The 71,756-nt window shown below is 43.9% G+C and overlaps 2 protein-coding genes and 1 long non-coding RNA gene across 5 annotated transcripts; all 3 read left to right on the forward strand.

The window, feature by feature from the left end:
- The first annotated feature begins 973 nt into the window (after positions 1-973).
- On the forward strand, positions 974-25,520 carry GPR173 (G protein-coupled receptor 173). 3 transcript variants are annotated; one of them, XM_032330992.1, is made up of 3 exons: positions 974-1,777; positions 16,220-16,298; positions 21,486-25,520. In XM_032330992.1, exon 3 carries the CDS (start codon positions 21,583-21,585, stop codon positions 22,702-22,704), a length of 1,122 nt encoding a protein of 373 aa, XP_032186883.1. In that variant the 5' UTR covers positions 974-1,777; positions 16,220-16,298; positions 21,486-21,582; the 3' UTR covers positions 22,705-25,520. The 3 variants fall into 3 exon arrangements, with proteins under 3 accessions (XP_032186883.1, XP_032186881.1, XP_032186882.1); XM_032330990.1 differs by lacking the exon at positions 16,220-16,298 and having other exon boundaries at positions 975-1,777; XM_032330991.1 differs by lacking the exon at positions 974-1,777 and having other exon boundaries at positions 15,906-16,298.
- A 1,150-nt stretch (positions 25,521-26,670) lies between these two features.
- On the forward strand, positions 26,671-33,927 carry TSPYL2 (TSPY like 2). The gene is given in 8 exon segments (XM_032330804.1): positions 26,671-27,173; positions 27,175-27,657; positions 28,916-28,993; positions 29,121-29,232; positions 29,320-29,465; positions 29,601-29,698; positions 30,208-31,043; positions 33,174-33,927. Coding segments are annotated over 8 exon segments (2,277 nt in total). The 5' UTR covers positions 26,671-26,852; the 3' UTR covers positions 33,377-33,927.
- Positions 33,928-38,504: 4,577 nt separating this feature from the next.
- Positions 38,505-56,945, forward strand: LOC116583252. Its single transcript, XR_004282663.1, has 3 exons — positions 38,505-38,817; positions 38,929-39,002; positions 52,994-56,945. It is a non-coding gene; the product is annotated as an uncharacterized LOC116583252 (long non-coding RNA).
- The last annotated feature ends 14,811 nt before the right edge of the window (positions 56,946-71,756 follow it).

Consider the following 71,756-nt stretch of genomic DNA (forward strand, 5'->3'; position numbering starts at 1 on the left):
TGAGAAAGAAACAAATAAAAGAAAATTGTTTCTATGGCGACACTGGGAGTTTTCAAGTGCTATGAATTAGCGAACCACTACTGCATCATTTGGTCCCAATTTAATCCATTCAGGACAGAAATATTTTTTTCCTTGTCTTCAAATCTCTGCCTACTAAGCTTTCTCCTCACCTGTCCCATTCTGCTGTCCTGAATCATGGCCTTCGGTATTATGTGCTTGTCTATTGGCACAGAGAAAGTAAGGAAGGCCCTGGAGGTGTCCTGAGAGGGACTGTTTGGGGCTAAGCAGCGCTCCCTGCCCCCTCCCCCCACCAGCCCACAGGCCTTGGTGGGAAAATGCCCACAGAACCCATTCTAAATGAGGTTATCTATCCTACCTCGCGGAGCTCTAAGCATCCCTCCCATCCCAAAGCTTTTGAGAAACTTCCACAGGACCTTTCTGCCTCTACGCGACCCTTATCCTTGCCTCCTCTGCACTTGTAGCCCAGGTGAGTTGCTCTCAGCAGCCCCTTGGCCGCCTCTCCCCACCTCCAGCGTGCCTCCCTCAAGCATCTCAGCGAGGCCGGAGTCCCACTTCCCCAGCCCGCTATTGTCCAGGCAGCACAGCCGCCCAAGCCAGCATCCACACCCAGTGGGCCAGCCAGTGAGCCGGCTGCTCCCCAGCCTTGCCAGTACCCACCGCGCCCCGCCCCGCCCCAGGGAGGACCAGGCTGGCGGCTGAGAGTCTCCCCGCCTGCTCAGCCTCCCTCCTTCCCTCCCTCTCCCTCCCGCCTGCCTCCCTCCCCCGCCCGCCCCTGAGGCAGGGACCGTGCAAATCGTGGAGAGGGGGGACAGACAGTCCGGATGGGGTCGGGCTTAAAGCCTTGGGCTCCCCACTGATACCCCGTTCTGGCTGTGGGTCCCCAACATCTTGGGACCTGGATTTGTGTGAGCTGGGGTGGTTCCCAGGCCAGGAGCGTGCCTCCGGCAGGCCCGCGGTGCCCCCGTTTTGCATCAGGACCCCCCCTTGGATGCTCTGAGCCACCCTCCTCAACCCGGATCTAAAACCCGGGACACTGCTATCAGGCCAGCCTCTCTACCCACCCCACCCCCTCTTTCTGGCGTCCATCCCCTCCCCAACACCACCTCTGCTGCTGCCTCTGGCTGTGGACCTGCACCTCTTCCCCTTCCCCGCCAGGCCTGGGAAGCGGGGTGAGCCTGGATGAGAGCCCCCCAACCTGGGGCTCTCCCAGGCCATGGCCAGAGTGCTCCCAGAGAGGAGCCCTGGCCCCTGAGCATCTGCTAGAGGCTTGGCAGAGGCCCCGCGGGGACCGTGTCTTCTGAGGACAAAAGGCGGCGGCCAGCAGGCAGACGGGGGGGGGGGGGCGGGGGGAGGGGGACCGGCAGCCAGGCGGGCAGACGGGTAGCAGGGACCAGCCCTGGCCCCCCTCCCAGCTTGGCGGTGGCATCCAAGATGGGGGTGGGAGTGTGTAGTGGGGGAAGCACCTGCCTGGACCCTCACTTGCCAGCTAGCTGGGCACCCCAAGGCTGTGTGCTGCCCACTTGGTGTTCCCCAGCGTCCCCAGCCCTGCCCGGTGCACCCCTTCGGTGCCTGCTCCCCCTGATGTCTGCGTTTTAGACCAGCCCGGCTGCTGTATCCACGGCAACACAAGCAGGAGTGTCACTGGCCGCCAGATCACTGAGGGTCCCACAATGTGGCCTGGGCTGTGATTTATCCTGGGTGAGACTGCTTGAGCCCCCTACCTGGATTCCAAGACAGCCCTGCTGAGAGAGTCCAGGTAAGTAGTCAGCATCCCTCCACAAGGATGGGGGGGGGGCTGAGATTTCTCTTCTGTCTCCCCACACATATTTCAGAGTCTCCATCACTGCCATGCTCTCTGTCTCTCTCTCACTAGGTTAGTGTGTCCCCCACCCCCAGTCCCCGCTCCATCACAAGGACTATTTGGAGACCTAAGCCTGGAGAGTCCTCTAGCCATCTCCATCTTCCCTAATCCCAAATGTCCCATGAGAAAGGGAACTACCACCTGTTTCCCCACTCCCCACACAGGGTCTGTCTTTATCATTGTGGTTGTGTTGGGGCATGAGGCTGTGTTAATATTCCTGTGTGTGCTAGCTATGGAAGGCATGCATGGGAGTCTCCTCAATGCCTGCACCCTGGGCAGGCTCAGCCTCCTGCAGCTGCCTCCTCTCCCTCTCCCTCCTCCTCCACTCTCCTCCAGGTTCCTTGGTCTGCATGCAGGGTATGTGTGTTTCTGTCTGTGTGTGTGAGCAGGCAGGTGGGTAGACATGACGGGAGAAGCAGATCCCAGAAGACCACCCCCCAGTCTTTCTTTCCTTCTTCCCTCCCTCCCTGCTTCCCTTCCTTTTTACTTTTCCCTGTCTCTCCGCACAGGTAGCACAGACTTTTGCTTGCTCCCCACTGAAGATACTGCTGTGCTTCCCAGCTAGGGGGAGGAAGCCACCATAGGGAAAGTGGGGTGGGGATGGGAAGCACTTCCAGGCCCTGGGCTGCTTGATGGCCCTGTGGGGGCCAGGACCATGCCACACAACCTGCAGGGGCCACAGTGGGGGCCCCAGCTTCCATCCAAGGCTCTCTATGTCTGTTTCACATGTCCATGTTGTGTTTGGGACCCCCAGGTCTTATGGCCTTGTGCACAGTGGCCAGTGATCCCTGTGTCTGGAAGGGCAAGAAAGCCCAAAACGCGGAGAATGTGGATTCTCCTGGGACACTTCGCCCAGCTCCTAGCTCTGCAACTTTAGTGAGAATGTGCTATTTATTGAACCTCAGTTTTCCCATCTGTCAAAGAGACTGGTAACCCTTCCAGTCATGGGCATGTGTGGTGATTAAATGAGTTGGTGCATGCAAATAAAGGATGTGCTTAGTAGTAGCCCTGAAATGATATCAGCAAAGCTCATGGTCGATATTGTTGATTATTCATGATTAATATTGTTATTGATTATTTGGAGGAGGAACTGGTCCCTCTTCTCCAAGGTCTTGGCAGAGATCTAGAGAGGACAGCAGGTAGGCAAATGGGGGCTGGGGAGTGGAGGGGAGGCAGGAGCAGCTCGATGTTGTCACTCTTTCTTTGTAGGTAGTGATAAGAGGTGGCTATGGGCAGAGCCTCCCACCCCCACTCCACTCCAGTCTCCTTTCCCTGTACTTGCCCCTGTGTGTGTGAACACACACACATGCACGCATGTGAGCATGCGCGTGCATGTACACACACACACACACACACACACACACAGAGGCTTAAGCTCCCATGAGCTAGCAGAGGCCTGGCTTGCAGCCTGCAGCATTCCTGGCCTTGGTGATGTAGGCGTCTCCCTGTCGAGGGGAGACTTGGCAAGAGTTGGGCCTGTGGTCAGTGGTTGGCAGTGCCAAGGCTGAAGCTTCTGAGATCGCAGAGCTTTGGGTAGAGCTGGGGTGTGGCCCATGCAGCAACCAGACCCATGGGAGTACAGGTCCCAGGGATTTGCTAACCTACAGCCTGGATTGGCGGAAGACAGTGGGGTCTGCTGTCTGGTTTCTGGGTGTGGAGATGTGGTGGAACATTGAATGAGCGGTGGGTGGCTGGAGGAAGGTCCTCAGGGCTGAGGGAGGAGGAGGGGGAGGGGAAAGTCTGAGATCCAAAAGACCTTGTGGTGAGGTTTGGAAGGGGTGGGCTTTGGGGTATAGTGTAGACTTTTCTGAAGAAGCATTTGTTGTGTAAGGGAGAGGACCTAGCCTGTGGTTTGGAGGCATCTGGGCCTGAGAGTGGGTATATATGTGTAACTGAACGTGTGCAGTCTGTGACTATGTGTCTGTCCATGGGAATTGTGGATGTATATGAGTCATGTGTGGACCAGACCACACGGTGGTGTGTGCAAGTGTGTGAGTGTCTGGGTAGGCTTGTGTGTGCACAGGGGAGTGGGTATGACTTTGCATGTCTGTCTGGGTGAGCAAATGGGCATGTTTGATTCTGAGGCTGAGAAAGATTGTGCTTCTGTGAGCCAACAGGCCTGTTGAATGTTTAGTTGTATACGTGCATGTATCAATTTGTCTTTGGGTGTCCATTCTGGTTATATGCATATGAGTATGAGGGTTTCAGAATACCTGGGTATGCATGCCCAATTAGGTGAACATCTAGCTGTATCTGTGTACATTTGTTTGTATCTATGTGTGCACACGAGTGTAGGTATATCTAAATGGTGTGTTTGTGAGTGTAAGGGTGTGTGTGTGTCTGTGTGTCCATGCATGTATGTGTGTGTCAGTATGCTTCTGTGTGGGCGTGTCAGTAATATACGTGTATGAGTAGGTCCATTTGTGGATGTCCATGTGGATTCTCCAGCATTTTCAATTGTGTATGTGTGTGTGTGTGTGTGTGTGTGTGTGCACGCGTGTGTTTGAGTACATAGGTCTGTAGGCAGACCTATGGGTTCACATCTGATTAGGGAAATGTTAGTGTAGATGATCACCCTCATATAATGAGAACTAATTGTGTGGGTGGGGAGCAATGTGTGCATACATATTTTGTGCAAGAAAACATCTTTTGTGGGTATGCCCATGTGTACACATTTGATTCTGTATAGTTATGGCTGTGAGGGTGGGTCTGTGCCTGTGTATATATTCACAAAAGGCTATGTGCATAGGTGAAAGAATGCATTTGGGTACATATCCAGTTGTGTTTGTGGGTACACTGTTATGTGTGAGTGCAAGTCTGGTTGTGGTATGCATGAGTAGCTAGATTTCATGATACCTGGTGCACATATCTCAATGTGTTTTGTCTGAATTTCTGAATACAAGTGTAAATGTGTCTGTGTAGATATGCCTGTCAGTGAACCTTAGTGTACATGTGTGTATATATGCTAGTATGTGTGAACATCTGTCTGTGGGTGCATTTGTGTGAACATGTCTTTATACTTGCCCATGTGTTCATACATCTGTGTGTGTGTGTGTGTGTGTGAATATGCCTGTGTGTGCCACTCTGACTGTACAGGTGGGTGAATGGACCAGTTTGTGCAGTTCTAATTATTTGTATATATGTGTTTGTATTTATTCTGGAGCGTATGTCATAGAGCTGTTAAGTGAATGTATATACATGACATACATACATTTGTGGGTGTGTGTATGTCTTTGCCATGTGTATGTGCTAAGTGTTAACAATTCTTGTGCAGATGTACAAGTTCTTCCATGTGTGCATGTGTGTGAACAGAGCTTTGTGTCCAAGTCTGTCTGAGAATTTAAGCATAAATGAATCTTCATTTGTTTGCATAGCTTCTCATAGGCGTGTATGAACATGTGTTGAATACACGTGGCATGCATTCTTATTATGATTGTGTGAGTGTGTTTTCTAAGTACATTTGCATCTCCAAGTCTGGTTGTGTGCATATAGGAATGAATGATGTACATGTCTGTGTGCGTGTGAGTATGCTCATAGGAATACATGCCCCGGCATATGTGTATGTCTATGTGTATTACAATGTTTGTATACGAATACATAGTCTCATTGACGTGCAGGTACACATCTGGGTGTTGATGTAAGGAGTACCCTGTGTATATGTGAGTGTGTGAAAATGCTTATGTGGTCACATCTAGGTGTGTGTGTGTGTATACATTTGGGAGCTCACCTCTGGGTGTCATGTTTGTTCATTGTCTCATTGAGTGTGATGTCGAGTCTGGCTGTCCATGGACATGTGGAAGTATGCCTGTATGTATACCTGTGTTTGTGAGTGAATGTGTGTCATTTGTGGGCGTTATGTCATGTGAATGTATGCGATGCCTGTATGTCTATGTTTGAGAGTAAATGGGTGTGCAGATGTGGGACCAAGTGCTGTGTGAGTGTGCATTCTGTGAGTGTGCCTATGTGTGGAAATAAGTGTAGGTATTTGTACATGAGCTGGTCTGATGGTCCATATGTAAGAAGGAGACATTTGGCATTGGACCTATGCAGATAGGTCTAATCCCTGAGGGAGTGATAGAGGAGGGTGCTTACAAGTCTGTGTGATACTTTGTGTACACCCCATCATTTATTTGTGCAAGCCTAAGACTCAGTGACACCCTGCTAGACCATATCAGCTCTGTGTAGATGTTCTACAGGATGGCAAGCTATAACACCTGAGTAATCCATGACCCTCTTCTGGGGGTTCCCTGGCCTCAACCATGTGCTGGGCTTTTGTGGGACAGTTGGGGAGTGGGTGTCTCAGGATAATTCTTGTCATCATTCACACCCAAGAAGTAGGAACCAATCATGGCTTCCCCTCCTAGGGAAGGGGGCCTGTGACCTTTTAGAAATGGATTTCTTGAAACCCAAAGACCTCCCTTCCCATCCCCCCACTCTTGGAGGCCCAGAACAAAATGGCACTGTTGTGTCTAAGTTTGGCAAATGGTTTTCACAGAGAGCACCCAAATTATGCCATCCAGGCAGAAATCTAGATGTCAATGTATATGTATAACTGAAGGTATATCTGGGTAGACTATGGTGTGTGTGTGTGTGTGTGTGTGTGTGTGTGTGTGTGTGTAAGGTGGTATATATGGTAAGAGAATGAGAGAATGAGGGGGAAAGAGAGGGACAGGGAGGGAGGGAGGGGATCTAGGTTCTGTGTATGTTAGAGTCTGGGTAAGATATGTATGTGAGACATTTGGCTATATTTTGGAGGGGTGAGTGTGAGTGTAGGTGCATGTAAATGGTGCATTTGTGAGATGCTATAAGAACATTAGTCTAGGGGCGCCTGGGTGGCTCAGTGGGTTAAGCCGCTGCCTTCGGCTCAGGTCATGATCTCAGGGTCCTGGGATCGAGTCCCGCATCGGGCTCTCTGCTCAGCAGGGAGCCTGCTTCCTTCTCTCTCTCTCTCTGCCTGCCTCTCAGTGTACTTGTGATTTCTCTCTGTCAAATAAATAAATAAAATCTTTAAAAAAAAAAAAAAAAAAAAAAAGAACATTAGTCTATTTGGGTGGAAGATAGCATGAGAGTTACAGTATGGCTGGGTGGGAATATGTGTGAGGCTGTGTGTTTTTAAGGAGTATGTGGGTATGGGTGTATCTGAGTGGTGCAAGAGAGAGTGGGGGGTGTTGGATGATGTATGTGTTTTATAATGTAGATGTATCTGTGTTGTGTTAAGAGAGATTGTGGGTGTTTTGGGTAGAGCGTGTACACGAAGGAGTAGAGGTGTAATTGCGTGGGAGCATTTAAGTATGGGTCTATCTGGAAGTTTTCTAGGTGGGTGAGCATATAGGTCTATTAGGCAGTGGAAATGTGTGACGGAATATATCTAGATGGTGTGTGTGCATAAGAGAGAGAATTTGAGCACATCTGGGTGATGATGGGGTATGTGTGTGAGCGTATATATGATTGGAGTATCTATGGATGGTGTGTGGGTGTGTATGTGGATGAGATGTGTGTATCACAGGTGTGAGAGAGTATGGGTGTATCTGCATTGTGTGTGTGGAGTGTGGGTATTGTGTTTAAACACTATCAGGTGTTTAAGAGAGAGGGGTCTGATTGTGTGTATGTGTAAAAGAGTGTAGGTGATTCTGAGCGTGGTGGGCGTGTGACAGCATAGATGTATCTGGTGGGAGGAATGTGTAGGTGTAGCTGGATGGTTGTAAGTGTTTGGGTGTAACTGTGTTGGGGGTTATGAGTGAGTGTATCTGGACATCGTTTGTGTGAGGTGTGGATATATCTGGATGGTGTGTGAGAGACTGTAGTGGTACATGTGGGCTGTGTGTGAGACAGTGTGGGGGTATCATTTGGGTGGAGTGTGTTTTAATATGAGTGTATCTAAATGGTGGGTGGGTGAAAGAACAGGTGTTTTGGGGTGGTAGAATGTGTACTAAGGCATATCTGGGTGGTGTGTTGTAAGAGCTTTGGTCATGTATCCGGGTGTGGATATGTGTGTGAGGGTGTTTATAATTAGATGGGATATGTGAGAGTTTGGGGGACACATCTGGATGGAAAGCATGTTTTGGAGTGTGAGTACATCTGAATGGTGTGGAGGGGATGAGAGCAGGGATGTATCTGGGCAGTGGAGTGTTTGGGGAGGGATAAATGGATGGCATGTGTGAGAGTTGGATATATCTGAGTGGGATGTGTGTATGTGAATGCAGATGTATTATGTATTTAGATGGTAGTAGAGCGTATCTGGTTGATGTGTGTGTGTGTATCTCAATGGTCTGTTTGGGATGAATCTGGATGGTGTATATATGTTTTAGAGGGTGGATGTATCTGGGTTGGGCTGTGTGAGTGGGACTGTTCGGGGTGTGTGTGTGAGAGAGACAGAAAGAGAGTACAAGAGAAAATATGCGTGTATATGGATAGGATTTTTGTGTGAACAGGTATCTCTGGATAATGTGTAGGTATCCGTGTGTGCAAACATACTTGGTTGGGAATTTGTGAGTGTGAGTATCCGGGTTGGCTGTGGGTAAGTGTTGTGCCTTTGAATGGTGTGCATGTCATTGTGGGTGTGTGTCTTGATACCATGTGTGAAAGAGACTGTAGGTATGGCTGGGTCAAATATGAGGGCTCTAGGTTAGGGATGTCTGTGGGTTTGAGCATATCTAAATATTACGTATTAGAGTGTGGGTGTACTGAGTTGGGAGTTTGCATAAATGTGGCTGCAGCTGGGTGGGATGGCTGTGAATGTAAGTGTATTGAGGTGTGTGTATATGAGGATGGGATGTGTGTGAGAGTGTGGCTGTATCAGTATTGGGTATGTGTGTGGAAGTGGGTGTGTTGGAATGGTGTGTGTAAGAAAGAGAATGTACACCTATCTGGGTCGGGGTGTGAGTGTGGGTGTAACTAACGAAGAAGTGTGGGTTTCTCTCTGGCTGGGCATGAGAGACAGACAGGGTATATCTGGGTGGCATGTGAAAGAGAGTATATAGGTCAATCTGTGTGGGGTGTGTGAGTGTATCTGGGTGAGGGTGTGTGCATGTGAGTATATCTTCATAGTGTGTATGAGAGTGTTTGGGTGTATTGGGGTGGGGAATGTATCTGAGAATGTGGGTGTCTCTGCATGTGAGTGTGGGTTTATCCAGATGGTTCGTGGCTGGTGTATCTGGGTGTTTTGTGTGTTTGATAGTGTGGGTGTGTCTGGATGGGGTGTGTGATTGTAGGTGTGTGTAGGAACATGTACATCTTTCCTAGGGCATATATCCCTCTGCTAGAGTGTCTGTAAATGTGAGCTTATTCCTTTTTGTGTATGTGCTTACATGGGTGTGTCTATTGGTAGCCATGTATGTTGGTATGCAGCTTGTGTGTGCATGGGTTTGTGCTAGAGTGGTGTGAATCTGTTTGTGTGTGTGAGGTGAGTGTGTTTCTCCATGTAAGTTCAGTGGACAAGGTCTCTGGAGCCAGGCTCTGGGATTTGCATCCTGGTTCTGCCATTTATTAGCTGTGGGGCTTTGGGCAAGGCACCTAATCTCAATTAAGCCCCAGTTTCTTATTTGTAAAGTAAGAGTAATAATACTATCTATCATCATAGATCAGATGAGTTAATATTTGAAAAGGGCTTAGGACAGTGCCTGGCACACAGTAAGTCCTCTGCGCCATATCAGGTGTTACCTAGTACTACAATTATTGCACATACCTGGTGTGTAAGTAACAGTCTGTGTCCATCTGCAAGTGCAACAGAGTCATTTCTATGTGCATACCCATTCTCTGTATCCATGTGTATGCATAAGTAAGTGAGCAGATTCTGTGTATGTGAGTGTTTTTGTACATAAAATTGGCTTTATACTTATACATGTCCCAGTGTGTATATAAAACCATGAGTGCGTAAGAAAGGAAGTATGTATCTAGGAGGTCAGTGGAGGGGATTTGGCCACACATCTGTATTTCCCAGTGTACATCTGGGTGTATGAATGCGCACCTTTGTATCTGTGGCGATGTGTGTCCCTGTGAGTGCAGATGTTATCTGGGTTGCTGGTATGCTGCATATGTGTGCACACATACCAGTATTTTTTTTTAATTTATTCATTTGACAGAGATACAGAGACAGAGACAGAGTGCACAAGCACAGGGAGAGGCAGAGGGGGAGGAAGAAGCAAACTCCCTGCTGGGCAGGGAGCCCGATGTGGGGCTCGATCCCAGGACCCTGGGATCATGACCTGAGCCGAAGGCAGATGTTTAATCATCTGAGCCACCCAGGCGCCCCACCAGTATGTTTTTATCTGAATATGTAAGCAGGTTTGTAGTAGTCAGAATGTAAATGTGTACGTGTGAATCTTTGTTGAGTCTATACATGTAGGAGGGTTAATATCCAGGTTTATATATGATGATGGTAATGATGATGATGATGTATGTATATAAATGATTCTGTCCATATGACCGTGTACTAGGATGTATGTTCGTGTTGTATAAGTGAATGCATAGTGTGTGCATCTGAGGATTTGTGTCTGTCTGTGTTTATAAGCATTGGTGATTATGTGGCTGTGTATGTGTGGGTCTGCATTGCTCTGTCTATGCCTGCCTGCCTCTATGTGTGTGGCAGTGAACCTGAGCCATATGCCAGTATGTGTGAGCATACTGTGTGTATAATGTATGTGTACCAGGGCAACGTTTGTATAAAACAGTGGATTTTAAAAAATTTTTTGTTTAAATTCAATTAGTGTATTATTATGTATTATTGGTTTACCAGTAATACCAATAATGTATTATTGGTTTCATAGTTGGAGGTCAGTGGTTCATCAGTCTTATATAATACCTGGTGCTCATTACACCCTGTGCCCTTCTTTAATGTCCATCACCAGTTACATTATCCTCCCTCTCCTCTCCCCTCCAGCAAACCTCAGTTTGTTTCCTATGATTAAGAGTTTCTTGTGGTTCTTCTCCCTCTGATTTGATCTTGTTTTATTTTTTCCTCTCTTCCCCTATGATCTTCTGTTTTGTTTCTTAAATTCCATATATGAGTGAGATCACATGATAATTGTCTTTCTCTGATTTACTTACTTCTCTTAGCATAATACCTTCTAGTTCCATCCATGTCATTGCAAATGGCAAGATTTCATATTTTTTTGATGGTTGAGTAGTATTCCCTAAAATCATGGATTATAATCTCTTAATGTAAGAGCCTGGGGTGGGGGAGAGCCTGGATCTATAGCATATGAATTGGACTTACCCTGTGTGTGAATGTCAGTTCTTACATCTATGCATGCATGATTGTGTCTGAAAGAGTGTAGATCCATATGATTTGTTGTTTGAGAGAATATGGGAGTGGGGAAGGAGGGAGGAGCAGAGGGAGAGAGAGAATCTTAAGTAGGCTCCATGCCCAGCGCAGGGCCCCAGTTGGGGTCAATCTCATGACCCTGAGAACATGACTTGAGCTGAAATCAAGAGTCTGTTGCTTAACTGATGGAGCCACCCAGGTGCCCCATGCCCCACACATCAATAATCGTATGCCCCTGGTCCATACGATTTGGTTTGTGTGTGTATGTGTCTGCATGTGCCCATGCATGTGGTGCGTTTTCCTCTGCCGAGGCCTGTATTTCTATTGAAGGGTGGTTATCTGTGTGTGTGTATGTTTGTGTGTGTTTTGTATATCTTTGCATGATTTGCCGGTAGGTGGGTACCAACACACATACCTAACTTTCTGTATAGAAGAGGAGTGTGTGTGTGTGTGTGTGTGTGTGTGTGTGTATGTACCTGTACACATTCACCTGATTGTGCTTATCAGCTGGTGTAAGTCTGGATGTGAATGCAAACTTGAATCTCGATGTACACGTGTTCCTGTGTGCACTTCTCTGTCCATGTGTGCTGGTGTGTCTATGCAGTGTAACTGGATGTGAATGTTTTAGGGCACTCCCAATCTGGCACACGGAAAAGGTGAAATATCTATATGGCACATTGGAGTAAACTGAAGAAGATTAAGGGGTACTGGGGCTTGGTGAAAAGAAATTCTTTAACATTTTCTTTACACTATACAAATTGTGATGAAGAAAATAAACAATGCAAAGTTTTAGGGGAGTAATTAAATATTGAATTTGTATACAAGTTTCAAGTGAAATATTTTCAGGATTTTTTCATATTACACTGAGCTCACTTCTGAAAACTTAACTTTTATTCACTAATGCAAGTTTGTAACGGTCAGCTTTCATGGCCACTTCTGAGCCTTTGATCGTGAATGCCTTTATTTTATGGTAATTTGACTCCTTTAAGGACATTTTTGTCCTGATTTGGTAAAGTAGTTTGTGCTGAGCATCAATCTTCTACATCAAGTTATTGTGTTTCTTGGTAACCCCGCCCTCCCCCAAAAGCCAAATGAAACAACCATTAGTACTTCTGACACAGATGTAAACATCTATTGTGACCTGCTACTTCTTGACCTTGGAAAGCCTGTTGATGAAGGTTAAGACCTAGTCCATGGAGGTTGTGTGACACCATTTGCCTTAATGTCTTCAGTAATTAGCTTAAATGTATAAAACATAGCTGCATGATTCTGCAAGTCAGCAAAACTCACCTTAAAAGCATCAGCTTTGGGGTCATCAGGTACCATTTTGGTTTCTCTGAAGCTTTCACACCATACCAACCTTTCTTAAGAAATGCAACAACTAACTGCTTATTCATCCCTCTGTTTTACCTTCCTTTGGTAACTCACTTGTTTTTGCCCCGGCCAGGCAAAGACCCAGGTTTTATGCTCAAAAGAGCTAATGATCTCTTTTGTGTCTTGGTGATCACCACCAACAGGAAACTGCTTGCGTGAGTAGGTGGCAGCAAATGGCCAAAGAGGGTTTTTATTTTTTTTAAAACTGGTTAAAACTCCTTTCTTATCAATAATCGGAACTTGGATAATTCATAGTCTTTGTTTTTTTAAAGTATTTTACTTGTTTATTTGACAGAGAGAGGGAGAGAGATCACAATAGGCAGAGAGGCAGGCGAAGAGAGAGAAGGAAGCAGGCTCCCTGCTGAGCGGAGAGCCCAGTGCTGTACTCCATCCCAGGACCCTGAGATCATGACTTGAGCGGAAGGCAGAGGCCTAATCCACTGAGCTACCCAGGTGCCCAATTCATAGTCTTTGAATTTTGTGCTTCAAAGAGCGGATCCTTCTTTAAATCTAACACTTCCTTCTTTTCTTTCAATCAAACATGATGTTGAAATTTCTTGTAACAAATGCACATGAATTTTGAATCCAACGAAAAATTTTCATTTTGAGTATTTCAAAATAATTTATGAACCTTTTGCCCTAAGTAGACACAGATATTGCTCTACTCATCTTACTAAGTCTTTTTTAGTTGTCAACTTAATAACACCAACTAATTTTCACTCAGGGAACCATACATGACCTCATTTCTAAGTTGAAGTTTGGCTTTGAATCCATAAAACTTGACAGTATACATTCATATATTTTTGAGTGTCTTAAAATTTTTTGATGTAATTTTACTCACGTGCTCAAAGAGCCTTTTGTTGAAATGAGTGAACATCAAATCTGCAAATGAGAATCATTCACAAAAATGCTGATAATTTTCTTTTTTTTAACATCTTAATTTAATTTTATTTTTTTCAGTGTTCCAAGATTCATTGTTTATGCACCACACCCAATGCCCCATGCAATACGTGCCCTCCTTAATACCCACCACCAGGCTCACACATCCCCACAACCCCTCCCCTCCAAAACCCTCAGTTTGTTTCTTTTAGCTCATAAATTTTTGATAGAATTCTTACACACTTAAGTTTAAAACAATAGAGAAAAGTGTACTGATCCCAAGGCTTCACAGAAATCCAACACACAGGTGGGTAGTAACTTGGATTTAATCAAATTCACCTAACATCATTTACTGTGGAAATTATACCTATAGGTAAACTTTTATAGGTGAGTGCTCCTTGGTGCATGAATCTTGGCATTTTCAGAACAAATTCCAGATGTAAACTTCATGCCATATCAACAGCAGCGTCAGTCCACAGACTAATGCAGAGTTTCCACAATAATAGAAAATATTCGTGTATCACTTTGAATATTTCAACCTTGAATATTCACTTTGAATATTTGAAATATTCAAGGTTGAAATATTCATCAGTCTTCTGAGTTAGTGCCATTTCAGCGTCTTTTGACCCATCATCACTGTGTCTCCTAATAGCAATAATTGAAAGTGACCTCTTTCCTATCTTTTTACTTCATTGGTCACAAACATGATGTGCACAATTTCCCAGCAGACTGCTAGAACGTTCCTGGCAGAACGCTGAGATACTACTGGAAGGGGCATCTTAGCTTTGCTTGTTAATCACGCAATCCTGTCACTAGCTGGTTAAGCTCTATCTAAGAATTTTCTAACCCAAATTAAAAAGAGAAAAGAAGGGAGCGCCTGGGTGGCTCAGTGGGTTAAAGCTCCTGCCTTCAGCTTGGGTCATGGTCCCAGGGTCCTGGGATAGAGCCCTGCATTGGGCTCTCTGCTCAGCAGAGAGCCTGCTTCCCTTCCTCTTTCTCTGCCTGGCTCTCTGCCTACTCGTGATCTCTGTCGGTCAAATAAATAAATAAAATCTTTTTTAAAAAAAGAAAAAAGAATGTTCTAACCCATCTCATAAAAGAGTCAGATTTCTTAATTTGCATTTTCAGATGCTTTCTAAAAGTCCAAATATTTCTCTTTGTCAGAGTGCTTCATGGCCAGTTGACCAACATAGCCTACTAGGAAATAAAGTTTCTTTTTAAAAATCTTTTTAATTTAAATTCAGTTAGCCAACCTACAGTACATCGTTAGTCTCAGATGTAATATTCAACAATTTATCAGTTGCACATAACACCAAGTGCGAAGTTTCTTTTGATAACTGTTCCACACAAATTGGACACACAGATGGCGGATGAGAGGGCTTATTTGGGAGCTGGGTCCAAATTTCAGACAATCCTTATTAAACTGCTTAAATCAGGGACAGCCTGGAGTTTTTGGAGGGAAGACTGTGTTTGTCTTGTGAGTCTCCTGATTTTCCAGCTTTAATTATAAAATCCATTTTGATGGGAAAAGAAATGTCTTAAAAATTAAGTCTACTTGAGTGTGCCTGCGTGGCTCAGAGGGTTAAAGCCTCTGCCTTCAGCTCAGGTCATGATCCCGGGGTCCTGGGATCGAACCCCGCATCGGGCTCTCTGCTCAGTGGGGAGCCTGCTTCCTCCTCCCTCTCTGCCTGCCTCTCTGCCTACTTGTGATCTCTGTCTGTCAAATAAATAAATAAAATCTTTAAAAAATTAAGTCTACTTGAATATGAAGTATTGAAGGGGTCAGCAGATACTAGTGACTTCTGAAAACTGATTTAAATAAAAAAACAAATTTGAGGTCTCCTGCATTCTTAAGAGAACAGCATTTTGGAAACAAAGCCTTAAAGTTTGGACTAGCTTTCCCTTTACTGGGTCAATTCAATTTAACCACAGTCAGGCTTTATTCTTTTATTGATAAATGTTTTGACCTAAAACAAAAGGTAATAATTTATTATGAAATAAATTATGAAATCCCACCAATAATCCGATTTTGCTAATTTTTAATACTAAAAGCCAATCACAAGTTAATCAGTAAATAAACGAAGAAATAATAAAAATTACATTGTAACATTTTTAAAAGAGTCCTTTTCGAAACACCATAATATAGTTATGGATGAATGGTATAATATGCTTCTGAATACTCTGGAAGTGGGGGAAGTGGGTGAGGTTATAGGCAAAACAAGATCCTAAGGGTTGATCATTAGTGAATCTGGGCAATGGATGCACCGAAATTCATTACAGGACTCTTTCTACTTTTTTTTTTTCTTTTTAAGATTTTATTTATTTGTCAGAAAGAGAGAGCACAAGCATGGAGAGCAGCAGGCAGTGGGAGAAGCAGGCTTCCTGCTGAGCAAAGAGCCCGACATGGGGCTCGATCCCAGGACCCTGGGATCATGACCTGGGCCGGAGGCAGACGCTTAATCAACTGAGCCTCCCAGGCATCCCTCTTTCTATTTTTTTATATCTGAAATGTTTTAGGAGGAAAAAGTTTTTTTTATAAAGGAAGAACAATCAGGGCAATTAACAAAATAGTTATATTCTCTTTATATATGCAACTCTATAAAATTAATAATAATAACTCATGCAACTATTTTTATAGAAAAAAAGTTGTGAAAAAATTTAAATAAGGTCAAATTAAAAAGAAAAACAGGTGTTGTACATGTATGGGCAAAACCAGAAAACCTCACTGATCAAAGAGTGGCAATCAAAGTAATAATCAGACTATCTGGGATGTTTCAGCAAGAAGCGATCCAAACATTTACAACCTCCCTTTGACCCCCTAGAGCCTCTCTTGGTCTGGTTCCCTGCTGTGAGCTAAGCAGCTCTGCGAATGTTTCCACCTGTGCCTGAAGGAGTCGGCTGGTATGTGCATGTGTGAGGGTTTGTCTCTGTGTATAGACCTGTTGCAGGGTGTTTATATCAAGTAATGTGAACAAGCGCGTGTGTGTACACATCTGTGTGCAAGAGTGTTTGTACACAGGGGCTGTTTTTCTATTTGTGGTTGGTTGTGCTTGCACATTGCAAGGGTGTGTGTGTGTGTGTGTGTGTGTGTGTGTATTGGAGCTGGTATACTTCTCTGCACAAGTGAGTATGTACACGAATGGGTATCTATGTACCTGTGCCAGGATGTACTTGTCTTTTGGTGAGCGTGCCTAATTTATGTGAAAGGGTTTGGATTAGTTGGCCTCTGTGTGTTAGAGTATGTATGTGTGTGTATATATGAACAGTTTTTGCTTGTCTGTTTTTTTCTCTATGCAAATATATCTGTGGGTATCTGAGGGGGATTCTGTCTGTGTGTACATATGTGCCGAGTTTCAAGTGCATGTGAGTATGGCGACATGTAAGTGACTTTGAGTATTATTGTGTAACAGTTTTTGTATGTGATGATATAGGTATGTCACTGTGTACATGCCTGTGTCACAGAAGTTTTTCTGATTATGTGAGAGAATTTAAATAATTAGGTAGATTGTATATATGAGTCTCTGTGTGAGTAGGTTTGCATATGTGTATCTATCTGTCAGGATTTGAGTGTTCATCTGTGTGTGTATGTATGTATGTGTGTTAGGGGAGTTACAATTGTGGGTTTATGAGCCATTGCACATGTGTGTGTGTCTGAGTGTGTCTGTGTATATGAGCAGTTCTCAGCCCCCTCATACCTAACACCCTATTTTACATACCATATTTTGTAACACTATACTATACTACACTATACTATACTATACTATACAAGCATGAAGTTCTTAGATAATATAATCTCTCTGCACATATAATTTCAAAAAGAAAATCCATATAGTATTTCATATAATATGCATATTTTCTGAGCTCTAATACCAAAAAAATTCATTAAAGGAAAGTGATTTATAAGGTAGTAATTTGTATTTTGATATGTGAAGCTTTGAGCATGAAACTCCTCAGGAAATTCAATAAGGTAGTTAGAGGCTTGTAACATCTTATGAGTAAATGTGTTTTTGGAAGGGGAAAACCCAAAAAGTTGCCCCTTGCTCAAAGTGCAGGAAAATGACAGGCAGAGGCCTAGGGGTGATATTTTCCGAAATAGTTAACAACTCAAAGAAAGTGCTCTCCCAAACAAAGTGCAGTCTCCTCTGGACTTAGCTGACAGCTATTTTCCTGAATAATTCAGGATATATTAAACTAGGGGGGATTTTGTGAAATAGAGTTCTTAGATTCAGGTTTCAGTTCATTACAAACCCAAAGTCCTAGGGGATTCGGGACATATGCTGAATGTGTACAACCGCCCCACACATCACTGGATGGCCAGCATCCTTGCCCTGGACCCCTAAATGTTAGAAGTACATCCTGCACCCCAGCCTTGTGGCAACCAAAAATGCTCCTGCAGATTTCCAAGGTGTCCCCTAGGGGGCAGTAATGCCTATGTTGAGGACGATGCCCTGGCATTTAGGCAGGTTATACTCTGTCTGCGGAAGAACATATACGGTGTGTGCATGTGCATGTGCGTGTGAGTTGATGTCCCTGTGTGTGAGCCGGTTGTTGTCCGTAGGTCTCCACAACAGGATCCTATGTGTCTGTGTGAGCGTGTGTGTAGTTGTCTGCATATCTTTCTTAGGGCGTCGGGACATAGGCAAGTGTGTATGTGTTTGCATCTGCTCACACTTTTAGCCTAGGATGGGCCCAAGCTATGGCTGCCAGTCTGCTTAGAACCCTCTCCTCACTTGTAGAGTCGCCCCAGCTTTCTAGGCAGCACCAGGATTTTGTTCGTTTGCTGCTATTGTTTTGTGTTGTTTTGTTTCATTTTAGTGTATGTTTGCTTTGGTTTGCTTTGGTTTGTTTTCCCTGAGACTCTGGGCTACAAATTACCCACCTTCTGGATCTTAGTGTGTTTCTCTGTGTCTCCCTCTCTGTCTTTATTTCTGCTTCTCTCTGTCTCTCTCTCTGCCTCTCTCCCAACCCGTCTCTTTATCTCTCTCTTCTCTTTCCTGGCATTATCCCTCGCCTATCTCTCTCTCTTTGTCTCTCTCTTTCTCCCTCCCTTCTTCCCTCTCTCCTTTTGTCTCTCTCACTTTCTTCTCTTTCTTTCTCTCTCCTTCTCTGTCTCTCTTTTTCTCTCTCTCTGTCTCTACTTTTCTGTCTCTATTTTTCTTCTTTCATGCTCTATGTGTGTCTCTCTTTTTTCCCCTCACTCTTCTTCCTCCTTTGTCTCTATTTCTGTCTTTTCCTGTTTGTGTGGAAGTCCTGGTCCCTTTCTCTGTTTATTTTTCCCCTTCTCCCTCCTATGTCTCAGTCTCTTTCTCACAAACATCTCTCTTCTGTCACTCTCTGCATGCTTCTCTGATTCTCTTTTATATTCAATCTCTCTCTGTCTCTAATACTTTCCCCCTGCTTCCCCTCAAGGCTGAGGAGTGTGTGTATGTGTGTATGTATGTACACATTTACACACACCCAGCTGTCAGCTGGTCCACAGTTCTGTGGGAGCTATTAGGCCTTGAGGGGGCTGAAAGGGGACCCACGAAACCCACTTCTCCCAAGCCCCTGCCCTAGCATCTTCTCATGGCTTTTTGGCACTGTGTCTGAGACTTCAGGGTGCCATGAAAAAGCTTGGCTCCAGGTGGCTGTGGCAGGCCATGTTGGAGCAATCTGGGAAAAAATACCAAGGGGTGACTTCCTGGGAGAGAGAAGGTAGAAAGGTTCCACTCAGCCCCGTGTCCCTCAACCTCAAGCCCAACCCAGCCCGCAAAGTTCTGAGCTTCTCCAGCTTTCTGCCTTCCCTTTGGAACCTACCATGTTACATCATCACACTCCTTGCCCTCCTGCCCCCGGTCCAAACACACCAGAAGCCCTCCTGCCCCCCGCCTCCCGCCACCAAGCCTTGCCTGTGCCCTCTCACTCCTGTACTGCCCAGGCTGCTTTTTCAGCAAATCCTACCTGGATGCCTCCAGGCAGCCCTCCCTGAGCCACCAGCTGTTTTAGTCCCTCAACCAACTGATCTGACAGCCTTTGACTGAGGGCCTACTGTGCTATGCACTGCTCTTCTAGAAGAGAGTGTCTGAGTCTCTAATCCCCGTCCTGTGGAGCTTTCATTCTAATAGGGAGAGGCAGACAATAAACCGAATTTTAAGTAAATTATATAATGCATTAGAAGAGGTAAGTTCTACGAAGAAAAATAAAGCAGGGCAAGGGTCACAGAGTGTTGTTGATTCTCACCTGAATTACTGTAGGAGTCTCTTATGTAGTCTCCCTACTTCAACCTTTGCCCCACCTGGTTTGTGCTCCTCATACCAGCAAGGGGGATCTTTTTCAACCCCAAGTCATATCACACCTCACCTCTGCTCCCTTGGCTCTCATCTCATTCAAAGTAAAAGTCCTCATCATGGCCTCCATGATCTGGCCTCACCACCTTTCTGACCTTACCGCCCACTGCTTTTTGATCACTCACTCTGTTCCAGGAGTAGTGGTCTCCTTGCTCTTCCCCAAATACACCACGTGTGATTCCACCTCGGGGCATTTGTGCTAGCTGTTTCCTCTACCTAGACTTCTCTTCTCTCCAATACCCACATGGCTCACTCTCACCTTCTTTAAGTCTTTGCTTAGATGACATCTCCTCCATGAAGCCTTCCCTGTCCATTTCATCTAAAAGTAGACCTCCTCCAACCCTAGGACTTCCTAACCCTTTTCCCTCCTTTACTTTTCTTTTTAGGAACTTATCATCATCTGACCTACTATACTCTACCTGTATGTCTTCTTTATCAATTAGAATATCAGCTCCGTAAGGGCAGGGGTCCTTTTCTATCTGGTTCACAGCTGCGGCCCCAGTGGCTGGCACAAGTAGATGCTCAGTAAATCGTTTTTCAATGAACGAATGCACACAAGCACATTCACATCTTTATAGTCACAATACTCCCTCCCCCACTTAAAATAAAAATCCAAGTCCGGGGGGCCTGGGTGGCTCAGTCGTTAAGTGTCTGCCTTTGGCTTAGGTCAGGTCATGATCCCAGGGTCCTGGGATCAAGCCCTGCATCAGGCTCCCTGCTTAGCAGGAAGCCTGCTTCTCCCTCTCCCACACCCCCTGCTTGTGTTCCCTCTCTCGCTGTGTCTCACTCTGTCAAATAAATAAAATCTTTAAAAAACAGACAAACAAACAATCCAAGTCCGTGTCATGGCCCACAGCCCTGTATAATCTGGCTCCAGACCCCTTTCTACTTTATACCACTGTCTCCCCTGCCTGACCTTTTCCAACCACACTGGTCTTCCCACTCTTTCTTGAGCATGCTAAGTGCCTTCCTGATCATGAATAAGAAAGCTCATTTAATGGCTGGCTACCAGCATTAACAAAAAATCGTGAAATAGAACAGAACTAACGGAGTACATTACACAGAGGGTCAGTCGTGTTTTGTGAAACTTTTGTTTCAGTAATGTGTGCACGTATGTGTATGTGTACGAGGTTGTAATGTAAAATGTTTGTCTTACTATGGGTAGCAGTTAAAAAAGTTTGAAGAACATAACCTTAGGGCTTTGCAAAGGGGGAGAAGAGCTGCACCAACACCCCTGCCCCACAGACCCACCAATGGAGGAAACAGGTAAAGGAGAACATCCAGAGAGGTGAAACAGCCTCCTCACCCAGCAAGGAGGGGGTAGGAGCAGGAGCAGGAGTGGGCCAGGGGCAGGACCTGATACCAGCCGGGGAATAAGTGTGGAGACCAGGTAGACCCATTAACACTGCCCTTTCTGTTTCTTCCTCACCTTTCCATCTGTATCTCGCTGTCTCTTTTTCTTGTGTTTCTTTCTATCTTCCCCCCCCCCATCTTCCTCTCTCTCTCTCTCTCTCTCTCTCTCTCCTTCCTTTCCCTCTCTCCCTGTCTTTCTGATTCTTTTTATTCTTATCTCTGCTCATTCTCATCCCCACATTTCCCTCTCAATTTGTATCCATTTATATCTTTGTCACCATTTTCATTTCGTTCTATCCTTTCTTACTCTCTCTCTGTGCCTCTGTCTGGGTTTTTCTCTCTGGCTCTCTCCTGCCATCATCTCTCTGTCTCTCTATGTCTGCGTCTCCGCCATTATCCCCATTTGCAGGTCCAGCCCAGCAGGACAACTGATGGAGTCCCCCAGGACCCATCGAATACCAGACTGGCTGATCCCATAGGGTTGGGAGCAGCCCCTGCCCCTCAGTATGGCCAACACAACTGGAGAGCCCGAAGAGGTGAGCGGCGCACTGTCCCCGCCATCAGCGTCAGCATATGTGAAGCTGGTGCTGCTGGGACTGATCATGTGTGTAAGCCTGGCGGGCAACGCCATCTTGTCGCTGCTGGTGCTCAAGGAGCGTGCCCTGCACAAGGCTCCTTATTACTTTCTGCTGGACCTGTGCCTGGCCGACGGCATACGCTCTGCCGTCTGCTTCCCCTTTGTGCTGGCTTCTGTGCGCCACGGCTCCTCATGGACCTTCAGTGCACTCAGCTGCAAAATTGTGGCCTTTATGGCCGTGCTCTTTTGCTTCCATGCGGCCTTCATGCTGTTCTGCATCAGCGTCACCCGCTACATGGCCATCGCCCACCACCGCTTCTACGCCAAGCGCATGACACTCTGGACATGCGCAGCTGTCATCTGCATGGCCTGGACCCTATCTGTGGCCATGGCCTTCCCACCCGTCTTTGATGTGGGCACCTACAAATTTATCCGTGAGGAGGACCAGTGCATCTTTGAGCATCGCTACTTCAAGGCCAATGACACGCTGGGCTTCATGCTTATGTTGGCTGTGCTCATGGCAGCTACACATGCTGTCTATGGCAAGCTGCTCCTCTTCGAGTATCGTCACCGCAAGATGAAGCCAGTGCAGATGGTGCCAGCCATCAGCCAGAACTGGACATTCCATGGCCCTGGGGCCACCGGCCAGGCTGCTGCCAACTGGATCGCTGGCTTTGGCCGTGGGCCCATGCCACCAACCCTGCTGGGTATTAGGCAGAATGGGCACGCAGCCAGCCGGCGGCTGCTGGGCATGGACGAGGTCAAGGGTGAAAAGCAGCTGGGCCGTATGTTCTACGCGATCACACTGCTCTTCTTGCTCCTCTGGTCACCCTACATTGTGGCCTGCTACTGGCGAGTGTTTGTGAAAGCCTGTGCCGTGCCCCACCGTTACCTGGCCACTGCTGTTTGGATGAGCTTCGCCCAGGCTGCTGTCAACCCGATCGTCTGCTTCCTGCTCAACAAGGACCTCAAGAAGTGCCTGAGGACTCACGCCCCCTGCTGGGGCACAGGAGGTGCCCCGGCTCCCAGAGAACCCTACTGTGTTATGTGAAGCAAGCTGGTAGACAGACAGGCAGGGAGATGGTCATGGCTACCGTGATGGAGCCAGCAGTAAGGGAAGGGTGGGCCCCATATAGGAGCCTTTCTTTCTGAGCTCCAGCCCTAGCCCCTTGAACCACCCAGGATCTAGGCATCTTTGCCGACACCTCCCCAGGGTTGGAGACTGTGGTGGGGGACTAGAAAAGAGGCTTTTCTAATTCTGTGGGGCCTGTCTCCGCTGCCTCCTTCTCCACTTCTACAATCTCTCTCCTTCCCCCCCCCTTTTTCTCTCTTCCTTTCTCAGAAGTGACAATTCAGAAAAAGAAATTAAGACTGAAAATGCAGGTTTTTCTACTAACAGCTGAGGAGACGGGCTTTCTTGCTTTAATGTCTCTCCTTCTGACATTGTCCAGAAGGGGGAAATTTGTTCTGTAAAATAGACTTCCAGAGCTCTTATTGCCACCTCTGCTCCCATGCACCCTTCCCTTCCGAGTCCTTTAGCAAGGGCTGGATTTTGAGGGAGAAATTTATCTGCTGACAACAGGGACCAAAGAGGGTGCTGGGTCCCCCAGGAGCAGAGACGTTTAATTGCTATGTTGTGTGCGATGTTGTTTTAAGCTAACCCTGGTCCCAAGCCTGATTTCCTCTCCCTCCCCACCATGTCCAGACCTCCCAAGTGTTTCTTGAGCATCTGTTCTAGAAGACAGGAGGGGAGGGAGAAGGACCTCTGGGATGGGTCCATGCTAGGTGAAGAATGGGATGTGAGCTGCACGCATCGAGCTGAAGAGACCCGAGCTTGGCTGCATTCTTTCGAGCTGCCTCCTGGATCCCCAGTCCCCAATTCTTCTTCCTGAGGATGGAAATCCACTCCAGCCTCACTAGGGTTGATATGGGTGCCATATAGGCAGGTGCATTCCCCCAGGGAAGTGTAGGAAGAGAGCAAAACTCCCCAGAGTAACTGGATCCCAGTGCCTGGGTCAGAGCAGAACTCGGCCCCAGAATTGTCTCCTGGGTTCACACTATTCTCCTGAGGATGAAAAGTTGGGGGGTGGCATAAGCTCCAAGGCACTGTGGACTGGAGTCCATTCCTATCTGACCTCGTTTGGTCCCCTTCAAGCCTCGGGGGTCTGTCTCAAGCCCCTCTTGGTAGCCCTAGGCCTTCTGGGCCCTCAGCCCCCAACTTCCTTTCCCAGAACAGCCCTTCTCCCTCTTTTTCCTTCCACCCAAAATGGAGCAGACTGCAGCCAGATTCTCCAGGTGGGAGAGCCCAAGCCTCCCTCCCAGGGCAGAGTCCACTCTGGGCTCACATCACTGCCAGTTCTTATGGACTGGTGAGCCAAGCTGGCATTCTTTTGCCTGGCCTTGCCCAGATTCTTTGTCCCCCCTCCCCCATTTCCTGGGGGAGGGGGAGATCTGTATTTATCTATCCTCCTTTCCCTTCCTGATAGAAGCTGTTGTCCTAAGCTCTTTCCCTACCCCCAAGACAGCCCCAGAATTGGGGAAGCCTTGACCCAAGAGGAATGGGGAGGGCACTCTAGGCAGGAGAGACATTAATGAGCCTGGCTGTGGAGTGGCCCTGGAAAGGCAGGCCAGAGTGGCTGAGAGGCTGGGGTGGAGGGTACCTGTTCTCTCAGTGATAGTGATGGGGGTGCCTTTCCCAGGGAGTGGGGTGGGGGGGAACCACAGGGGTGGGAGTAGGTAGGGTACATTCTGGAGGGTTTTCCTCCATTTCTTTTTTCTATCTGCCTGGATTCACCATTGGATTTTGTAAATGGAAAACTGAAAAGAACAATGCTATATTGGATGTCTTCTCTTTCTGACTCTGTGTGTGTGTGTGTGTGTGTGTGTGTGTGTGTCCTGTCTGCATGACCACATGTGGGGAGGTATGGTCAAGAGGGACTCTGTCTGTGGACTTTGTGTGGAGAGGCACCACTGCCTGGTGCACACATGTGAGCAAATGCTGTATGTGGAGACATATGGCGCACACACACACACACACACACACACATACATGTATGCACCTAATTGAAAGGAGACAAACTAGAGTATGCGCCTGCAGTAGGAAGTAGAGTGGTCGGAGAATAGAATTTTAGAACCATACATATGTATGCAGCAAGAGGGTAGACTCCCATCTTGTAAAATCTTACTCCTTTGGCCCAGGCTCTGAACATGGAGGACAGGATACTCGAGAACCCTATCTCTTCCATAGCCTGGAGCGCCCTGGGTACCATCCAACTCCCGTGTCAGTCTCCTTCCGAAAACGCGAACAAGGTGTTCCTGAAAGTGGACCACTTTGGAGACTAGGGACTGGGAATTGGGGATCAAACTTGAATGGGGGAAATAACGGGGTTAGAAAATGTCGCCTACAAGTAATGGCTTCTGGAGGGACTACTCAGTCTGGGATGGGAGCCCTTCCGAAGTGTCCACTGTATACATCTGGGACTTTAGTAAGCTTTGACTAAATTCAGAGGAGGGATGTTATGGGGGGCGGGGGGAGGAGCCAAGCCTGGGAGTCTACCCAGCTAGCCTGCTCCCTGGGCCCTCAGTTTACCGTTTATTTACTTATTCTCTCAGGTGCACAGAATTGAGTTGACCATACTCCTCAGTTCTTGGCACACTACATCATCGTTGGTCCATGAGAGTCCCTTTTCTTCTTTGTTTTGTTTTGTTTCTTCCCCTTCATCACCCATCCCTGATCCAATACCCCCTCCCATATAGGCACCCACTCTTGTGTATTTAATGTATGTCCTTCCAATTCACCGTTCATGTGTTTATTTACATATATGTGTATCTGTGAAAAATATATGGTATTGTTATGTTTTAATTTACATAAACAGTATTGTACTATAAATCTTGTTCTGTTTCTTTTTTCACTAAACATTCTGTTTTCGAAAGATCCAGCCTTGTTGCTGTACGTAGATCTAATTCATTCTAGTGGTCCATCTTCTACATCTATCACATGCTTCTTATCCATACCCATGGTGATGGGTCTCTAGGTTGCCTCCAATTTTCTGCTACCACAGAAAGGCTGCAATGGGCAGTTTCCTACATGTCTTAAGGATGCCTAATTTAGAGGACAGGAAACAGTGTCTCTGAGGACACTCCCTCAGAGAGAGGGAGTGATTTGGTTAGGGTTACAAAGTGAGGAGCACACCCGTGATGTGAATCCCAGACCAAATCCAGAACCCCACCACCACGCCAAAGGAAAGACCATCAATCTGACCCTCCAAAATCTAAAATACAATTAAAAGCGGCATATACTGAGGAAAGGATTGGAAGGAGGGCAAGTATAAAGTGGACGAAGACAGAGAAAATCCTAGAAAAACCTGGTGGATGAACGGAATCACAATCATTTTAATGACGCAGACGAAGTTACTTTTTGTGTGTGATTATTTCTAGAGCCATTTTGCAGAGAGGCAAAAAGCCACGTCAAAAATCTGGCCCCAAACCAAAGGTCCTAGGTTTCTAAATTCCAGGCTCCTTTAGGGCAACCCTAGCCCCGGGGGCCACATTTCAGATCTCCACAGAGGCAAACGCCGGGAATAGAGAAAGGGACAGATTTAAGAAGTGCGTAGTTGTTGAGGGGAGGGCAGAGAAGGGGGGAAACGATAGCGAGGCTCTCCCAATTTTATTTGAGCACATCCTGCTCCGAAGCTGCGTTTGTTTTTTGTTTTGTTTTTTGGTCTTCAGAGCCACTGGTACTTTTCCCATTGGATAAAACGCTGCAAGGGTGGGAGAGGGGTTTCGTCCCCCTCAGTTTTCCTTGCAGCCAATCGCCATGCAGTTTCCAACTCGTCGCTGGGGGAGTCAGCTCGATGATTGGCGGGCCTGAGAGGAGCCAATTGGAAAGCGATGAGGTGCGGTGTTGGCAAGCAGATTGCGTGAGAGCGGGCAGAGGTCGGGGAAGAGCGAGTGCCTCGGCGGGGGCTGGCAGCCAATGGAGAGACAGAACGGGCCCTTTACGTCAGGGAGGGGGTGGGTCTTGGACGCTTGGCGCGGAGGGAGTAGGACAGGCGCTGTGGGAGGGAACGCCAGAGCGAGGCTGTGAGGAGAGGTGGTGGCGTGAGGTGCTGCGGCTCAGCTTCAGGTGTGACAGGCAGCGGCGGCCTGGCTGAGAGCGAAGGGGCGAGTGCAATCCCCTGAGCTGTGAGCGCGGTCACCATGGACCGCCAAGATGAGGGGCCTCCGGCCAAGGCCCGCCGCCTGAGTAGCTCAGAGCCCTCTCAGCACGACCAGCTGCCGCCGCCGCCGCCGCCGCCGCCGCCGCTCCTGCGACTGCCCCTACCTCCACCCGAGCAGCGGCCGAGGCTCCGGGAGGAAACCGAGGCGGCACAGGTGCTGGCTGACATGAGGGGGGTGGGACTGGGCCCAGATCTGCCCCCGCCGCCGCCCTATGTCATTCTGGAGGAGGGGGGAATCCGTGCGTACTTCACCCTGGGTGCTGGGAGTCCCGGCTGGGAGCCCGCGATGGAGTCGGGGTACGGGGGGGGCGCCCCCTCCTACGGAGAGCCTAGAAATATTCTCTCCTTCGGAGGCTTCTGGGGGAAGTGTGGAAATTGACTTTCAGGTTATGGAGCCCAGCAGTTTTGCTGGAGAGAAGGCCCTAGAAACCTGTAGCGCAGGGGAGTGGGGGTACCAGGAGTTAGCCGGTCCGAGGGGGAAGGAAGAAGCTATCATCATCGTGGAAGATGACGACGAGGATGAAAAGGAGAGTGTGAGGAAGAGGAGGAGGAGGAGGAAGAGGAAGCAGAGGAAGGTGAAGAAGGATAGCAAGGAGAGGAATGCCGAGAGGATAGAGTGCATCCTGCAGGCACTGGAAAACATTCAACTGGACCTGGAGGCGGTGAACATCAAGGCAGGCAAGGCCTTCCTCCGTCTGAAACGCAAGTTCATTCAGATGCGAAGACCCTTCCTGGAGCGCAGAGACCTCATCATCCAGCATATTCCAGGCTTCTGGGTCAAAGCAGTATCCTTGTCATCTGTATTCATGGGCCAGGAGCCCATGACAAAAAGGGGGGGTTGGGGGGAGAGAAAGGGTGTGGGGGTGGACCCCTATTGAAAAAATGACTAGGTTTGGTGGAGGAGGAATGGAAGGAGAGGGGCAAAACATCAGAGAAGCTGGACTAGAGATGGTAAAGGGGGTAGAGGGGCACACAGCATAAAACCTGGACCACAAATGGAAAACGGGAGAGGAGGAACATAATATATTAAAAAAAAAAATGCATCACAGGCAGTGAAATGGGGAGGGTAAGAGAGGGCACACAGCAGAAAAATTAGACCAGAGGTGGTGAAAGGAGGAGGGGAGGGACACACATTTCTGATTCAGAAATGATGAAGAGGGAGGGGAATAGCACATAGCAAAGAAACTGCCCAGAAGTCACACCTAGCTCTGCAAGGCTAGGTCTCTGCTTAGGTACTAGGGAGACCCCAGTCCTGGCTGGAGAGAAGGAGACTAGAAGGGGGCTTGAGCCCCTTAAGGGGCAGGCAAAGGAGTACCAAATAGTGGAGATCAAGGAGCTAAATGAAGGAAATAAGAGAGTAAGAAGAATCTTGTTTGCTACTGGTGAAAAGCTTATCTCTGGGGCATATACAGACATACATACAACATGTTAGGAACACATGGGCTTAACTTCCTGGTGGAATTACATTGATATAGACCCTTGACACTCTCCTACAAAGTATCACATGATCACAGGCTGTTAGCACTCAGGCACACACGTATTTTGTGGCCGTGGGTTCTCGGCATGCAGACACAGAGCATCATGTGAATATTGGTCCTCAGCACCCAGACACATGGCATCACTTGGACGCAAACCCTCACAGCCAGATTCACAGTACCACGAGGACACAGACATCTAAATGAACATCATGTGACTCCAGGCCCTCAGCAACCAGTTATAGCATCACTTGGGCATGGGCCTTTAGCCCACAGAAACACATGTCTTCTAAATACAAACTCTTAGCACCCAGACACACAGCACATACATACCGAGGTAAGGCAACCTAACACAGAGGTTTGACATTGCATAAACACAGGCTCACTGCATAGTATCATGGGAAGAAAAGTGTGGGTTATGTCCCATGACCCACTTGCTCCACACACATCACATAAACATAGAGGGAATTCTGCTCCAGCCTCTCTGTTGCTCTGCCCTGCTTGGCCTTCCCTCCCTCCTTCTCTCATTGAACAGTCACTCCTTGACCTAAACTGCTCCCTCCATCAGTTCCTCAACCACCCCAAAATTTCAATCTTGATCAACCGACGTGATGAAGACATCTTCCGCTACTTGACCAATCTGCAGGTCAGGCCAAAGATACATTTTTTTTACCAGGATCGGGCAAGGAATCTGGCCCTTGGAGGTGAGGGGGGGTAGGGTGGGAGGGGCCTTGGTATGGTGGGGATCCCAACATTATCTCTATCCTGAGCAGGTACAGGATCTCAGACACATCTCCATGGGCTACAAGATGAAGCTGTACTTCCAGACAAACCCCTACTTCACAAACATGGTGATTGTCAAGGAGTTTCAGCGCAACCGCTCTGGTAAGAGGCAGTCCTAGGGAAAATCCACACCCCCACCCCCCATCTGTCCTTGTCTGCTGCCCTCTCCATAGCCTCCTTTCCCTCCAGGACGGCTGGTGTCTCACTCCACTCCAATCCGCTGGCACCGGGGCCAGGAACCCCAGGCCCGCAGGCACAAGAACCAGGACACCAACCACAGCTTCTTCAGCTGGTTCTCAAACCACAGCCTCCCAGAGGCTGATAGGATTGCTGAGGTGGGGCTCCTTCTAGCATTGCCAGAGAAAGCCTTGCTAGGCTTGCCTCTGGATGCTTGGGGAATTGGTAATAGGCTCTGGGGCTTGTACTCATAACTGTTCCCCTCCCCCCACCCCGACCCTCTTTTTCAACAGATTATCAAAAATGACCTGTGGGTTAACCCTCTGCGCTACTACATGATGGGAGAAGGGGGCTACAGAGCAAACAAAAAGAAGCAAGAAAAGGAAGAAAGGTGATAGCGGTTTCGTGGCTGAGAGGTGGTTTGTTAGGAATGGGATAAAGATTAGGCTAGTATCACACAGGATTTGTAAAGCCAAAGGGACTTTTTTTTAAGATTTTTTATTTATTTGACAGAAAGATCACAAGTAGGCAGAGAGGCAGGCAGAGAGAGGAGGAAGCAGGCTTCCTGCTGAGCAGAGAGTCTGATGCAGGGCTTGATCCCAGGACCCTGGGATCATGACCTGAGCCTAAGGCAGAGGCTTTAACCCCGTGAGCTATCCAGGCGCCCCCCAAAGGGACCTTTGAGAGAATCCAGTCCAATATGTTTTACAAGTGGGTAGTGATGCCCATAAATGGGGTGTGATTGCCCTGAGGTCATGCAGTCAGGAGCAGAAATGGGACTTTCCCCACCCTAACCTCCTCCCTGGGATCCCTTGTAGCTTACTGCCTCCCCAGTTACTACCTTTCAGTGTCTGCCTTACCTCCCACCAACCCTGTACTCAACCCTAGGCTTCTCCACAGTAAAAACAGGGACAAGTGTGAGGTTGTGATCCTGGAAGACTCTGATGACTATCATCTAATGGAAGACATTATCAGTGAGACCTCAGACAGTGATGGTATCACTGACAATGAGACCATTCATGACATCAAGATCTCTGACTTCATGGAGACCACCGACTGCTTTGAGACCACTGACAATGAGATAACTGACATTAGCGAGTGCCTCTGTGACAGTGAGAGCCCTGACCACAATGAGAGCCCTGACAGTGAGACCACCGACAACGAGAGCCCTGATGACAGCGAGACCACTGATAATAATGAGAGCTCTGATGACGAGACCACTGACAACAATGAGAGTGCCGATGACAACAATGAGAATCCAGACGACAACAACGAGAACCCTGATGACAACAGTGAGAACCCTGAAGACAACACTGATGACAATGAAGAGAACCCTGATGACAATGAAGAGAATACTGATGACAACAACGAGAACCCTGATGGTGATGAGAACCCGGATGGTGGTGATGAGAACCCCAAAGGTGGCAACCATGGCAGCAGTGGCAACAACCAGGATAGCAGCGATAGTGACAACGAAGGAGACAATGAGGGCAGTGATGATGAAGATAATGACGGCAACGAAGGCGACAATGAAGGCAGTGATGATGATGGCAATGAAGGTGACAATGAAGGCAGCGATGATGATGACAGAGACATCGAAGATTACAAGAATGACACTGATGACCCTGACAAGGATCAAGATAACAGCAACAATCAGGATGACTATGAGGACGAGGTAGAGAACATCTCTGAAGAAGACTCCTCAGTGGAGGAGGAAGAAGAAGGCAGTGAGGAAGGTGAGCCTAGAACCCCTCTTGTTTTCCCTCCTTTTCTCTTCTCAGAAAAGCTGGCCCGGATCAAGGCATGAAAACAGTCTGCACTTGTGGGGAAAAGAAGCATTTTGTGCAACTTTTTAAACAAAGCAAGACTAGGGAACCTTTAACTTACAAACGTAGCAGAACCAAAGAAAAAAATTCCAGTTCTAGGTGGTGGGTAGATAGGTTGTAACAGAGCAAAAGTCACAGGAAGAGTGAAGAGATAGGAGAAGGTGGGTAGAAAACTGAGAAGGACAATTTCACGCACAGAAAGCAGGGAAATGACAAACACTTTATAATTCAGCATACACTGTACCCAGCCCAGGACTTCGGGGAACTTTCAGGCTTGTTTGTCTTTTGGGGATCCTCCACTAGTTCTGAAAGCTGCTTCTCACAAAAATGTCCAGTAGGATATGTGGGGACATACTGCATACATTAATATTCTCAGGTAGAGTCACATGTACATTAGCACCTTAAAGGCTCTGAAAAGCCCTGCTGAAAGAAACCCTTTTAAACATTGCGGAACTTGAAATTGGAATTTCCCCAAACTTCTTGACCACAGAAGCTATTGTTTAGCGTTCACCAAAACATGCATTTTAGGAAATGCGGAGAAAGGTTTGCCTGCCGAGATTTGAGGGAGAAGGCAGTCCTTAAGATGACTCCCAGGTTTGGTCTGGCCTGGATGACTGGCAAACAGAGGTGCCAATTCTTAGGATAGGGAATGACATGGTGGCAGGATTGATGAGGTGCAGGGAGGAACATGGAGTTGGGAAGGCCTGTTGGACCTAAGATACAGGTAGCCCAGGCAGGTGATTGGTTTTATGTCTAGGAAGTCAGAGGATGTAAATAAAGGAGGTAATAAGCCAGAGCAGAATCCTAGCCCTGGATTCTGGGACCAGTTAGCATTAATGAAGTATTTACTGTGCACCAGGCACTATTCTGAGTGATTTACTGTTACTGGCTGATTCATTTAATCTTCACAGCAAGTCTTAAGAGGTAGGTACTATCGTAGATGAGGAAACTGAGGCTCTGAGAAGGTAGAATTGGGAAGAGAACTGGGTCTTGGAATGTTCTCAGAAGGAGGGGATAGTCCTCAGTATCTAGTGCTGCTGAAAGGTCAGGTAAAATGAGGACTGGTCTGTGTCCATCGGATTTAGTGCTGTGGCCTTGGCAAAAGTAGTTTCAGTATATTAATGGGGGCAGAGACAGACCACAGTCGGGTAGGAGGAGGGAATGAGCAAGGAGCAAGGCAGTAGAGTCAAACCTTAGCTAGGAAGGGGATGGTAGAGGGTGGGCAAGGGAGATATCTGAGCCTGGCTGTGGGCAGGCAGACCTTGGAGAGGTGGGTCCCTGGGGAAGATAGAAGGAGCTGGAGGTAGAAGACCAACCAATCCTGGGGGTTTTGGCCATGGGGTCTCTGGCAAATTTCCATTGAGTGCAGGGGCAAGGAAGGAGGCATTGGATGAGTAGATTCAGTGTAGAAATATATTCAGTTACAGAAACTGAAGGATGTGCCCCCGGATGGTATCTTCTTTCAGAGAAGGGGAGGAAGAGCTATCTGTCCAGCGCTGGGGTGGGGGTGGGGGATTGGGCTAAAAAAGACAGACTGGGGCCTGTTTAGATCAGACTGTGGAGAAAGAGCGGGGGAGCTGCCTTAGAATGAACAGAAGGTTTATTCAGCTGAGATCAGAACTCAGGAAGACACACATTGACACATTACAGGGGGAGAAAAAGCAACTTTCAGAGTATCAATTTTGATAGGCCAGAGGCAGGAAGCCCACCCTGCTTTCCTGCTTCCCTTCCACTCCCTCACTCCAGGCTTGCTTGAGTAAGACGAGCACGTGTGTGTGTGTGCGCGCACACACACACACACACACAGGCTTGTCTCACACACACTGGCTTGTTCCAAGCAGAGAGGTGCTTGGCAAGTGTTCCAGGCCCCCAAAACCCTGGCTCTGCGTTCTGTTCCCTGTTAAAAGAGTGCTGTCCTCCAGTTTCCAGAACAGTGAGAAGATAAATTTCTTTTGTTTAAACAACAAAAAAAGAATGACATCTACCTGTTCATCTAATCACCCTCCGTTTTCCCCTCCTTGCCTCTCTCCCTCTTTGCAGACAGTGAACAAGAAGGCGAGGAGAGTGATAACGAGGAGGGAAGCGATAACGAGGAGGGAAGCGATGAGGAGGAAGGGCTCGATGAGGAGGAAGGGATTGAAGACTCAGAAGGAGGGGAAGACTCTGATGACTCTGACATGGAGGAGGTGCTTCAGGTCCAAAATGCTTGGGCCAACCCAGGGAAGAGGGGCAAAACTGGATAAACATTTCACCCTTGCAAGGGCTGCCTCTCTGTATCCCTCTCCACCTGCCCCATTTGCCCTCCCCCTCAGCTAGGGCCGCGCGGCCCCACATTGCACTTCTGGGGGGTGACCGAATTCGTACACGGGTTTAAAGTTTATTTTTATGGTTTAGTAATTGCAGAGTTCTTATTTTGGGGGTAAGGGAAAGGGGGATTCCCCCTTCCTTTTGGCCCTCCTCTCCTGCAGGCTTCTGTGTGCTGCTAAACGTATTTATTGTGATGCCTTGGTCAGGGCCCCTCTATCCTCCTCCTCGTGCTGTGTGGAGTAGACACCCTTGATCCTGAAGCGGGGAGAGCCACCGTGGCCTTGGGGGGCTCTGCTGCCACCCTGTTCTCCCAAGCCTCTCTTTCTGTCCATCCCTTGCCCTGCCCCATGCTGTGCCCGCTAGCCCGCCTTGGTGTCTATGCAAGGGCGCTTGTCATTGCAGTGTTCCTGTCCCCCCCCCCAGAAGCCCCTCCTTGTTCCTTGTGAAACTTGGTAATCCTAATAAAATTCTGAGCAAATTCAAAGTGCTTCTTGTAGTCTTTTGTCCCGCTGGCGAGCCATCCTCAGGAGCCAGTCTCTTCCACAGACCCTCAAATCACTATCTCCTCTACGCACTGGTCTGGCAGACAGTGGTATGTGTGGCGGGGTTGGGGGGAAGGTATTGGTTTTCTGCCGGAGAGCTCTGCAGGCCGCAGAGGTGCTGCGTCAGAGCAATGCGGACCATCCTGGCCAATGGCAGGGCGAGGCTGAGAAAGCCCCTCCCCCACCAGCGGCTGCAGTGGTCCTCCGCAGGTAGCAAACAGCTTCCCACGCCTTCCCCTCCTGCGCAGGTGCAAAGAAAAGTCCTGCGCCCTAGAATATCCATTTGTTCAATGATTCATCTTTTTATTTATTGTGCGTCAAACCTTTCCTCAGGCCTAGTGTGAGCTGGGCATGGGGAATCATGGGAATCCATTTTTTTCATTTGCTTGTAATTTTTAAAAAATAATAATCTGTCAAGACGTTACATCCCAATAATTCAGGAATGCTCTCCTGTTTTAGAGAGATGGTGTAGGATTCCTGGAACTGGACCTGGAAGAAGAAGGCAAAAAAAGATGGCTCAAGCCAAAGAGTGCATAGCGAGAAGGGGAAAGCAAAAGGAAATTACGATATAGTTGTGCGATGGGGTGGGGAAGGGATCAGGATTTGGGTGTCTGAAAGGCAGACCTCTGGAAGGCCGAGTTGTTTTAAATTTTGGATAGAGTAACTTTATTTCGGCGGACACCAGAAGTACCTCTAGATCCTTTGTGGCTAATAATGATAACATACAAATATCCAGGTTGGTCTTCTGCAATATACCTCCCGAATTTTCCATCCAACGCCCATGTTTTAATGAAAGCCTTCAGAAACAGTCAGATTGCAGTTTCAGAGAATGCCCTCTGCTGGATGCCAGGAGAATGGATTGGAGGGAGGGAGAGCAGTGAGGAAGTTGATGCTGTTCCTCAGGTGAGAGTGGTGTAATGGGCGGATACGGAAGGTTTTTAAGATATATTTTTTATTTCAAAAGTTTCAGATTTATAGAATTACTGTGAAGATATTACAGAGAGTACCCATATATCCTATAGCCAGTTTCTCCCCATTGATCTTGTATTAACATGGTACATTTGTCACAATTAATAAACCAATATTATTATTATTAACTGAAGTCCATATTTTATTCAGATTTCCTTAGTTTTTAATGTAACTTTTCTGTTACAGGATGCCATCCAGAATATCATATTACATTTAGACAGGAAGTGTCAAATTATTGGGCAATTCTTTTTTTTTAAGATTTTATTTATTTGACAGAGAGATAGATCACAAGTAGGCAGAGAGGCAGGCAGAGAGAGAGCGGGAAGTAGGCTCCCGTTGAGCAGAGAGCCTGATGCGGAGCTCCATCCCAGTACCCTAAGATCATGACCTGAGCCGAAGGCAGAAGTTTAAGTCACTGAGCCACCCAGGCGCCCCTAATATTACATTTAGTTTTTATGTCTTCATAGGCTCCTCTTGGCTGTGACTGTTTCTCAAACTCTCCTGGTTTTTGATGACCTGGAGTCATCAATGTTTGAAAAATACTGGTCAGGTATTTTGTAGAATGTCCCTCAACTGGGATTTCTCTGATGTTTTTTCTCATGATTAGCTTAGGGTTATGGGTTTGGGGAAGGAAGACCACAGAAGGAAAATGCTAGTCTCATCATATAAAGGGTACATACTCTCAATGTCTTATCACTGTTGGTGTTAACTCTGATCACCTGGTTGAAGTAGCAGTGTATGTCAGGCTTTTTCACTGTAAAGTTACTCCCCTCCTTGCCCCCAGCCCCCTTTCCATACCACACACTTTGGAAGGAAGCCACAAAGTGTAGCCCATGCTTTGGGAGTGGGAAATTAAGCTCCATCTCCTTGAGGGGGATGTATCTACATAAATTAATTGGAATTCTCCTGCATGAGAAACCTGTCTGTTCTATGAGAGCTTTTTAGATGCTAGAACCAATGGGCTTTACATATGGGAAAAGAGGGGACTGAGAGGAGTCAGGAATGACTTCCAAGTTGTTGTGGGACCTTTGGCAAGGCCCCTTCCCTCCCTGGGCCACCTCTGTGAAATAGCTGGAATACCAGATCTTGGACATGCTCCATGATTCTGACAGATGTTTTGGGGAGAGTATGAAGGCTTTGATTCCTCTGGTTCTGACCTGGGGCTGCACTGTCAGAGGTGGGCAGAAGAGACTCTAGCCTGGTAAGGGGAACATCTTGCCTCATGGCCAGAGCTGGGAATTCAGGATCTTGAGTCAAAGGCATCTTGTGCGGAGGGAAGAGATACCTACATTCATAATCAGGAGCTAGTCCCAATGACCAGGGGGTGAAGTAGAGGGGAAAACAGCAGGGGCAAAGGGCCTAGAGTGGGCCAGGAGAAGATGTCAGCCTAGCAAAAGGATGCTAGGCAGTCTGAGAGTCAGATGGCTTGGGTATCCTTTTCCTCAGTGTGCTCTGCTTCACAATGTGATTCCACCACCCTTGCGAGAGGGCCTGGGTTTTCCCATCTGCAAACTTAGGTTAATCTTACTGGGGATCAGTGCTGGAGAAGCAACCTGCCTAGAATCCCAAGATGGAAACTAGCCTTGAAGCAGACCTCTGAAGCCTGGCCCTGATCATGTCTTCCATGATTCTTTTCTCCTCCCCTAATCAAATCCCCAGCCCCTCATTCTGGCATTAGAGGCTCTTTTTCACTCACCTTGTCAGAGAAAGCCTCTGGCTTCAGGAACACTGTTAGGAGCCAACTTTGGGACTCTAATATATTTGGCTAGGGTGCTCATGTTTTGGGTTAAGGCATGGAGAAGAAGATGTTCTTTGCCTAAAGTGACATCTTTTCCCTGTGTCCTCACTCCTTAGTGTGTGGTGTGGCCCAGTCTGGGCCTCCAAAAGGGAGGACTGTTCTCCAAGGTCTTTAAGGTCACATCCAAGTCCAAAATATAGTCTTTGCTGAAGACCAGAGAAGACAGGCCCCCTTTGCTGGGACTCTAAACAGAAACCAGAAGAAGAACCAGGTGGAGGATAAGGAGCCATGGACCTAATATGCCTCAGGGTCTGTTACCATGCTGAAGCTACTTGTCTTTGTTTCCTTCACAGCTTACCCTACTCCTCTGCTGCAGAGGGCCCTGCGCCTGAGGGTGAGGTTCTCAGGGACCAGGTTCTCCTGGGATCAGATTTTTAAAGTTCCACACACTTCTGTGAACAAAAGCAGATTGTCAGGGACAAAACCAGATTCAGGAATATCCCTCCTTCTCAGGTGACCAAGAATGCCAGCACTAGCTCCCTTGGTTGAGGGTATGGAGGGTGGTTGGGAAGGAATCCTATTCATTTAGTAAACATTTATTGAACACCTACTGTGTGTCTGATACTAAACTGGGTGATAGGGATACAATAAAGAAACATGATAAACCAGGTCTGTCTTCCTTCCCAGAGTTTAAGACAATTTGTGCCATAGGCCTATTTGGTGATCTGGTGAAGCCTTATGGACCTTTCCTCAGAAAATAATATCTTTTAAATATATAAAATGAAATAGAGTTACAAAAGAAACTGATTATATTGAAATATAATTATTAAAATGTGGAAAAATCAGATATGTGCTTATGGTAATATATTTTCTCCTCACTAATCCTTTACATCACAAGACACAGTAGAGGGTCTAATGACTATCATGATATTAAAATAAGAATGAGATTACATGATATTTCAACAGATTCATAACATCTATAATGTGATATGAAAATCTTTGTGATTTTTATTGGTGACAGAATCACACGTACTACTACTATGTTACATTCTTTACTGAAAATAAATGTTAAATTTCAATTAGAGTGAATATTTTTTCCCATCCAAATTCATTGGCCCCTCCAAACCCTGTCCGAGGATTGGACTGGATGTCCATCGACCCAAATTAAGAACCCCTGATTATAGAAATGTCCTTCCTGTCTCTCCTTCCTTCTTAAACAGTTTTCCTTTGGAGCACGGAACTTGGGTTTTATTCAGGGTTTTATTGTTGTGTAACCTCAAGCCAATTTGCCTCTCTGGGCCATGGTTTCCTCAGTCTGAAACAATGGGAAAGGTAAGAATCAAAAGGGCAGACCTTAACTATATATGCTCCAGGCAATTAATTTGTGTACTCTAAATCCTCACAACCGCACTGTTAGGAAAGATTTTGAAATTATCCTCCCATTTCAAAGTTGGTTAAACTGAGGCTCCTAGCGAGGCTATCACTTGACCAGTGTCTTAGCGGCAGGAGCTGGTGGGTGACTGGCCAGACCCCAATAACCACATACTCCATGGATGAAATTAGGAACTACACTCTTTTGGATCAGAAGAAACCTGGCCCAGAAATCCCTGCAGGTGGGGGGGGTAGAGTCGTGTCTCTGAGAGCGTTGGCTTACGCCAAGTGGCTTACGGAGAGTAAGACGTCAAGAAGCCGGGGATCTATGATTGTGCAGTGACTGGCACCCAGCCTACTTTGGGCTTCGCGCCTGCGTGTTCCCAACTAATTCCCGAAGTGCTGTGAAACAGCCTGGCAAAAGGGAACAAGTCCTCTCCTGGCCAATCCTGTGAAAGGGTGGGCTTGGCTCATAAGCCAATCAAAGACCCCCCCAGGGGGCGGAGTTTTCTTCGGCCTGGATCCGGGCCTGGGGGGTAAAGCTAAAGTGTTTCCATCTCCAGCCAATCCCAGGGAAGGCAGGAGGGCACTCTTCCAATGGGAGCCAGAGAGTGGTCGGTAGCTGTGGAGGCCTGCTAACCCGCTAGCTCTCTAGCGGGCTGGAGGGACGCGTCCAGTACGTTCACTAGAGCCAGCCGCCGGCCCCTCGAATCTGCTAGCGCTCTGCAGCGGCGGCGCGGAGGGCAGGAGGTGTCTGGTGAGACGCTGTAAAGACGGGGGTGTGGGGTGTGAGGGAAAGAGGCCGGGCTGGAGCGCCTGAGGGGTGGGGCCTGGGCGAGCTTTTACCTGGGCGGCCTCTTAACCCTAGGTCAACGGGTTGCGGAGGATCGTGCGGGTAGCAAAGGGAGGGCGAGTGCCCCTGCAGCCCCAGACAACAACCAGGTGAGTACCCTGCGGAGCCCATCACCCGTGCCCATCCCTGTCTCTTGGGAAACGGTTCCGTGCAGGTCTGCAGCTCACGTGATCGTCTGCGTGCTTGTAAATCTCCGTCTCTCTGCTGCTCTTCTCCCTCTCTTTCTCCATCTTTCTGTCTATGTGTCCTGTATTTCTGCCTGTCTCCTTCTCTGAGACATACTAGACGTCCCAGACCTAGAAGGATGAACCCTGACGCTACCAAACTAGCTATGAGACCTTGAGCCATCTACATCACTCATATAGACCTCAGTTTCTTCATCTGTCAAATGGGAGTCTAATAATCTCCATCTGAGACAATACATGTGCATCTCTTTGCCCCGTGCCTGGCCCCTAGAAATTTTTCAATAAATGATGACTGTCGTGACTGAAAAAAAATATATGATCTCTTTTGGTCTTTGGCTTTGTTTTCTCCCTGCTTCTCTCTGACCCTACCCCCATTGATTCTTCTTTCTCAATGGTTCTTTTAATGTTACTGTTTTTCATCTTTCTATCTGTCTCTTTCCCATCTCTAAGCAGGTTAGAGGTGCATTGTTTATAGCAATGAGTCTGGCCTGAGAGCATCTGTGAGCTTAGCCTGGGGCTCTGGACTGTTCTGTGGGTTAAAAAAAAAAAAAAAAAAAAAAAAAAAAAAAAAAAAAGGAGCCTGGCCTTGGCCTGCTTCTGGCCTCACTGAGGAGAGAGTCCTCCTTGTTCCCCACCCTACTGTGTTAAACACGGAGAGACCTCCAGAGTGGGGGGCAACTCTGATGAAAAAGTGAACCAGGCCCTTTATCCTTTATTATGTTGGTCACCACAAGAAGACCAGGTTACATCACCACACAGCCCTCTTTTCTGTCCCCATCCTGAAATCCTTTAACCTGACCTTCTGGAACTCACTGTCAGCAGCAGCAGAATCTCCATTCTCACCTTGGCTTCTGAATAGTTCCTTCATTTTCTTGCCATGCCTTAGTGGTTCTTATACCTATCAGACCCAACACTCTATTTTTATAATTTCTATTTTGAAATGTCTCTTTCACTGTCCTGAAATGAAGTGCATAGATAACAGAATCTGTTTACACACATAATTCCTCCCAACCAATGTAATGTCCTAATTGTAATATAAGGGAGAAGTAAACAAAGAGTAATTTCTAATAAAACAATATGTATTTCAATATGTAAAGGCTGGGATATAATTTCGCTAGAAGACATAATGAATGGTCTTGCATATAATGATCCTCGTGTCTGGGAATATGACACATCTGTGTTGATTGCTGACTCAGAAACCATGGGTAGGGTGATGTGATTTTCTGAGTCATGAATAATTCTTCATAAAGTTTTAAACAAAACCAAGGGTAGTCCTCCCTTAATTTATATGGATCATTTGAATTTCTAGAATAGTCAGTATATACTAAAATCCATGATCTGGCCCCCATAACCTCTCTGAACTTCTCTCCTACCATTCTCCCCACTTGTTCCCTCTATTCCACCCACACTGGCCTCCTTTATGCTACTTGAACATATTAGGCACACACCCACCTCAGGGATTTGTACTAGACCATCCCCCGGACCTGGAAGGCTTTCCCCCCAAATATATACTAGGCTCATGCCCTCACTTCCTTCAGGCCCATACCCAGATGTCACTTTCTCAGGGAGGCCTACCCTGACCATCCTGTTTAAAATTGCAGCTCTCCCCTAACATAGACCCCAATCTATTTTTTCCATACTGCTCCTCACCCTCTTCTATAATATATAATCTACACCTTTATTGTGTTTGTTATTTATTGTTTGACTCTTCTACTGGATTGTAAGCTCAGAAGAGCAGAGATTTTTCTTTTTTGTGCCTTGGTGTATGCCTGTTACCTAAAACAGTGCTTAGCATAGAATAGGCTCTCTCAATAAATGTTTGTTGAATGCATAAATGAATGAAATGCACAGGTTTTCACTTACATTGTTGTTTGGGGGGATGTTCTAAAGTTGTATGGTATGCAGCACAATTATTTGCTGTGTGGAGCTGTCTTGTGCACTGTAGGATGCTGAGCACCCCTGGTCCATGGCCACTAAATGTCACTAGTGATCTCCAGTTATTGCGAAAATAAAAAATGCCCCAAAACATCCCTTGACTGTCTACCCCCCTGCTGAGAACCACTGCTTGAATAGAAATTAGCTTTCTCCTGAGCATGCTGCTCCCCAGGAGTCCCCTCACACCCCTCTTACCAGCAGGCCAAGAGGTGAAGGTAGGTGTCATTACTCTAATTGGCCTACCCAGACACTTTGTCTCTCTCCTCCTCAAACCACCTTTTTCTTAGAATTTAAACATTTTTTATTTTTAAATAACTTCAGGTTTAAAAACCTATAAAAATAGTATGAAGGATTCTCATATATCCTTCACTCATATTCCTTAAGTATTAATAAATTATTCAACTATCGTTCAATCAAAATTAGGGAGTTAACACTGGTAAAATACTATTAATGAAAGTATAGAACTTATTCAGATTTCATCATTTTTTCCACTAATATAAATTTTCTCTTTTGGGATCTAATTCAGGATCCCATATTGCCTTCAGTTGTCATATCTCCTTAGACTCTTCCAATCTAGGACAGTTCTTTAGTCTTTCTTTGTCTTTCATGACTTTGATACTTTTGAAGAGTCCTGGCCTGCTATTTTATAGAATTTGGGTTTTTCTGATGTTTCCTTGTGATTATAGTTAAGTTATGTAATTTTAATTTTGGCAAGAAGACCGCAGAAGAGATATGTCTTCGGTGCTTTGTATCAAAAGGCACATGATGTCAGTTTGTCCCAATACTGGTTTTGTTCACTTTGACTATTTGTTTAAGGTGGTGTCAGCCAGGTTTCTCCAGTATAGTTCCTCTTTTTTCCTTTGTAACTAGTAAGTAATTTGTGGGAAGATACTCTAAGATTATGTACATGTCAACCACCTTGGTTTTTTTGTTTGTTTGTTTTGTTTGTTTTGGTGGTTTGTTTGTTTGTTTGTTTGTTTTTTAAGAGAGGGTGTTGGGAAGGGGCAGAGAGAGGGAGAGAGAGAACTCTAAGCTGGCTCCATGCCCAGTGTAGAGCTCAACACGGGGCTTGATCTCACAACCCTGAGCTCATGCATGACCTGAGCCAAAATCAAGAGTCAGGCACTCAGCCACCTGAGCCACCCAGGGGCCCCACAACCACCTTGCTTAAACTTCAGACCATCAGACTAGACCATTACCCACCCATCTGTGTTATAGTCAGGTACAGACATACACACATACCTGTCCCCATCATACTTCATTCTAGAATTTAGCTACTAGCTCACTGTCAGTGTTTAACACTATCCCAGTTTCACTTCTTGGTGATTTTAGTATCCTCATAAATGATCCTTCCAATGTTCCTGTCACTTAGTTCTGTGATCTGCTTTCCTATAATGCTCTTGCCTTTCAGCCGCACCTCAGCCACACTCTCCAACGGTCTTACCCTTCTTGTCAGCATGTATGACGGCACCACTTCTATACTCTGTTTTGGGCATCCTGCTGCCCAGCCAGTGCTTCTTAACCTTCTAGTTTACTCCTTCCAGCTCCCCAACTCCCAACAATCCCTCACCACCACCAAGACTGAACATTTTCACTACCCTTTACTTCCTCCGTGTTCCCATGTCCTTCCTTTAATCAGCTTAGATTCCATGGTCTATCATGATAATCATCCCTTTGCATACATCCTCGCTTCTGTGGCGCTGTGTACTTCAGCATGTTTATAGGACGAAACCACAGCCCTGCTTAAATCCAACTCTCTGCCTGCCCCACTGCACTTCCCTAGACCGTTCACTCCCCTGTCTTCCTAGCTGACTGTTTTGTGTCTTTTCTCTCCTCAAATCTCCTGATACCACTTCTTCCATCTTATGCTCAAGCTTCTGGCTTAACTGAAGGATCAAAACCATCAGAAAAAAAACCTGTACGGATTCCCATGATCACACCTAACCACCAAACAGCATCTGTATTCACACACTCTGCCTTCTTCTCTGTTATTATGAATAAACTAGCCCTGCTGTCATCAAAATCCAGTCCCTCTACTGGCACTAGAACCCATCCTCTTTTATCTCCTTGAAGACAATGCTTCAGCAAATCCCCCCTCTACAAGATCATTTCCATTAGCACACAGAGATTCATTATTGTTCTCATCTTTTTGTTACGGCTTTATTGAGGTATATTTAATATCATAAAATTTCAGTGTTTTTTGTATATTCACACAGTTGGCAACCATCACTGCAATCAATTTCAGAACATTTTTATCGCCCCCCCCAAAGAAGCTTCATACTCATTAGCAGTCCCTCCCCAGACCTCCCCTCCTCTCAGTCATAGGTAACCACTAATCTGCTTTCTGTATTTATTGATTTCTCTAATCTAGACATTTTATGTAAATGAGATCATATAATATATTGTTTTTTTATGACTGACTTCTTTCATTTAGCATAATGGTTTTGAGGTTCATCCATGTTGTTGATATAGCATTCCTTTTTACTGTCAAATAATATTCCATTATATGGGCATGCCACATTTTGTGTATCTTATCCATTTGTTAGTTGATGGACATTTCAGTGGTTTTCATGTTTGGTATTATGAATAATACTGCTCTGAACATTTGTGCACAAGTTTTTGCGCAGATGTGTGTTTTCTTTTCCCGTTGGTAGATACCTGGGAAGTGGAATTGCTTGGTAATATGGCAAATATATGTTTAACTTTTTGAGGAACTGTTCACAGAAGTGAATGTAGCATTTTAAATTCCCAACAGCAATGTATGAGGGTTTCAATTTCTCCATATCCTCACTCCTCACTGACACTTTTTACTGCTTGTCTTTTTTTATTATAGCCATCCTAGTGAGTATGAAGGGGTACCTCATTGTGGTTTTGATTTACATTTCCCTAATCACTAATAATGTTGAGCATCTTTTAATGTGTTCATTGCCTATTTGTGCTTCTTCTTTGGAGAAATGTCTCTTCAAATCCTTAGTCATTTTAAAATTAGATTGTCTTACTGTTGAGTTATAAATGTTCTTTTTATGTTTGGGACAGAAGTCTCTTGTCAGATATGTGAGTTGCATATATTTTTCTCCCATTCTGTGGGTTGTCTTTTTACTTACTTGATGGTGTCCTTTGATGCACCAAAGTTTTTAATTTGGGGAAAGTCCAATTAAGCAATTTTTTCTCACTTGAGCATTTTGTGTCAGATCCAAGAAAACATTCCCCAACCCAAAGTCTCAAAGGTTTCTTCCCGCTTTTTCTTCTAGGAATTGTATGGTTTTAGCTATTACATTTAGGTTGATGATCCATTTTGAGTTCATTTTTGTGTATGATGTGAGGCAAAGGTCCAAATTTCATTCTTCTGTATGTGGATGGCTAGTTGGCCCAGTACATTTTGTTGAAAAGAGTATTTTTACCCCTTTGAATTGTCTTGGCAACCCTTGTCAGAAGTCAAATGACCATAAATCCTAAATGTAGAAGTTAATTATCTGGATTCTCAATTCTACCTCATTGATCTGTAGGTGTGTCACTATGTCAGACCACCCTGTCTTGATTACTATAGCTATGTTGTAAGTTTTGACATCAGGAATGGGAGTCCTCCAACTTCGTTCTTCTTTTGCAAGACTGTTCGGACTATTCTAAGTCCCTTGCATTTCCATATGAATTTTAAGATCAGCTTGTCAATTTCTGCAGAAAAACAGCTGGGATTTTTATAAGAATTATATTGAATCTATATATCCATTTAGGAAGTATTGTTTTTAACAATATTAAGATTCCCAATCCATGAACATGAGATGTCTTTCCATTGAGATCTTCTTTATCTTCTTTCAGAAGTATTTTGTAGTTTTCAACATATAAATCTTATACTTCTTTTTTTTTAAAGATTTTATTTATTTACTTGACAGACAGAGATCACAAGTAGGCAGAGAGGAGGCAGAGAGAGAGAGTGGGAAGCAGGCTCCCTGCTGAGCAGAGAGCCCCATGTGGGGCTCCATCCCAGGACCCTGAGATCATGACCTGAGCCAGAGGCAGAGGCTTTAACCCACTGAGTCATCCAGGTGCCCCAAATCTTACACTTCTTTTGTTAAATTTATTCTTAGGTATTTTATTCTTTTTGTTACTATTATAAATGGAATTATTTTCCTAATTTCACTTCCAGAGTGTTCATTGCTAGTGCATAGAAATACAATTGATTTTTGTTTCTTGATCTTCTATCCTGACACATTGTTGAACTGATTAGTTCAAATAGTTTTTTACTGGATTCCTTAGAGTTTTCTATATACAAGATCATGTCATCTGCAAATATAGTTTTACTCGTCGTTTCTAATCTGGATTCCTTTTCTTTCTTTTTTTGACTAATTGCCCTGACTGATCTTCTAGTACAGTGTTGCCTAGAAGTGATGAGAACAGACATTCTTGTCTTGTTCCTGATTTTAGGGGGAAGGTATTGAGTCTATCCATATAGTATATTGGTCTAGAGTTTTCTTGTGATGTCTTTGGTTTTGGTATCAGAGTAATACTAGCTGCATAGAATGAGCTGGAAAGTGTTTCTTCCTCTATTTTTGGAAGAGTTTGGGATTAATATATGCTTTTTTAAATGTCATTTGTCTTTTCTGTTCCTTTGTTCTTCTGTTCCTCTCCTGTGTTCAGTAGCTATTTTCTATTTTAACTTTTTAATTTCCTTGTTAACTGTATATATGTTTAGTTAGATTTTTAAGGCTTCTCTGGGGATTACAATTAACATCTTAACTGGAAAAAATCTACTTCAAATTAATTCGAATTTCAGTAGTAACTTTGTGCCAATATGCCTCTGTTCCCTCTTTCCTTCTTTGTAGTGTTATTATCATATGAATTACTTCTTACGTTATAAGCCCATCAACACAGTTCTATTATTATTACTTTATACAGTTGTCTTTTAAAACAGAAGAATAAGAGTTACAAATAAAAATACTTTCTTTCAGGGGCACCTGGGTGGCTAAGTGGGTTAAGCCTCTGCCATCAGCTCAGGTCAGGATCCCAGGGTCCTGGGATCGAGCCCCAAATCTGGCTCTCTGCTCAGCAGGGAGTCTGCTTCCCCCGCCCTCCCCTCCGTGCACCCTGCCCCCCGCCTCTCTGCCTACTTGTGATCTCTGTCAAATAAATAAAATCTTTAAAAAAAATACTTTCTTTCATAATACCTATTTCAAGTTACCATTTACTGTCCTTTAATTTAAGCCTGAAAGTAGTGTTTCTTGTAGGATAAGTCTTCCAGCAATAAATTTTTTTCAGTTTTTGTTTATCTTAACTTCTCTTTCATGAGTGAAGAACCAGTTTATCTAGATACAGAATTCTGAGTTGACAGTCTTTTTCTGTAAATATTTTAAAGATGGCATCACATTATCTTCTGGCCTCCGTGGTTTCTGATGAGAAGTCAGCTGTTAACTTTTTTGAGGGTCCCATATATGTGATAAGTCAGTTTTCTCTTGCTTCAGTCAAGATTTTCTTCTCATCTTTGCTTTCATCAGTTGCATTATCATGTATCTAGGTGTGGATTTCTTTGAGCTTACTCTGCTTGCATTTACTTCTTAAGTGTACAGGTTAATATTTTTCATCAAGTTTGCAGTGTTTTGGCCCCTTCTCTTCCACTTGCCCTTTTGGTACTCCCGTTATGCACATGTTGGCACTTTTGGTGGTGTCCTATAGATTTGTGAAGCTCCGTTTTTTTTTTTTTTTTTCTTGGTTCTTTTTTCTTTCTGTTCTTCAGAATGTATAATTTTTTTAAAAAATATTTTTATTTATTTGTTAGAGAGAGAGAGAGAGAGATACAGAGCGCAAGCACAGGCAGACAGAGTGGCAGGCTAGAGGCAGAGGGAGAAGCAGGCTCCCTGCCGATCAAGGAGCCCGATGTGGGACTCGATCCCAGGACGCTGGGATCATGACCTGAGCCGAAGGCAGCCGCTTAACCAACTGAGCCACCCAGGCGTCCCAGAATGTATAATTTTTAATGCTCTATCATCACCATTACCCTTTCTCCTTTCTGCCAGCTCAGATCTCTTATTGAGCTCCTCTAGGTGAATTTTTCATTTCAGCTCTTATACTTTTCAACTCCAGATTTTCTGTTTGATTTTTTTTATGATTTCTATGTGTTCACTGATATTTTCCATTTGGAGAGACATTGTTCTCAAACTTTTCCTTAATTCTAAAGATATACTTTCTCTTATTTCTTTGAAAATATTTATAGTAATAGTTTAAAGTCTTCGTTAAGTTCCAAACATGGACTCCTTCAGGGACATGTTCTTTTGGCTCCCTTTTTTTTTTTTTTTTTGTACATGTAACATACTTTGTTATTTCTTTTCATATCTCATATTTTTTTTGTCAAAAACAGCATTTTTTAATGTTCTTATTTATTTAAGTAATCTCCATACCCAGCATGGGGCCTGAACTCACGGCCCCAAGATCAAGAGTCACATGCTCTTTTGACTGAGCCAGCTAGGCGCCCCCAAACCTGGGCATTTTAGATACTCTAGTCTAACTCTGGTATTAATCTCTTCTACCTTAAGGTTTGTTTTTTCTGGGATATGTGCGTGTATGTGTGGTATTTGTGTGTATGGTTGTTTTTATTTTTCTCATTGCTGTTTATTTGCTCAGTTACCTTTCTCAACTAATTCTGTGGATTCTGTATTCCTTGCACTATGTGGCCCCCAAGTTCTCTGCTAACATTTTTTTTAACTTCTTGTTTCTGTTTTTAAGCCTGGATTCCTAAGAGATCACACCTGTGTAAGTATGTGTTGGTGGTCAGCCAGTGATTGGCTGTATTTCCTTAAATGCCTTGTCCATATGTCTTCCATCCTTTGCCAAGAGGATCTGTGTGAGAAGGCATGTCTTCAAACTTTAGCCAGTTTACAAGGCAGCCTTAGCTTTCACATGCTGCTTATAGTCAGCCAGAGGTGAGTGACTTGGGGCCTGTCCTTTTCCACCTCTTTTTTGGGCATGTGCATAGCCTTGAAGCCCTTTAAATACCTGGGAATATATCAGGGCTTTTCAAAGTTTCCTGTGATTGTCTCATTCTCTAGGATTTCCTTTTAAATTCCTGGTCAGAGGAGTCAGTCCTCTTTTTGTCTTCAATTTAGTCAGCTTTTGCCTACTATACTACTGAGCTAGAGAGGGAAAGAGGATGGGAATTAGCTACAAGTTAAAATGTCACAGAACCCGTTGTCTTACCAAGATTCAGTTGTTTCTCTTAGATGATTTTTCACTTCATTCTGTGTCTTTGATTAACTACAAGTTTTGAAATGGTTGTTCTTAGTTGGTTTGCCCATATTTTAATTGTTTTAAAGAGAAAGCCAGTTCACCAAAGTCCTTATTCTGTCATTCCATTATTCTCCTATGGCTCCCATCTTTAAAAAAACTTTTAAAACACGATTCATCACACATCCCCGTGCAACTATGACTTTCTCTATTACCCTAACAGCAAAACTCTCCAAAAGAACTGTCATTTCTCACTTTCTCCTACTCTTCTATTCTGTTTGTTCATACAAAATATATTAGATATGTAATAAAAAGTTACATACATGAGTTATCAAGAACTAATGTAATGAAAACTGAAGAAGTCACAACTCCACCCAAGAGTAACATTAATGATAGCATCTATGCCTATGTCCTTTACTGTTCTATTCCCCATATTCTCCACTGCCAGAAATTACCATTCTCTTGATTCTTATGTTTAACATTTCTCTTGCTTTTTTGATATATTTTTTTCATATTTGTGGAAATGATTAACCAATACCTTATTTATTTGGCTTGGTCTTGATCTTTGTAAAAAATAGCATCATACTCTATGTGGCCTTCTGTGACTTACTTTTTTTCACTCATTATTATGTTTCAAAGATTCACCTGGGTTCTTGTATGTAACTGCAGCTTGTTCATTCTCAGTGCTGTTTATTTCATTGGGTGACCATAAAACAAATTATTCATCCACTTATCTGTTGGTAGACATTTTTTGTTTTCAGCTTTTTGCTCTTAAGAACAGTGCTACTATGAATATTCTTTTTTAAAATATTTTTTTAAAGATTCTATTTATTTACTTGACAGACAGAGATCACAAGTAGGCAGAGAGGCAGGCAGAGACAGAGGAAGGGAAGCAGGCTCCCTGCCAAGCAGAGAGCCGAGTCAAGGGCTCGATCCCAGGACCCGGGAATCACAACCGGAGCTGAAGGCAGAGGCTCTAACCCACTGAGCCACTTAGGTGGCCCCCTACTATGAATATTCTTGTGCGTATCCCCTAGTACACATATATACCCACCTTTTAAAGGTGTATACTGAGAAATAGACTTGCTAGTTGATAGGATGCGTAAACATTCAGCTTGACAGTATCATGCCAAAATGTATTCCTATTTGAAGGTTACCAGTTTATATACCTTTCAGCAATTGTAAGAGAGCCCATTGATACACACCCTAATCAGTACTTGATACTATCCCACTTTATTATAATGGGTATGAAATGATATCTCATTGTGGACCTAATTAGCATTTTTCCTATCACTAATATGGTTGAGCATTTTTTTCATGTTTATTGGCCATTCATGTTTCTTCTTCAGTGAAATGGCTGTTAATGTCTTTTGCCTATTTTTAAAATTGGGATTTTTCTCATTTTTATTGATTTGTAGGAGTTACTTAATTATTTGGATACTCATCAGTTGCCATTTATACATGTTGAATATCTTTTCTCAGTTTGTGGCTTTTTTTTCTTCAAGGTATCTTTGCATGAGCAGGAATTCCTAATTTTTGTTGAGTTGAACAATTCAATCTTTTCTGTATAGTCAACACACTTTTTTTTTAATCATAAAGACATTCTTTATTTTCTTCAATTATGAGTTTAAAATTTCTATTTTTCCTATTTATGTCCTTAGTCCAAATGGAATTGATTTTTGTGTGGTATAAAGGTATGAGGGAGGGAGCCAGTTTCTTTATTTTCCACACAGATAGCCTCATGACCTGAAATGCCACTTCAGTCATACACCAGAGTTCCAGATCTGTATTGGTTCATTGCTGGGATCTCTGCTATTGGCCAACTTTCTGTCCCTGAGCCAGTATCACACAGCCTTAATTACTCTACTACCTTACCACTTTAATTGCTGTGGTTTCATGAAGAATCTTAACATTTGGTACAGCAATGTCTTCCCATCTTATTCTTCTTCAGGAATATTGTATGTTCCTGGTGCTCTGTTATTTTAAACACATTTCAGAATCATCTTGTCATGTCCTACGGGAATATTGGAGTTGCAATGCATCTATAGGTGAGTTTGAAGAGAGTTGATATGTTGGTGATGCTGAGTCTTTCTAGCTACGAACATGACACACCCTTTCATTTTAAATTAATTCTTGGATGTCTCTTGGTACGGTTACCTAATTTCCTGCATAGGGTCTTGCATATCTTATGTTAGACTTATTCCCTGGTATTTATGGTTTTGCTGCTATTATAAGGTAGATCTTGTCATTTAACAGGTTTCATCTCATTTGCAGGTGTAGAGAAATGAAGTTGATTTTTTTATGTTACTATTCCAGTCATTCACCTTGCTAAACTTTTATTTTTTTAAGCAAACTTTTAATTTTAGACAATTTTACAGTTACAGAAAAATAAGTAAAGAGATAGTATGGAGCATTCCTGTGTACTCCTCACCATATATTTGTCAAAACTAAGAAAGCCATATTGGTATAGTCCTATTAACCAAACTTCAGACTTTATATGGATTTTTCAGTTTTCCCACTAATGTCTTTTTTTCTGTTCTAGGATCCAGTTCAAAATACCACATTGCGTTTAGTTGTCATCACTGTTGCCCTCTGCTCTATGACAGTTTCTTAGTCTTCCCATGTTTTTCATGCTCCATAACAGTTTTGAGGCATACTGTATAATGTCCCTCACTTTGGATTTGTCTGAAGTTTTCCTCATAATTAGACTGGGGTTGTTTTTGGAAAGAATGCCATAGAGTTGAAGTGCCTTTTTCATCACATTATATCAGAGGTATGTGATATCCCTATGACATCACTGATGTTGACCTTAATCATTGGTTAAGGTAGTGTCTGCCAAGTGTGTCCACTGTAAAGTTGTTATTTTTTCCCCTTTTATTTTCTGTTCTTTTGAAGAACCTAGCCCCCCTTCAAGGAGAGGGAGAAGATTAAACGCCACCTCTGGAAGGGGCAGTATTTACATGTAGTATTTGGAATTCTGTAAGAACTATTTCTTTCTTCTTGTTTATTTACCTGCCCATTTACTTATTTATTCAGTCACCTGTTCGTATCAGTATGCACTGGTGCATATTTATTTAATAATTTGAATTATAAATCCAATATTTTGTCATTTGTCTTGTTGCTCAAATTGTTCCAGCTTTGGCCACTGGGAGCTCTTTCAAGTTGGAGCCTTTGTCCCTTTTCAGATGTCTCCATCTTTTGTTTTTTAGCACTGCCTTACCTGCTTTGGCACTACACGATGCTCCCTACTCATCATGTTATTTTCCTGCTCCATCCCTAGAATTGACCATTTCTCAAGGAGCCCTTGTTTCTTCTAAGTTGTCTGTATATTCTTTCTTTTCTTTTTTTAAGAAAGATTTTATTTATTTATTTGACAGAGAGAGAGAGGGAGAGAGAGATCACAAGTAGGCAGAGAGGCAGGCAGAGAGGGGTCGGGAAGCAGGCTCCATGCCGAGCAGAGAGCCTGATGTGAGGCTCGATCCCACAACCCTGAGATCATGACCTGAGCCAAAGGCAGAGGCTTAACCCACTGAGCCACCCAGGCACCCCACTTTTCTTTTCTTTTTTTTAATTTAAATTCAATTAGCCAAGGTATAGTACATCATTACTATCTGTATATTCTTTTGTGTTTTCTATGTTGACAACAATATCAGCTATAAATAATGACAGTTTGGTTTTTTCCTTTCCAATCTTTATGCCTTTCGTTTGTTCTTCTTGTGTTACTGAGATGGACAGGCCCTTCAGTACAGTGTTGAAGAGAGAAGACAGTAATGTGCATCCTTGTCTTGTTGGGTATTTTAAAGGAAAAACCACTAACTTTTTTTCCCTATTAAGAATGATATTTGCTGAAGATTCCTTCAGGTGTTAGCAGATTAAAGCAAGTGCCAACCTGTCACTGTGCTAAGAAGTTTTTATTATTGTTTTTAAATCACCAAAAGGTGTTGCATTTTTTTAATATCAAATACCTTTTTTATTTCTTAAGACCATTATGGGTTTTTTTCTCAATAATGTGATAATGTGGTAAATGCTGTGTACAGATTTTCCTCATGGTAGACTACCTTTGCATTTCTGGTATAAACACTACTTGGTCATGATCTTTTCCTTTTTATATGGTACTAGATTTAATTGTTAATATTTGTTTAGGATTTTTGTATCTGTGTCCATGAGTAAAATTGGTCTTTAATTTTCCTTTCTCATGCTATCATAATTTGCTTTTGGTCTCAAGTTCTGCTGGTATCCTAGAATGAGTTGGTGTTCCCTTTTTTTACAATATTCTGGAAGATGCTATATGACTTTGGAACGATCTGTTTGGTAGGATTCTCCTGTAAAACCGTCTTGCCCTGGTGTTTTGCTTTTTTAACATTGAATTGATATGTAACTTCTAAATAAAATCTTTTCAAAAATTTAAATGAGAAACTTGAAGTCTGCTCCCATAACATGTTTATTTTATATCAAGTTTTATGCTTGAAGTGGCTACACACAGTCCTGATCGAGACTTTTTAATATGTTCTTCAGATTCTTAACAGTCACCACCACCAAGAATCTCTCTGTACAATGGAAGTGATAAAGTATTTAGAACCAATTTTTAACATGTTCAGACATGTTTAACAGTTGAGATGATAGCAGCCTTTTTTGTTTTACTGACAAATATGTTGTGAAAATTTCTTGACAGTGTGATTAGATTTCAAATCCGACTGAACTCTTTCATATTAATTATTTTGAAATAATGATGAAGCTCTTATTTGCAGAACATGCATCCCTGTTAGAACCATCACCCTGCAGCTAGCTTGGACACCATTAAAAGGGCTCATCAGCTGCAAACGGATAGAAGTATCTGGTATTCGTGAAGACAGAGTTTTGGGGCTGCCACCTGGAGCTACGCCCTCCAGAAGCCCCTGCTTGGCCTCCCTGCACCCAGCTCCGCACCAGCCAGTCACAGCTCCGGCTGTGTGTGGCGTTTCTTGGCAACTGGAACGCAGACTCCTCCAGCAGCTGCACGGCCCCCTTGTCCTCAGTGAACAGAACACCACAGAAGCTGGCTACTGAAGATGCTGTCCAAGTGATAGAGTTCCACCTTGGCTCTGCTTAGCACATTTCCCACAAAGCAGAACTGAGTGCTGGATGTTCTGCATTCGTGCTTACTACCCACGGGGACTGTAGAGGGATTTGTCCAGCCCCATTTCACTAAGGACCACCCTGTAAGGATCTCCACAGGAGGCTGCCCATAGTGAGAAGGGGCCTGCCTGGCTTCTCCACGCCTTAAGGCCTACGGGGACACCTCCAGGGCTGAGGGGATCAATACTTTTTCACCTACCCCTGATCCTCGTTATCAGCTGGGAAGTTCTGCCTCCTAGTTTTTGTTCTTTTATTTATTTATTTGTTTGGTTTTGGTAGGAAGAGTCTTAACTGCTTCTTCTATTCCTATAGTAATTAGAGGGCTATTCGGGATTTCTTTTTGCTTTTTGAGTCAATTTTGGTAAGTTACCGGTTTCCAGGAATTGGTCCCTTTTATCTACATTCTCGAATTTATTGGCATAAAGTTCCCTTTTTAAAAAATCCTCTGCTGTATATAATCTGTAACCATGTCTCCTTTTTCATTGCTAATATTGGTTATTTGTGCCTTCTCACTTTTTTTCTTGATCAATCTCACCAGAGGTTTGTCTATTTTATTAGTCTTTTCTAAGAACCAACTTTTGGCTCTGTTGCTCCTCTCTATCGTGTCTTTGTTTTCTATTTCTTTAATTTCCGCTCTTATCTTTTTTGATCTCCTTCCTTCCACATTTTTTGGATTTATTCTGTTGTTCTTTTTCTGATTTCTTATGTTGGACATGGAGCTCACTAATTTTCAGTCTTTCTTGTTTTATAATGTGTGCATTTAAGGATATGCATTTCCTTCCAAACACAACTTTTCTACACATTCAAACATGTCATATTTCATTATTGTTCGGTTCCAAGTACTTCAACATTTCCATTGTGGTCACTTCTTTGGTGAGTGATATAGAAGTGTGTTTATAAATTTCTAAATGTGCGGGGAAGTTTTAATGTATCTCTTTGTTATTGAAATCTATCTTAATTGCATTATGGTCTGAGTATGTGGTCCATGTGATAACAACTCTGAAATTTATTAAGACTTGTTTTATGGCTTAATACATGATCAATATTTTTGAATGTTTCCTATGTGCTTTATAAGATGTATGTTCTCTAATTGTTGAATACGGAGTTCTACACATGTCTTATCAAGTTTGCTAATTGTATTGTTCAGATTTTCTATATCTACACTGATTTTTTGGTCGTGCTATGCCAGTAATTGTAAGAGGTGTGTTCATTTTCAGCTATGATGGTGGATTTGTCTGTTTCTCCTTATAGTTCTTTTTAAAAATTTTATATACTTTGAGGATATTTTATTAGGAATATTCAAATGAAGAAATGTTATACATTCCTGGTAAATATGTAATGACCTTCTCTATTTGCAATAATGCATTTTTTGAAGTCTATCTTATCTTACCTTAACACAAGCTTTTCTTCTTGTTTGGATTTGTGTGGTATACAATTTTCCATCCTTTCATTGTTCAACATTTTCATACCCTTATGCTTTAATTATATCTCTTGAGAACGGCATACAGCTGGACTCTTAAAAAATCTAATCTGATGATCTCTTTTAATGGGCAAGTGTAGTCTGTTTCCATTTTCTATGATATATTTGGACTCGTTTCTACCATTGTACTACTTCTTTATTTCTATTTCCTACCACCACCTTTTCTATGCTGTGTTTTTCCCTTTCTGGCCTGTTTTTTAGTTTTGAGATTTGTTTATTTGCTTTCTTATTCAATTTTTTCTTCTGTACTATTTGAAATTTACACATTCTTTTTTTTACTCTTTCTGTGTTTATCCTTGAACTTTTACCATACATGTGTAACTTATAAGGTCTAAAGTTAAATAGCATTTTAACCTCCTTCTTGAAGAATGCAGGAACCTTCAGCTCTGGTCACTCCTCTCTTTACCACATGCTATTGTCTTGAATATGTTAGTTTGTTTCTCTTTTTTTCCTAACCTCACAAATTCTATATCATCATTAGTATTATTTCATACCTGTTTGGCTTTACATGCATACATTCTTGCATCTCAGACCATCATTCTGGGATCATTTTCTTTTATCATAAATACAATGTTTAGATGTCCTTTTAGTACAGGTCTCTTGGTGTTCAATTTTCCCAGTTGTTGTTGTATTATGCAAATGTCTTTATTCTATCCTCATTCTTAAAAATAATTTGTTGTCAGTATTTAGAGGTCTGCTGTCAGTCTAATTGCTATTTTTGGTAGGTGTTTTTGTTTTCTTCTACTTGGGCTACTTTTAAGAAATTCCCTTTGTCTGTCTGTCTGTCTCTCTCTCTCTCTCTCTCTCTCTCTGAGAGGGGGATCTGCAAGGGGGCATGCAGTTTCATTCTAACATGTTTAGGCACATATTTCTTTTTTATTCTGCTTTGGAAATTGTTTCATGCTTTTGCATTCATGTTTTTCATAACTTCTAGAAAATTCTCAGCCATTATCTTTTCAAATGTTGTCTTTCTTCCACCCTTTCCATATTTTCTTTCTCGGAATCCAGTCAATCATGTTTTGGGCCTCATTGTATCTTCCGTATCTCATAATGTCTTGTTGATATTTTCTATTTCCTTGTCTTCCTGTATTTCATTCTGGTCAATTTCTTCAGATATATCTTTTAGTTTACTGATTCTCTCTTCAGCTCTCTCTGTAGGTTAGCTCTATTTAATCTGTCTACTGAGTTTTTTATTTCAATAAGTATATTTTTCATGTGTACAAGCTGTGTATTTTTTGCTTTCTAATTTGCTTAGTCATCCCTAATAGTCTCTTGTTGCTTGCTCACCTTTGTGGTTGTATCTTTTATTTAAAAAGAACGTTTTATACCCTTTTTGTTCAACCAATAATCACTGTTTGCATAAGTATGACATTGTCATTATTGTTCACATCTATACCACATAGTACACTCTGATTATATATCCTCTATTGTATACCTTTTTGTTTTCCTAGTAATCATCTTTGTTTCTTTTGCCTAGTGTTATCATGCCTATTACTAATTCTTTGAAATTCCTTTTAAAATCCATATCATATCATGTCTCTCTTCTGCTCAAAATTCTCCCATGGCTCCCAGCTCCCTCAGAAGAGAAGCCAAAGCCCTCACCATGGCCCAACGGTTCACACAATGTGGTCCTTGTGCCCTTGCTGACCTCATATCTTATTAATTTTCCCATTACTCACTCTTTCCTAACCACCCTGGCCTCTTTGCTATTCCTCAAACATGTCAGGTACCCTCCCCCTTCAGAGCTGTTGTGCCTGCTATTCTCACTGCCGGAACACTCTTTGCATACAGTCTCATGAGTTTCCCACCCACTTCTAGTATGCTCAAACGTCACCTCCCTAAAGAAGCATTCCCTGACCAAACTAGTCCCATTAACCAGTGTTTTCTAACCCCTTACCCTACTTGATGTCTTGTGTTTTTGTACAGAACACTGATCACCACCTGATATATTTTCTATTTATTTATTGTGATTAGTGTTTGTCTTTTCCCAGTAGACTGTAAGCTCTACAAAGCAGGGATTTTGTTTTGTTCACTATTGTATCCCCAGTGCCAAGAAAAACAGTGCATAGTAATATTTAGTAGACACTCAATAAATATTTATGGAATAAACAGTATTAGTTAATTGTTAATTAATGAATGTGCATGATAGAGAAATGCATTGAGAACTAGGCTAGTCACGAAGGTCTTTCGTGCCATGATAAGGAGCATGGATGTCATTGTTCAGAAGGGTGAGGGTTGTGAAGAAGCGGTAAGGATAGGTCCTGGGTTCTTTCAAGAAGTAAATTCCTGGTTGGTAGGCTGGTGACAAAGACCTTTGTTCTCTATGACTGGCTGTATGCCCTTAGGCTCCTGAAGGTGGACTTGCCTCTTTCTCAAACACCCCTCACACTGCTGTATTGTCAGCCTGCCTGTTACCTGGTGGAAACCAAAGCCCTAGCTCTCACTGGGCCTTCTTTTTTTTTTTTTTTTTTCTCTCACTGGGCCTTCTGATTCCAGCCAGGATCCCCCTTTCTCCTGCTTTGTGAGGAACTGTTTCTTGGTCCTGGGTCAAGCAAATCAGCCTCATTAGACTTTTTCTGTTACTGGATTGGGAAGTATTGGGGTACAGAAGCTGATACAGACCCTGACACATAGTAAGTACTGTTATAATGGTGGACAACATGAGGAGCTAAGTCTCAGCTCAAAAAACAAAACAAAACAAAACAAACCCCTGCCCTTTTCTCCCCCATTGTCAAGACTGCAATAGGTTGTGAGGTTTTAGTCCTGACTTTCCCCCCTAAACTCACTGGGGACCAACATGGTTCCAGTGTATCAGCTTGCCCATGACTCTTGAAATACTAATTCTGTTGTCTAAGGTATAACCTACTGCCTTAGTTTTTTGTCACCCACTGACTTCATCAGAATGCCATCAGTATACACAGGGCCCTATAGCATGCCTCTAGAGAGTTCTCTCTCCAGGCCAACATGAATTCATTCATCATTACCAGTATAACCATCCAACTAGTTCTAACTTTAATTGAGCAAAATTGACTGACCACCTGCTGTGTTTCAGGCCCCCTGCTCTGCACTGAGGACCCAGAGATGAACAAGATGTGTCCCTGACACAGAACTGTAATTCAGTGTGGCCAGTGCAGTAGCCATGGGTATGATAAACTGAGAGCCTCTGAGGAACATAGAAGTCAGGTCAGGGGACCAGGAAAGATTTCTTAGAAGAGATGGCATATCAACTGAGCTTTAAAAATATAAGTAAGAAGCTTCCGGATGACTAACAAGGGCCTTCTGATCCCAGACAGAAGGGAGGAGGATAGTCCAGGCAAAGGGTACAGCCTGGGCAAAGGCCCAAAGATAGGAAGCAACATGATGTGCACTAACCTGCCTGCCTAACTATGATTACTTTCTATGAGATCATCCTGAGATACTCTAACACCAAAACCCAGATATGAGGAGTTTGTGGGCCTCCGACATATCAAGGTGTTCAGACTCCTCAGAAAAGTCATGAAAAGTTGGTCAGACATGACTGCCCATGAGCTTGTCCACACTAGCTTCCAATGCCCCTGGCTTCCTTATCTAGACCATGATGTTTGTGTGACCTGCTTCCTTTAGGCTTCCCTGGGGTTGCAGTCATTCTCACTCTCCTGGAGATTAGAGTCTCCCTCAGCCCTATAGGATGGGATAGGATTCTTCAGTGGGAACACGGGAAGTAGTGTTTAAGGGTGGACCCCTCTTGAGAGGTGGCCTGTTTTGGCTATTTCCTTAGTGCACAGCAACACCCAATGGGGGAACAGTGACAGTGAGGGATTAATTTGGGGCAAGGGATTTCCTAAGCATTTACTAATGCTTTTCTCTTCAGAAAACACCTGTCAGGTACTAAGAGGCTTTAAAGGGTGTGACAGCTCTTCAGGCCGGGAACCTGCGTCTGTTGAGGGGCAAGGCTGCTGCCAGGATTCATGCTCTCAGAGGTAGGACTCACTGCATCAGAAATGCTTTCAATCTCTGTTTTAAAGTTTCTTGGGCCCTCTTGGAGTTTGGCAAAAGTCTCAGTCTTAGTAACCATCCCAGACACAATCTAGAGGATATGGACAGGAGGAGGGGATCAGACTGGTGGTGAGGCAAATTTGAGGAAACCATGTTAAAAGCGAAAGTTCAAGAGATACCAAAAAAAACCACCTTTTTTTTTGAGAGAGAGCAGGGGGAGGGACACTGGGAAAGGGAGAGAGAGAATCTCGGAGGCTCCATGCCTAGTGCAGAGTTCGATATGGCGCCCGATCCCACGACCCCAAGATCATGACTGGGAGCCTGCTTCTCCCTCTCCCTCTGCCAGCAGCTGCCCCCTGCTTGTGCTTTCTGTCTCTCTTTCTCTCAAATAAATAAAATAAATAAATTCTTCTTAAAAAAAATCTACAAAGATAAGAGGCATTTGGGTGGCTCAGTGGGTTAAGCCTCTGCCTTTGGCTCAGGTCATGATCTCAGGGTCCTGGGATTGAGCCTCACATCGTGCTCTCTGCTCAGTGGGGAGCCTGATTCCCCTTCTCTCTCTGCCTGCCTCTCTGCCTACTTATGATCTCTCTCTGTCAAATAAATAAATAAAATATTTTTTAAAAAATCTACAAAGATGAATACCCACTATTTGCTTTGACATGGATGGAGCTCAATGGGATTATGCTAAGTGAAGTAAGTCAAGCAGAGAAAGACACTTATCATATGGTTTCACTTATATGTGGAACATAAGGAATAGCATGGAGGACATTAGGAGAAGGAAGGGAAAAATGAAGGTGGGGAAATCAGAGGGGAAGATGAACCATGAGAGCTTATGGACTCTGAGAAACAAACTGAGGGTTTTAGAGGGGTGGGGGGCATGGGTTAGCCCGGTGATGGGTATTAAGGAGGACACATACTACATGGAGCACTGGGCGTTATACACAAACAATGAATCATGGAACACTACATCAAAAACTAATAAATGGTTTTGGTGACTAAATGGTTTTGGTGGTTAATGGTGGCTAACGTAACATAATAAAAAAATCTACAACAGAGAAAAGACAGTCTTTTCAATAAATGGTGCTGGGTAAACTGGACAGCTACGTGCAAAAGAATAAAATTGGACCACCTTCTTATACCATACACAAAAATAAACTCAAAATGGATTAAAGACCTAACCATGAGCCCCCAAACCATAAAACTTCTGGAAGAAAACCTAGGCAGTTACCTGTTTGACATTAGCCATTTTAACATTTTTCTAGATATTTCTTCTCAGGCAAGGAAAACAAAAGCAAAAATAACCTACTGGGACTACAGCAGAATAAAATACTTTTGCCCAGCAAGGAAAGCATCAACACAATGACAAGGCAACCTACTAAATGGGAAAAGATATTTGCAATGATATATCTGATAAGGGATTGTATCCAACATACATAAAGAACTTACACAACTCAGCAACAAAAACAACAACAACAAAAAAAACAATCTGTGCAGAGGACTTGAATAGATGTTTTTCCAAAGAAGACATCCAGATGGCCAACAGACACATGAAAGGATGCTCAACATAACTGATCATTAGGGAAATGCAAATCAAAACCATAGTGAGGTATCACCTCAAACCTGTCAGAATGGCTAGAATCTTTTGATTCTCTCTTTTTAGATAAGAAATAAGAAGTGTTGATGAGGTTTTGGAAAAAAAAGGAACTATCCTGCACTATTGATGGGAATGCAAATTGCTGCAGCCACTGTAGAAAAGAGTATGGAGGTTCCTCAAAAAAATTAAAACTTGGGGTGCTTGGGTGGCTTGTTTGGTTGAGCATCCAACTCTTGATTTGACTCGGGTCATCATCTCAAAGTCATGAGATCAAGCCCCACGTCAGGCTCCACGCTCAGTGCAGAGTCCGCTTAAGGTTCTTTCTCTCCCTCTGCCCCTCCCCCTGCTTGCATGTCTGCTCTCTCTCTCTCTCAAATAAATAAAAAATCTTTAAAAAAAGTTAAAGGGGCACCTGGGTGGTGCAATCACTTGAGTGTCCTACTCTAGGTTTTGGCTCAGGTCGTTATCTTGCGATCATGGGATCGAACCCTGTGTCAGGCTCCCTGCTCAGCTTGGTGTCTGCTTGAGATTCTCTCTCCACTCCCTCCCACTTGCACTCTCTCTCTCTCCAAAATATATAAATAAGTCTTTTTAAAAACAAATTAAAAATAGATATGCCATATGATCCAGTAATTCCACTACTGGATATTTACCTAAGGAAAATGAAAACAGCAATTCAAAAAAATATATACATCTCTATATTTACTGTAGCATTATTTACAATAGTCAAGATACGGAAGCAACCAAAGTGTCCATTAATAGATGAGTGGATAAAGAAGTGGTATATATATACAACGGAATATTACTTACTCATATAAAAGAATAAGATCTTGCCATTTGTAATAACATAGATGGACCTAGAGGGTATAATACTAAGTGAAATAAGTTGGACAGAAATACAAATACTATATGATTTCACTCATATATGGAATTTAAGAAACAAACGACAAAGAAAAGAGAAACAATGAAATAGGCTTAAATTCAGAGAACAGGTGGTTATCAGAGGGGAGGTGTGTAAGGGGATGGGTGAAATGGGTGAAGGGGATTAAGAAGTACAGACTTCTACTTACTAAAGAAATAAGTTACAGAAATGATCAAAGTACAGCATAGGGAATAGAGTCAACAAGATTGTGAAAATGTTGTTTGGTGACAGATGATGACTACACTTATGGTGAGCACTGAGCAATGTATAGAATCATTGAATCATTATGTTGTACATATGAAACTAACATAACCCTGTATGTTAATTGTATGTAATTTAAAAAGTAGAGAATTCAGGGGAGCCTGGGTGGGTCAGTCAGTTAAGCGTCTGACTCTTGGTTTCAGCTCCAGTCATGATCTCAGTGTCCGGAGATAGAGCCCCACCACCCACGCACATTGGGCTCTGCACTCAGCGGGGGCAAGGGAGGGGTCTGCTTCCCCTCTCCCTCTGCCTGTCCTCTTAGTAGCATACTCTCTCCCCTCTCTCTAACATAAGTAAAAAGATCTTTGAAAAAAAAAGCAGAGAATTCAGAGGGGCCCACTCCCCAACAAACCATATTTTTACCAGACAACTGATTTCTGGTTCACACAACAACCCCCTGGTGCCCTAACTGGTGAGCTATGGGTCTGTTTCCCCAGACTCACTCATAATCTTACCCACTGACTTTCCCAGAAGTGTATTTTGCAAACTTTTGTAAAGCTGAAGCCAGACTATGGGCAGGTTATGTATGCCTGGGCATCTTCACCTAATAATAACCTCAGTGACCAGCTAGCTGTGTGCTAGCCACTCACGTTTTCAAAACAAAAGGTGCATTGCTAGGCAACACATACATGGGAAGTAAAATTTTCAAGAAAAGCTAGAGAATGATCATGTAAGGCTCAGGATAATGGTTTCGTCTGGGACAGAGGAAGGAGATACATGAAGGAATGCACAGGAGGCTTCTAAAATACTCTAATGTTCTAGTTCTTAACCTTGTTGGTGGATATATAAGTGGTTTATTAGTTTTCATTAAACTGTAAAAATAAGTTTCAGAAACTTTTCCATATGTTGAATGCAATTAAAATTTTAAAAGAAACACAGTTTTCAAACTTAGTAACACTTAGCCCTGAAGGAACACATAGAATCAAAGAGAATCAATAAATGCGTTAGAATGTCTTCCTATGGAGAGAGTGATTGGAAATGGGAGTGGAGAAGGAAGAAAAAATGGAATGCTTGAATCAAGAAAAAAAGATATGCATTCTACTGATCAAAGATAACAATGTGATACAACCAGCGGAGTACAGTTTTCTCTACCTTCTGCACCTCAATATTGAATGTGATCAAAGCTGGGCCTTATTAAATCTGGTCTAGGGGCGCCTGGGTGGCTCAGTTGGTTAAGCGTCTGCCTTCCACCCAGGTCCTGATCCCAGGGCCCTGGGATCGAGTTCTGCATCAGGCTCCCTTCTCAGCTGGCAGTCCGCTTCTCCCTCTGCCTCTCCCCCTATTCATGCTCTCTCTCTCTCTCAGATAAATAAATAAAATCTTTTTTTTTAAATATCTGGTCCAAGACCAATAGGTACAACGTCAAATCACATGAATATCCAAAAGATTGTTATAACCAAGCAGGTGGTGGCTACAGAAAGGTTTTCAAGACGGAGGATTTTGAAGTCCCCTCTGAGTGGTCATTTCTCCAAAGTTTCATCTGGGAACTACTGCCCAGTGTTCCTGAAGAAATCCAAAAGCAGCCCTTGGCTCATCAGCCCATTTTACAGTAAAACTCAAAAGCCAGCAGAGAAAGCAGACTCTGAGAAAATAAACTCCTGTCCCTACAAGAGGAAATGACCATATACCCTCATATGTTAGAAGTACAGTCCCATGTTGGACCATGTCTTGGAAATTGCCTCTGTAGTTTATTTTTTTTAGAGATGTTTGTTTGTTTGTTTGTTTATAGAGTGCATGCAAGCAGGAGTAGGGGCAGAGGGAGACAGAGAGAGATCTCAAGAAGACTCCATGGTGAGTGCAGAGCCCCACATGGGGATTGATCTCATGACCCTGAGATCTCAACTTGAGCCGAAATCAGGAGTCAGTCACTCAACCGACTAAGCCACCCAGGGGTCCCGGAAATTGCCTCTGTAGTTTAAAGACAAGAAACAAAAACCTGGCTTTTGAACAAACGAATGCTGGAGTAAACCTCAGCCATCCTCAGCCTGGAAAAAAATCACTGGTGTTCTGATATGAGGAAGTGGTGATACAACATGGGGAGTTAAGGGGGTAGGAGAAGAATCAATGAAACAAGATGGGATTGGGAGGGAGACAAACCATAAGTGACTCTTAATCTCACAAAACAAACTGAGGGTTGCTGGGGGGAGGGGGTTTGGGAGAAGGGGGTGGGGTTATGGACATTGGGGAGGGTATGTGCTATGGTGAGTGCTGTGAAGTGTGTAAACCTGGCGATTCACAGACCTGTACCCCAGGGGATAAAAATATATTATATGTTTATAAAAAATTTAAAATTTAAAATTAAAAAAAAAATCACGGGTGTTACCATCACTCTACTCAGATCACCTGTAACCACACTATGCCTCCTTTTGTATCCCAGTCTTAGTGTCCCTGTCTCCTTTGATGGACAAATGAACATTTTCCCCTCTGTATTAAAGTCACATATTCTGTGTTGTCACTCTGCGTTCAGTTTGCCTTGTCAGAGCTATTTGCTGCAGTTGAAATCAAGATCAAGGCAAGTATTCCTTTTGTGATGAAATGACTCCCTCTTACCATGGGATGCCTCACTGAGGTATGTGCCTTCTTGGCTAACCCCTGTGTTCATGTCTACTAACATATCTGGTAGAACTATTTCTTGCAAATTAAACAGAGTAATGAGCTGTAGGCAAGTCGAATGGTAACCAGACCTCCCCCTGCCATCTGTAACAATTTGATCTGACCCACAATAGCTGACTTTCTGGGTTGGGCACTTGCAGAAGTCCGAGTCAGCTGGTGGACAGCTGGCCTTAACAAGGGATGGCAGCTGCTTAGAACACACCCGTTTAAGTCAAAATTACACAGCACCTGTTGCCACCTCTCTGTCCCAGGGCCCACTTTCAAAACTGACAGAAGAGGGAAGAGATTGTGTTATCAATGTCCTCCTCAAATGGGGCATCTTAATGCCAACTCAGAATCTATGCAATAGCCCTATTCTGGTAAGAAAGTCAGGCGGATGTGCTTTTTTTTTTTTAATTTTTAAAAACTTTACTTATTTATTCATGAGAGAGAGGTAGAGGCAGAAGGAGAAGCAGATTTCCTGCAGAGCAGGGAGCCCAATAGGGGTCTCCATCTCAGGACTCTGGGATCATGACCTGATCCAAAGGCAGACACTTAGCTGACTGAGCCAACCAGGACCCCCTGGGCAGATGTATTCCTTTTTTTTAAAGATTTTATTTATTCATTTGACAGAGAGAGATACAGTGAGAGAGGGAACACAAACATGGGCAGAGGGAGAAGAAGAAGCAGGTTCCCCATTGAACAGGGAACCTGATGCAGGGCTCCATCCCAGAACCCTGGGATCATGACCTGAGCTGAAGGCAGACGCCCAATGACTGAGCCACCTAGGAGCCTTAGCAGATGTGTTTCTAAGAGTAGACAGATCTGCTACCATGATCAGGACCCATACCGTATCAGTGAGTATGTCACCCCTTTATGCTGGAGTTCTAAAGCCACTGTCATCCTCTCCATGAATCCAGTTCAGGCTTCTTTGAGGTTGATCTGACCAACACTTTGTTTTTCTGTCTCAGGACACTCCAATTCCCCCAAATTCTGCCTTCACCCACCATCAGCAACAGGCAGCTTGGACTGTCCCTTTCCAGGCCCCACTAACTTGACAGTGTTATGTTGGTCCTCAGTATGCCTCAGCATCACCTGAGAGCAGTTAAGTCTCCACACATAAGACTCCAGGTACATTTTACTATCCTGAAATGGAATTCAGTAGTAATGAAACCCACCTCCACACCTACTTCTTAAAAATAAAACTAAGGCACTCACTTCAACATAAAAAAGGAATATCTCAAAGGCTTGCTCTGCATCAGTTGAGCATGACTTTTATCCTTTAGACCATTTATATGGTGACTTTTAATGTTGAGCCATAACATCTTTATATTTCTGAGGTAAACTCTATCTGGTCATCAGCTTTTGAATATACTGTTAATATCTGTGGGCTAACATTTTATTTGGGATTTTTGTTTCATAAATGTAATAACCTAGGATTTTCTTTTCTTGGGTTTTCCTTATCTGGTTTTACAATCTAGGTTACAGTAGGCTCAAAAAGTGAAATGGATAGGTTTCACTCTTTTGTCGTGCATACAATCAGAAACCCACAAGTCTGCTACAGCTCACCTACAAAACCAACTAGGCTTTTGAAGAAGGAGAGTTCTTTGACTACCATTTCTATTTCTCGAATACTCATTGGACTGCTAAAGACCTCTCTTCTTTTGTGCCAATTTTAACATGTTCTGGTTTTCTAAGAATGTATCCTTTTCATCTAGGTTTTCAAATTCATTGGCATATCATTCATGCTTCTTTTTGGAAAAATCTATTTTGTCATAGTTACTGCCCCCTTTTTATTCTGCATCTGAGTTTTTAATTTTCTCATTTTTTTCTTGATCACTCTTGTCAGAGATGTGTTCTCCTTTTTTTAAGACTTTTTAAAATTTATTTGACAGAGAGAGAAAGAGAAACACAAGCAGGGGGAGCGGGAGAAGGAGAAGCAGGCTCCCCGCTGAGCAGGGAGCCAGACCCGAGGATCCTAGGACCATGACCTGAGCCAAAGGCAGACACTTAACCCACCAAACCACCCAGGTGTCCCTGTTCTCCTTTGTTAGTCTTTTCAGAGACCAGATTTGGTTGGGCCAATTTTTACTATTGTCTTTTGTTCTCAATTTCATTTATTTCTGCCTTATCATAATGATTTTTTTCTTGCTTCTTTGAATTTAATAATATACACTGTGTAGCTTTGGCACAAAAACAGAAAAGTAGACCAATAGAACAACATAGACGGAGACCTGTGTGTATAAAGAAACCTAGCGTATGAGAAATCAATGGAGAAAGGACAGTTATTTAGTTGATGGTTTTGAAAACTCTGGCTCGTGAGTGACATGGAGAAAAATAAAACCATATCCCCACCTCCAACCACATACAAAACTGCACTCCGGATAGAGGACCTAAATGTGGAAGATAAAACTATAATGTTAATAGAAGAAATTGTAGGAGGATATCTTTGTGACCAAAAGGCTTGGAATAATTTCTGAGATGAAACTTCAAGACTGTAACTTATATAGTAAAGAGTTGATTAATTTGATTGCATCAAGGTTAAGGATTCATGCTTGATGAGAGACATTATGGACAATGGCAAGACATCTATAAATTGGAAGAGGATATTTGTAATGTCAAAACCAACAAAGGGGGACACCTAGGTGGCTCAGCCTGTTGAGCATCTGCCTTCAGCTCAGGTCATGATGCCAGGGTCCTGGGATCGAGATCCTCATCAGGCTCCCTGCTCAGTGGAGAGCCTGCTTCTTCTTCTCCCTCTGCTGTTCCCACTGCTTGTGCTCTCTATCTCTCTGTCAAATGAATAAATAAAAATATTTTTTTAAAAAAGAAACCAACAAGGGATTTAATATCCAGTATACATTAACACCTTGCATCAATCAACAAGAACACCACCACCAATATAAAATTGAGCAAAGTGTAGAATAAGCAGTTTGAAGATGAAAAATTTCAAAAGCCAACAGCATAAGATGAGGTATTCAAGATCACTGAAAATCTGGGATGTTAATATAACAGTGAGATATGACTTCGTATCTATGAGATTGACAAAATTAGAAAGCAGGATGATGACAAGTGATGGCGGGGATGTGAGGACCTAAAAACGCACCTGTGTGGCTGGGGGGTGGGGAGTATGGAGTTGGGCAGCCATTCTGAAGGGCTGCCTGACAGTATATTGTCAAGTGAAATATGCATGTTGTGTATAACCCAGCAGTTCTGCTCATGGGGATAGTAAGTCCCAGGGAAATATACAGAGACATAAGGGGACATATGTGAGGGTGTTCATCACAACATTAAACCCAAAAAGAAAAGGCAAAACACTAAGCCTCCAAGGGCAAAAATACAAGCCCTCAGTCATTAAAGTGAAGTTTTCCAACCCATGTGCTCAGGTATCTTACAGTGCTGCGAAACGTTTCTGGAGTAGGGAGTAGTTATTGATAGCTGTAATTAGCTGTAATGCTAATTTTAAAAAATATCTCTAACAAACATTTACAACTTTTTTTAACCTGTTTTGAATTAGTTGGAAACTGGGGCACCTGGGTGGCTCAGTGGGTTAAGCCTCTGCCTTCCCCTTGGGTCATGATCCCAGGATCCTGGGATGGAGCCCCACATCAGGCTCCCTGCTCCTCAGGGAGCCTGCTTCTCCCTCTCCTTCTGCCCTGCTACTGCGCGCGCGCGCTCGCTCTCTCTCAAATAAATAAAATCTGTAAGAAAAAGAAGTAAAATAAATAAATAAATAAATAAAATCTGTAAGAGAATAAGTAAACTAGTTTGAAACCATGTTTGAACAGTACAGTATTCGGTGGTTCCCTCTGTGAACTTTTTTTTTTTTTTAAAGATTTTATTTATTTATTTGACAGACAGAGATGACAAGTAGGCAGAGAGGCAGGCAGAGAGAGAGGAGGAAACAGGTTACCTGCGGAGCAGAAGAGCCTGATGTGGGGCTCGATTCCAAGATCCTGAGATCATGACCTGAGCTGAAGGCAGAGGCTTTAACACACTGAGCCACCCAGGTGCCCCCGCTCTGTGAACTTCTTTAGATCCAGTGGTTATTACTCTGATACGAAAGGCTTAAATTTCGGAGAGAAGCTCTGTGCAGGCTGCACCATGTAGGACTCCTGGGACCTCTGGGAATTGTTTCACTTGATCTGATTTTCACTTTGCTTCTGTCTTGTGTGCGTATGTATGGCATTTAAAATTGTGGGGCGCCTGAGTGCCTCAGTCGTTAAGTGTCTGCCCTCGGCTCAGGTCATGATCCCAGGGTCCTGGGATCGAGCCCCACGTTGGGTTCCCTGCTTTGGCAGGAAGCCTGCTTTCCCTCTCCCACTTGCCCTGCTTGTGTTCCTGCTCTCACTGTCTCTCTCTCTCTCTCTCTCTCTCTCTGTCCAATAAATAAATAAAATCTTTAAAAAAATGAATAAAATAAAATTGCGGGGCGCCTGGGTAGCTCGGTCTTTAAGCGTCTGCCTTGGGCTCAGGTCACGATCCCAGAATCCTGGGATCAAGCCCCGTGGGGGTCTCCCTGCTCAATAGGAAGCCTGCCTCTCCCTCTCCCACACCCCCTGCTTGTCCCCCCCCCACACCCCTGTCAAATAAATAAATAAAATCTTTAAAAAATTTTTTTTTAAATATTGTTAGATTCACTCTGTTCTTTTTACCATTTTTTTTTCATGTAACACAGAAGTTATGTAAGTTACATCTTTGTTATCAGAGTCATGAGCATCTACTGTTCAGTGCTGCTAAAAGGAGCACAGGTGATTTTGCTTATTTTCTCAGTTGTTATTTCCCCCATTTTTTTTCTGCTTCCTCCCTCCCGCCCTCCATTTCTCCTTCTCTCCCTCCCTTCTTGCCTGCCAGCCTCCCTGCCTTCCTTCCTTCAGAATCTTTTTTCTTCTCTCTCTACTTTCTCTTTGTAATTTTCTCTCCCCAATTTCTCTTTCTTCCCCATCTTTCTGTATTACTGGATTTTGATGTTAGCAACTAGCCACATGCTGATTTTTGATAGAAATTCATTCTGAATTATTTCCTCTAAAAATATGAAAAGATAATATTGGAATTATTTAATTAGGTCAATTCATTAGAGTGTGCTGGCTATAACCCTTTGCAGCTTCAAAAAAAATCTGTTACTGAAAATATATTCATACATGAGTATAAGTAACCTTTATTTTGATATTTAGAATTTTTCGAGTTTTCAATTAGGAAATTAATCAACAATTAATATTTCATTTACCACATGTGGAGTTTTTAAATTTTCAATGAAATTTATTTTAAAACACTCTAAATGCATCCTGATATTAAAAACCATTTTTGAGAATCTAACATATAAATAGGTGTAATTTATACAAATATTTATTTCTAAATCCGTATTAAGAGTTCTCCAGAGAAATAGAGCCTATATCCATGTATATGGAGAGGGAGGGAGAGAGAGAGAAAGGGAGAGAGAAAAAGGAAGGATAGATTTATTATAAGGAATTGGCGCAGGCAAATCAGGTAGGCTGAGAACCCCCAGATCTGTGGAGTAAGCCAGCAAGAAGAACCAGGAGAACTGATGGTGTATTTCCAGCCCAAAGGCTGGCAGGCTCAAGACCCACAAAGAACTGCTACTTCATTTTGAATCCGGAAAGGATTCAAAAGGCAGGAATAAGGTGATGTCCCAGTTCAAAGGCAGTCAGGCAGAAAGAATCCTCCCTTACCCTGGGGAAGGTCTGTCTTTTTGTTCTATACAGGCCTTCAGTGGATTTGGATGAGTCCAATCCACATTAGGGAGAGCAACCAGCTTTACTCAGACTACTAATAAATGTCAGTACCATCCCAAAGCACCCTAATGGAAACACTCAGAATAATGTTTGGCCAAATAACCAACAGTCTGTGGCCCAGTAAAGTTGACACATTGAATTAACCATTACAAGTTTACCCCCATCAACTTGACACTTATATACATCTCCTTAAACCAGATTTTAATCACCAAATGAAGACATAATGAGGTCAAGCTTCCACCTAAGATGATACAGTTATCTGGCATACAACCAAAAATGCACTATCCACTTCCCCAGAATGGAAGATAAAATCCGTGAGAGATGTTAACTTTTCTTTTTGATATTTCATAACTTAAATCCTCTGGGGTAAAATTAACCATGCTGAAATACCTTGATACAAAGCCAATGCATCTTATGTTACATGATAAGGGGATAAAAGAGGGCAAAAGCAAAGATATAGATAGATAATAGATAGATGATAGATAGACAATAGATAGATAGATAGAGGCTATGGGATAAACAGTACACACCCACATATATTCATATCAAAATAAGGAGAAAATAGTCACGACAATTATAGTCCTCCTTTCTGTAAATAGTAACATGGTCATAGTTATATTTATAGCCCCCTTTTTCCACTACCCACTCTATATTTCCTTTGCCTTTAACAAGCATCTCAGCTGGTTGTACTCCTTTACTGGTGGGGTAACTCAGACCTTCATTCCTGAAGGGTCTGGGCCATTAATAGTCCTGCCTGGATCAAATTGCTGTTTTCCACTGACCTTAATCCCAGGGCACAGTAACGCTAAGAGATGCCAGAAAGGGTCATCCATACGCGGACAGACTATTCCCTACTACCAATGTGGAGGAGCAGTCCAATTTCCCCCTGGGTAGTCAGGATCGATCACACAGCCAGCACAGTAACTGTCTTCTTTGCCTGTTCAATCAGAGGCTTGGGCAGCCCAGAGTGTCGAAGTGGCAGACTCAGCTTCCGAATCAATGGACTCATTGTTGTGTCTCCTGGTGGAAGCCTTCCTGCCTTTGGAACTAATGCCTCTAGGCCAGCGGAGAATAAGGTTGTTGGAATAGGAAGCAAACACTTTTGTGAATGGGTCACTGGGTGTCATAGTGAGAGGTGCCACTTTATTTCCAGCCCTTGATTCCTGGACCCATGGATTTTGGCCATGGGAGAAATAGCACCATGGGTTGATGCTGATTCAGAGCACATACAGCCTTCTGGAGAATCTTCCTCCAGCCCTGCAACTAGTCCCACTTACCTGGCCCCATAACTGAGCCTTCAAAAGGCCATTCCATTGTTCCCTGAAGCCAGCTGCTTTCTGATGGTAGGGAATTCCGTGAGCATGGGCCCATTTGCGGCATTTTTTGTGAGTACTTTGACGGACCCTATGCTGCATAAAATAGTTTGATAGTGGGTAAGACATGCTGTAAGTCCACAGATGGTGGTTTTGGCAGAAGCATTAACTACAGGGAAGGCAACACTGTATCCAGAGTAAGTGTCTTTTCCAGTAACAACAGAATCTTGCCCCTTTCATAATGGAAGGGAACCAATGTAATCAACCCTCCGCCAGGTTGCTGGCTGATCATGCTGGGGAATGGTGCCACACACGGGGGACTCAGTGTTGGTGTCTACTGCTTGCAGGTTGGGCACTCAGCAGTGGCCAGAGCCAGGTTAGCCTTGAGGAGGAGAAATTCATGCTGTGCACAACCTCCATCCTTGCTACAATGGCCATTTTGTTCCTGAGCCAATTGGGTGACAAGGTGAAGGAGTCGGAGAGCCATGGAACAGGTCATCTTA

Source organism: Mustela erminea, chromosome X (genome assembly GCF_009829155.1).
Source record: "Mustela erminea isolate mMusErm1 chromosome X, mMusErm1.Pri, whole genome shotgun sequence".
In the NCBI taxonomy this organism is placed as follows: Eukaryota; Metazoa; Chordata; class Mammalia; order Carnivora; family Mustelidae; genus Mustela; species Mustela erminea.

Coding starts and splice junctions, on each gene's coding strand:
- GPR173 (XM_032330992.1), top strand. CDS start 21,583: ATGGCCAACACAACTGGAGAGCCCGAAGAGGTGAGCGGCGCACTGTCC.